The 63673-nt window shown below is 40.1% G+C and overlaps 1 protein-coding gene and 1 long non-coding RNA gene across 3 annotated transcripts; one reads left to right on the top strand and one right to left on the bottom strand.

The window, feature by feature from the left end:
• Positions 1 to 3994: 3994 nt before the first annotated feature.
• On the bottom strand, positions 3995 to 8092 carry LOC104677412. Its single transcript, XR_750044.2, has 2 exons — positions 7944 to 8092; positions 3995 to 6490 (listed from the first exon to the last, which is right to left on the bottom strand). It is a non-coding gene; the product is annotated as an uncharacterized LOC104677412 (long non-coding RNA).
• Positions 7173 to 60534, top strand: SLC26A4 (solute carrier family 26 member 4). 2 transcript variants are annotated; one of them, XM_030932563.1, is made up of 21 exons: positions 7173 to 7186; positions 7929 to 8147; positions 9635 to 9774; positions 18063 to 18173; positions 20282 to 20466; positions 21066 to 21230; positions 28281 to 28433; positions 28534 to 28616; positions 33970 to 34117; positions 35038 to 35151; positions 39239 to 39316; positions 39457 to 39552; positions 40770 to 40876; positions 42881 to 42950; positions 45024 to 45116; positions 46071 to 46166; positions 46790 to 47020; positions 49221 to 49275; positions 54953 to 55098; positions 57436 to 57519; positions 60317 to 60534. In XM_030932563.1, the coding sequence occupies exons 2-21, from the start codon at positions 7984 to 7986 to the stop codon at positions 60338 to 60340; spliced, it is 2343 nt and encodes a 780-aa protein (XP_030788423.1). In that variant the 5' UTR covers positions 7173 to 7186; positions 7929 to 7983; the 3' UTR covers positions 60341 to 60534. The 2 variants fall into 2 exon arrangements, with proteins under 2 accessions (XP_030788423.1, XP_010380735.1); XM_010382433.2 differs by lacking the exon at positions 7173 to 7186 and having other exon boundaries at positions 7456 to 8147.
• The last annotated feature ends 3139 nt before the right edge of the window (positions 60535 to 63673 follow it).

Genomic DNA, 63673 nt, shown 5'->3' with positions numbered 1-63673 from the left:
CAGACATGGTGATACAAGCTTGAAGTCTCAGCTACTTAGGAGGCTGAAGCGGGAGGATCACTTGAACCTGGGAGATTGAGGCTGCAGTGAGCTATGATCACACCACCGCATACCATCCTGAGTGACGAAGGGATACCCTGTCTCAACAAACAAAAAAACCAAGACAGTAAATTCTAGGATTGTGTTGTTACTAATGTATAGTTCAATACAAGGGATATGAATACATTTTAAAAGCATTCTTTATAAAGCAAAATAGCTGTCAGCCACCCCCCAATCCACCTTAAAAAGCAAGGATGAACTGCCTTGGATGATACGCTGTTGTTTTCTACCAAAAGTTGTTAGTATGATTGCTTAGATTAGCTTCTGCTCCAGTAGTCAAGGGGTCCTTCACTACTGAGGAGGACTTAGTATAAGGTTCCACCATCACCAAAAAGGTAAAGTGATTAATTACACATGGAATAATGCAGGACACAGCCAGGCATGGTGGTGGCTCATTCTTCTAATCCCAGCACTTTTGGAAGCCAAGGAGGCCAGGCCTGACCAACCATGGACAGGTTCAAGACCAGCCTGACCAACATGGAGAAACCCCATCTCTTCTAAAAATACAAAAATTAGCCAGGCTTGGTGGCTCATGACTGTAATCCCAGCTACTGGGGAGGCTGAGGCAGGAGAATCGCCTGAACCCAGAGGCGGACATTGCAGTGAGCCAAGATTATACCACTGAGGCAGGAGAATCACTTGAACCCAGCAGGTAGACATTGCAGTGAGCCGAGATTGCACCACTGTACTCCAGCCTGCACAACTTTGTTTCAGAAAAAAAAAAAAAAAAAAAGGAGGGACAAGTTTCAAATGTTCAGATTTTTTTTTTCCCCTTTACAAGTGTCATTAAAAGATATAGGTACCAAAGAAATTTTGTTGACAGAAATATCTCCAAGAAGTTCAAAATATTTTAGAGGCGTTTTTTTCCTCACCACCTGAGTTCAAGAATTCTCAGCATTTTACAGAAGAGGCCCCTCCTCTCCTCCTATAAATGACCTCTAAATGTTGGATTGTCTGAGGTCTTGGTGCTGGTCTTTTATCTGCCTCTCTCCTCATCCTAAATGCCTGGTTTCAATTGCCACATACACACTGAGGATGTCCAGTTTTCTGTCCTCGGGTCTGACTTTTGTGGATTTCAGTTGTGCCGGCCTTCTTTTTGTTTCTTAAGTGCATCAAGTTCTTTCCTAACTCAGAGTTTTTGCATTTGCTGTTTCCTCTTCCAGGAAGGCTGTCTCTTTCTCATCCTTCAGTGTCTCTTCAAATGTCATTTCTTCTGAAAGAGAAAGGCCTTCCCTGACCACCCCCTCTAAAGTGGTCCTTCCCCTCCCCTTGCTGTGTGTTGCTCCATCAATAATTCCACAAGACATCTTTCTGTTTCTTTCTCCAAAAGCTTTTTATCACAATAGAATGTTGTCTAATTTATTTTTTTGCTGATAGTCACTGTCCCCCATCAGAATATAAGTACTTTGAAGGCAGGAACTTTGACAAACTTGTTCACTGCTGTATCCCCAACACTTAGCTAGTGTTTGATACAAGTCAAGGGCTCACTAAATACTCATGATGTAAGTAAATAAATGTATGAATCAATGAATGAATAATTAAACGAATGAATGGAATACTTAAACATCCAACTCGTGGTAACACAGCACATCAATGTTCACTTGAAACAACTCTCAAGCTTCCCTTTTGTCCCTCCATTAACAAACCACGGGTTTCATGAGATAAGATATGCAAGGATAACTTTAAAAGTGCAATACACTTAAATAATAAGAAATTGGGAAGGGTCCTCAAATTATTCTTTGCTTAAATTATTCTATGCCATTATTGGCTCGACATAGTGTCACAGGCCTGTAATCCCAGCTACCTCAAGGGCTGAGGTGAGACCCCCATCTCTAAAAAAGAAAAAGAAAGAAAACATCCAGGCTAAGTGTGGTTGGCTCATGCCTGTAATCTCATTTTATAATCAGCATTTTGGAAGGCTGAGGTGGTAGGATTATTTGAGCCCAGGAGTTTGAGACCAACCTGGGTAACAAACCGAGACCCAATCTCTTGAAAAAAAAAATTCATCATTACAACAAACATTAAAAGAAACCCAGCTGAGTGTAGTGGCTCACACATGTAATCCCAGCACCCTGGGAGGATGAAGTAGGCGGATTGCTTGAGCACAGGAGTTCGAGACCAGCCTGAGCAAGATGGCAAAAATCCTGTCTCTACAAAAAATACGAACATTAGCTGGGTGTGGTTGCACATGCCTGTAGTCTCAACTACTTGGGAGGCTGAGGTGGAGAATGGCTTGAGCTTTGGAGGTGAAGGTTGCAGTGAGCTGAGATAGTGTCTCTGCACTTCAGCCTGGGTGACAGAGCCAGACCCTGTTTAAAACAAACAAACACAGAAAACCCCTCAAAACCCGTAACTACGCCATTATTTCATTCTAGCAATTTACTAAACCACATATAAAGTTTGCATTCATATTAAAGAAGAGGCAGAGGGACTCTACTGCCTGAGAAATTTATTGAGTTATAGTTTTATTGACACTGTAAGTTGTTTAAAATTGAATGGATTGCCACATAATATTTATAAATAATTCACTTTTTGATGTTTTAAGGGTTGGATTCTCTTTTTTTTTTTTTTTTTTTTTTTGAGACAGAGTCTCGCTCTGTCGCCCGGGCTGGAGTGCAGTGGCTGGATCTCAGCTCACTGCAAGCTCCGCCTCCTGGGTTCACACCATTCTCCTGCCTCAGCCTCCTGAGTAGCTGGGACTACAGGCGCCCGCCACCGCGCCCAGCTAATTTTTTGTATTTTTAGTAGAGACAGGGTTTCACTGTGGTCTCGATCTCCTGACCTTGTGATCCGCCCGCCTCGGCCTCCCAAAGTGCTAGGATTACAGGCGTGAGCCACCGCGCCCAGCCGGATTCTCTTCTTTTAAAACTAGTTTTATTTCTACCCAATGATTTCTCAAAATTCCATTGTTAAACAATCAATTGATCAATAATTTAACAAGTCTGGTACCTATTATATTGTCATAATTTGTCAAGGTACTGTGTAGGGAAATAAAGAGACTAGCATTATAATCTTACTTAATAAAAATGTATACCTATGTCTGCATAGAAAGAATAAATAAAAAAGAAACAAAACACTTAATGATTATCTGGATAATGAGATAAAACGTGATTACTATTTATACATTAATGTAGTTTCCAAATTATTTACTATAGGCACATCTAATTTTTGTAATACCATAAAAGATATGTATTATTTATATCCTTAGGGAGCATATCTTATAACTGGAGAAGAAAATAAAGTAGCATACAGTAAACAAATAGAAAACAATTGAGTGCAAAATAAAAATAACAAAAAAACAAGAAAACAATTGAGTGCAGAACTGTATGATTACTGAGAATAAGCCCAATAAGTTGTTCAGAGAAGAAAAGATCAGAAATCTTGAATGAAAGTTCAGTTCAGTTCTCTTTTTGTATAAGTATGGCAGAAATTTAGCATCTGCTATCTTGAGAAAATTAACATGCATAATGAAATAAAAGTTCAGGATTAGGCCTGGCTTAAGTGATCCTCCCATCTCAGCTTCCCAAAGTGTTGGTATTACCCTGTGAGCCACAGCGCCCAAGCAACATGTTTGCATTCTTTTGCAATTCTTCTGATTAGAGAACATTTTAAATTGTTAAAAAAGAAAGAAAGAAAAAATTTATACCACAATAGTTGCTCTCAGACAAAAGTAATGCAGCAAGATTGACTGCTCTTAAGTTAAATAAACGAAGGACTCAATTAAATCATTCTTGTAGCACATGTAGTCACTCAAAAGCATAGAGACTCTGCCAGGTGTGGTGCTGTGTGCCTGTAGTCCCAGCTATTCTGGAGGTTGGGAGTTCAAGTCCAGCCTGGGCAAAATAGCAAGATCTTATCTCTAAAAAAGAAAAAAAAGGCATAGCTATACTATACATTTATGTAAATATCTTTATTTTATTAATTATAGAATGCTATTAATTATAAAATTCATATTTTATGAATCACAAAATATGCTATTAAACTATAATAAATAGCAGATCATTAATTATAACATGAACCCTGATAAAATGTGAAAAATCTGTATATTATAATCAGTGAAATAAGATACACTTTTTGTGACTGTTTGGTGAATGTCTACTGCACCCCTAAATATGAGGCCGTGGTACAAGCTTTTGTTCATCATTGTACCCACAGCCAGCACAAATAATTTCCTAATGAATCCAATGAATGAATGAACAGATGAATGCATAATCAAACAAGGGAGTTTGTCTTACACTGCAAATGCCTAAATGATAAATAAGAAAATGCCTTTTAAAAAAGTATTTGCTGCTAAATAAATACTGTAAAGTAACAATAATATTGTCTGACATTTATTTTAAGTGATGCACATTAAGTCCTGAATGTGATTACAATCTGATAAATACGAACCACCCACCTCTGTGCGAAACAGGTGAAGGTTGCCTTGTAAAGCCCAAGTGAGTAATCTAAGGTGTTTAATATCACAATTAAATAGGGTGGGGAGAGCAAGCTGTTATTTCCTCCTACTCTTCTGTTTTCAAAACAGCCAAATTCAAACAGTCTGCCTTCTACCTATGACAACAGCAGTTCTATACCCTTATAGAATCCTGTAACACAGATACCATTCTGTTCTACCCCAGGTATTTCTGCTATAGAAAAGCATTTAACAGAAAGAAGCAATTATCTTCATCCAGACACATGCAGGACTTATTACAGTGTGATTATTGAACCAAACTCTTATACAGAGAGATGCATTTCAAATAAGAATTCTATTAGCCAAGGGAAGTTACTCTTTTGCCTCCTGTTGTTATTCAAGTCTTTTCTCCTCTGTCCTTCCGCCAGCCTTACCCCACTCCTTAATCCTCTGAACCAATAAACCATTGCCAAGTTCTGGTGCAAAGTGGTTTACAGGCCTGACTGGACCAGACTAAAAGTGTTCAAAATAGCAAGCAACAAGGAGCAGAAATCCATATTAGAATGGGATATGGACTATATTTATATTTGTACAGAATGCCTTCTAATTAATTCAATAAAGAGTTGTGAGTTGTGTAGGTGAGTTGCCATGGAGCTACGAATATGAGTTGATAATTCTGAAATCCTAATTAGCCATCTCCAAGGTTAAGAAAAATCCTTATGTGCTCACTTGCAAAGATAATCCATAGCATGCTCTTAATTGAGAAAAACAAAGCCATAGATCAAATATGTAAAGTAATTTTTAGTTTTTTACAAAGGTATGTTTGGGCTGTAGATAAATCTCGTCAAAAAACATGAGAGAGGATAATAATGGTTGAAAGGAGACACAGTGCTTGCCCTCAAGAAGTTTTTGTCTAGTGAGGGAGATAGGACTTGTATGTAAATAAAATTGTGTTACTAAGGTAGATAGTGAGAGGTAACTTAAGAGAGGATCAGATAAGGTATGAAGAGAATCCAGAAAAGGGACTGGATTAATTCTGAACTACAGCATCAAAGAATGTTCATGCAAGAGACAGTGTTTTCACCAGATCTTGAAGGTATGGGTGAGGGTATACAGAGTGAGTATATTCAGAATCTACTTTAAAACAAACACTTTCCTCTATTTTAGTGGAGTTGAGCTATACATCCAACAATAATGAACAAATACACACATATATACATAGATGGTGATAGATACATATTTTAGTACATGTAGCAATTTATTAATAAATGTACAGTTAAAGTCACATGCAAAACCTTAGAGTGATAGCAAACTTCATTTTAAGATGTTTAGCAGCATCCCTGGCCTCTACTCACTAAATCCCAGTAGCATCCCCTAGGTGTGACAACCAAAAAATGTCTCCAGGCATTGACCTCTGGGGGCAAAAAAGCCCTTTGTTAAGAACCACTGGTATACATAAATGAAACATACACAAGAGATTCCTCCCTTCTTCTCTGTATGTGAATAAAAATTGCAAAGTTCATGACCTGGATTTTCTTTTTAGTTTCTTCTTCAGTGGTTCTTAACTTCATTGGGTCAAGTAACCCTTTGAAGATCTGTTGAAAGCTGTTGACTCATTCACTTCTCAGGAAAACACACATGCTGACTACCATTTCAGAGAATTTGCATCAGGGTTCTCTGGAGACGAGTTCTGAGTTCTGTTTCCAGGAGCTGGTAGAATTGTCATGGTCTGTATATTCAAGGTAGGTGGGTAACCGAAGGTTGATGTACAGAGGTCTGTATTTCGAAGCCTCTTCTGTATTTATTTCAGAACACTGATAATCAGGCGAGAATGTTCTGGTTTATCGAACCCTTCCTTCTGCCCTTCATCTTAACCATGCATTAGTTTTAGCAAAGTTTATCCCAACAGAAGACAAAACACTGGTGAGGTAAGATAGCTCCGGCTCTTCCCCCCTCTCTTCTAGTCTTGATTTCCATGTAGTCCAGTTTATTCCTTCCCTGATTGTACAGCAGAATGAGAAAAAAAAGAAAAAAACAGAGTCTAGAGGGTAAGAAAGGTCCACCTGGACGCTTGATTTGGATTGTGAAATAAAACACACACACATGCACGCGTAGAATAGGTAGCTAAAAGCTGAGTAGATCGTGAACTCCCTATATCCTCCACCCACTAAATACTCCTAAAAGACTTTCTAGAAATCCAAGGGCTTATAAATATAGAAACCTGGCCTCTGCTCCTCTTCCCCATGTGGTATGAGAGCACCTGTGGCAGGCTGTGGAGTTCGCTGAATAACACAACCTAGGAGTCAAGGTCAGCACTCCCAGAGACCGAGGACCTCTTCCTCTAGGCGGGCTCTGCTCTCCTGTAAGGAGTCCCACAAGGCCTGGCCCGCCCCTGACCTCGCAGCCCGCAAGATTAGTAAATGGGGAAGAGTGAGGATCCGGGTGGCCCCTGCGTGGCAGCCAGTAAGAGTCTCAACCTTCCCGGTTCGGGAAAGGGAAACAATGCAGAAGGGGTAGGATTTCTTTCCTGATGGGATCGGTTGGGAAAGACCGCAGCCTGTGTGTGTCTTTCCCTTCGACCAAGGTGTCTCTGTTGCTCCGTAAATAAAACGTCCCACTGCCTTCTGAGAACGCTATAAAGGCAGCGGAAGGGGCGTCCCCGGGGCATTCCGGGCGGGGCGCGAGCAGAGACAGGTGAGTTCTCCCTGAAGATGCCCTCACCGCCCGGCCCGGGCTCCCCTCCCAGGGAGGCCTCGAGGGTTGCGGATGGGACTCGTGAGGGGGCACGGAGCAGGCGGACAGGGGGCAGTACAGCCTTTTTTCTGAGACTCCGAGAGCGAACAGGCGGCTCGGAAAACAGGACGGGGGGAGAGAGTTGCTCAATAAACTGAAAGTTCTGCCGCCGGGAGGGCTACGACAGCTGCTGGAATGTGCCTGCAGCGCCCGCCTCCTGGGGACCCGCGAAGCGCGCCCTGAGGGTTCCACGCCTGGCCCGGGGGCCTGCACCTCTCCTCCAGTGCGCGCCTGCAGCTGCGTCCGGGGTCAGGCGCGGGGAGAGAGGAACTCTCAGGGTCCCTTCCAGCCTTGCACGCGCCCTTGGTCCCTGCCCCAGCCCCTTGGTTTAAGGGAGATTTCAGGACGCGGACAGCGCCCTAGCTGCCGGCCGGAGGGGACTGGATGGAGCTTGGGGAGCCCCAAAGCAGGGCTCACTCTCTTCAAGTTTGGGGAACCCCGCTCAGCGGGTGCAGGCCACGGGATCCAAAGGTTCTCAGGTGCCCACTTGCAGGCTGGTCGTGCGCGCCGTGGGGCGCTTGTCGCGAGCGCCGAGGGCTGCAGGACGCGGACCAGACTCGCTGTGTTCGACTGAAGCTGGCGGGGGGCTGGGTGACAGCTAACAGGTGATCCTCTTCTTTCTGTTCCTCGCTCTTCACCTCAGATCGTCCTCCCGCACCGTATCTCCTTCCTCCTCGCTGTCCTCTGGCTAGCAGGTCATGGCAGCGCCGGGCGGCAGGTCCGAGCCGCCGCAGCTCCCCGAATACAGCTGCAGTTATGTGGTATCGCGGCCGGTCTACAGCGAGCTCGCTTTCCAGCAACAGCACGAGCGGTGCCTGCAGGAGCGCAAGACGCTGCGGGAGAGCCTGGCCAAGTGCTGCAGGTAGCTGCCGCGCGGGCCCGCTTGGGGAGAAGCGGAGCCGGGCGTCCACGATTTGGCGTGGGGGGAGGGCGTCCCCTGCGGGCGAGCGTGGGGTGCGGGCGGCGGAGCTCCTGCGCGCCAGCTGCTTCTCCTAGAGGCCCAACTTTGGGTCTCCGGTCCTCCACGCAGCCCTTCTGGTCGGAGGGTGACTCCCTCAGTCTCGGGCCCGAATTGAACTTATCTGGGAAACTCGCCTTTGGGGAGAGTGGGTACTGGGAGCCCCATCTCTCTTTTTCCTCTCTGAAGGAAACTTGGAGTGCCCCTTGGAGTACAGTGGATCCCTGTTGCCTTCATGGGAGCTCGTTTAAATGAAATGAATAGGGAAACCCAGCTCTTGACCAGGAGGAGTCCTTGAAACCCTCAAGCTACGTAGGCGAGCTACCATTCAGTTAGAGACCAGAATGCAAGCTAGAACCTAGGGGAGCGCAGGGTGTGCCAAGTACTTCACCAGCAGGCGGTGGGACCCCTACGGAGAGCCACCCTCAGTCTCTAAACCCAAACGTGCTGTAACTAGATGTCACGAACATCAAGAAATTAGAGTTTCTAAAACCTTTCATTATAGAACATTTCAAATATATGCATAAGTAGACGTAACAGTATAATGAACTCCCCACCCCCACCGTTTCTACCCATCACTCAGCCTCAACAGTGATCAACTCCAAGTTAATCTTGTTTCTTATATCGACACCTACTTTCTCCCTTCACTATTATTTTTAAGCAAATCCCATATAGCATACTGTCTTTATGTATTTTACTGCGTATCTTTAAAGACTCTTACAAAATATAACCACATTTCATGATCACACCTTAATATCTAAAAATAACTCCTTAATATCAAAAAATGAGTCATTGTTAAAATGTCCAATAGTCCCATAAATACTATAATTTAAAAAAACAATTTATTCAAATCAGGAGTTATATAATACCACCTATTTTTGATATTTTTCTTTTATCATTGAATTTAAAAACTACTAAGTAGCAAGGTTTAAGTTATACATTCCTCATGCTAAGATTTTTGTAAAAACTAGCTCCAGACTTGTATTGCCAAAATACACTCAGTATGTTTATTTTCTTTAAATAAAATAATAATAAGGCGCCTGGATTAGGAGTCTGAAAATTAATCTCCGTTTAGAGACTCCACATCCATCAGTCTCGAGCTGGACCAGAAAATAGGTTTTTGTGTAGGAATATTTTCTCAGAGGATTAAAAAGGTGAGCAAGGGGTGGGACACTTAATCCTGTGTTTTCTAGAAGAATACATTTAAAAGGATAGATACAGTTCTTGGCAAAAGCATGGTAAGCACTTCAGGGTTATTATTTTCCATGAAATTCTTACTCTTTTTCTAAATAGCTACAAACATCAGCAGAATTGAGCTCACAGCTTTGTGATTTGCAAATTGATTGTGACTGAGATTGGATTGAAAACCCAGTTTTCTTGCTTTTTGACAGTTGTTCAAGAAAGAGAGCCTTTGGTGTGCTAAAGACTCTCCTGCCCATCTTGGAGTGGCTGCCCAAATACCGAGTCAAGGAATGGCTGCTTAGTGACGTCGTTTCAGGAGTTAGTACTGGGCTAGTGGCCACGCTGCAAGGTAAGATGTTGGTGGATTGAGAGTTCTGGTCTCCAGAAGGAGTTTAACACTTCTCCCCAGCTACCATAGGTCTGTGACAGATGTTTGCTTACCCTTCAAGGCCTTTATCTTTCCTGTAGAGCCCCTTAGTGGAGAGAGTCACCTCTTTTCTCCTCTTCCTTAGAGTTCTCTTCCTGGGAAAATGCAGCCACACTAGGTACAGAGCTCCAATTTAGAGGCATATACTAGGCAGTGGCTTCTCAATTTTTATTGACCACAATTCGCAGTAAGAAATGTGTAAAGAGTTTCAAGTCAAGGTTAAAAAAAAAAAAAAGAAGTATGTGTTACATCATGATATGTACATGTATATCTAAAGTTCCTGTAAAATACTTATTACAATATGCTAATTTTTCACTTTGTTCTATTATGCTTAGGCTTTTAAAATGATGATTGCAGCACAATTAAATTATTTTATATCCACACATGGATTTTTTCATTTGTTTGTTTTGTTTTGTTTTGCTTTTTAGAGACAGAGTCTTGCTCTGTCACCCAGGCTGGTGTGCAATGGTGCAATCTTGGCTCATTTGCAACCTTGGCCTCTCAGGTTCAAGTGATTCTCATGCCTCAGCCTTCTGAGTAGCTGGGACCACAGACATATGCCACCATGTCCAGCTAATTTTTGTGTTTTTAGTAGAGACGGGGTTTCACCATGTTGGCCAGGGTGGTCTGGAACTCCTAACCTCAAGTGATCCACCCGCCTTGGTATCCCAAAGTACTGAGATTACAGGTGTGAGCTACCATGTCCAGCCTCCCAAACATGGATCTTGAGGTGCAGTTTGAAACTGGCTTAAGGAAAAATAAAGGAAGCTTCCTAGCCTGGACTCCACATGAATGTTTTGTCTGCCCCTCATCCTTTTTTTTAAAAAAAATCATCCTCTTATTTTAGTCTGTGGGAAAATGTGCCAACATAGGTGGTTATTTATTGTTTTATAAACTGAGTTCATACCATAATATTCCCATAAGCATCTTAGAAATCTGTTGTATAGTCAGTGCCTAGCAGTATGGCATTCTCATCTGTCCCCCATCCCCACCATTTCGTTTCTGTCCCACACCCAACACCCTGACCAATTTCCCAAAGACCCTGAATCATGAAAACAGAAATGTTGTTATTTATTATAATTTGTGAAACACCTAATATATTCCAGGCATTAGATATGCTGACATGAATAAGATGCATCCTCTGCTTCCAAGGAACTCATAGTCCAATGGAGAAAGAGATAATTCAATGTGATAAGGGCTCTGGCAGGGGAGTGCAAATTACTTGCTAAGGGAGTGCAAATGAGGGTCACTCAAAGCGGTCTTAGGGGATCTTGAATGGCTTCCTGGAAGCTGAATGTCAAAACTGAGTTTCCCTGATGGCTAAGTCTGAGTTTGCCAAGTGATGGGAAGTAGGGTGGGGTGGGGATGGCTTGAAAATAGAAGTATTTTCAGAAGCTAGTAATGAATGTTGTGCAATATCGTGAGCTAAAATTTGGCTATGGAGCTTTCAAGATTGCTCAGATCAGGCCAGGTAGATGCCCTCAGAGAAGGAGGATGGCCTATGAACCCAGGGTGGAGCCTCAGCCCGATCAAGCATGTTCTTAATCACAAAAGTGGATGGGAGAGAGACTAGGATGGGCTGTGCGGTTCATAAGTTAGACAACGCCAAGTATTCTACACTGTGCTCTAAGGGCTGTGACATGGCGACACCCTGTGACTCCTGGGGGACAGGAATCATGCCTAATTCATGTTTGTTCAGCAGGTGCCTAGCACAGAGACAGGCACATAAGAGATGGTATATTTAGTGAAAAAGATTGAATTGCATTCCTGACAATGAATCCTCTTTACATATGAAAAATGATGCTTCATGCTCCATGTCTCCCCAGTTTTCATAGGCAAGTATCTTATAAGAATTCATTTTGTTTATAAGCATGAGACACTATGCTAAGTAAGAATGTTGCCAGTTATCTCATTTAATCCTCATAACAATCCTTCTAGGTAGGTCTATTATTATTTCATTTTCAGTAGGTGAGAAATCTATTAAATCTTGCCCAGGGTCATGAAGCTGATAAGTGGTACAGCTGGGATTTTAATCCGGTGTCTATTGTGTAGTTCCTTACTTTATGGGTAACATGTTTTTCTAGAAACATTATCTCTATAAAGTTATCTGCATAAGGTGAATTTCTGGGAGGTTAATCTGGCTTACTTATACATTCATTTATCATTCATTTACTTAATAAATATTTATAAATGAATTCTGTAGGCCAGGTATCCAGTCATGTGGATTCAGTGGTTCATTAACAGGCACAGGTGCTGACCTCATGGAGCTTTGTAAAATTATTTTGAGGGGTAGGGATGGGAATTAAATAAGTAGATAAATACAAAAATAATTATAGATTGCAATATCTATTGTGGTGGATTAAATATACTGTAATAGGGATTAATTTGAAAGGTGGATCTTTATTTTTATATTTTTTTGAGACAGGGTCTTGCCCTGTTGCCCAGGCTGGAGTGCAGTGGTGAGATCACAGCAGCCTTGGCCTCCTAGGCCCAAGTGATCCTCCCATCTCAGCCTCCCCAGTAGCTGGAACTACAGGCATGTGCCACCATGCTTAGCTAATTTTTGTATTTTTTGTAGAGACAGGGTTTCACCATGTTGCCCAGGCTGGTCTGGAACTCCTAGGCTCAAGTGATCTGCCTGCCTCAGCCTCCCAAAGTGCTGGGATTACAGGTGTGAGCCCCCGCACCTAGCCAGGAAGGGAGGTCTATTTTAGATACAATGGTCCAGGGAGACCTTACTGAGAAGGTGAAATTTAGTCAAAGACAAGAGAATGAGAAGGAGACAGCCATGTGATAAGCAGAAAAAAAGAGTGTACCAGGTAAAGGTGCAAAGGCCCTGAGGCCAGAAAACTTAGTATTTTCCAGGGAGGAAGAGGAAGAATTGTAGTGTGGGTGAGTGCTTCTTTAAATATTGTGCCCTAGGCACCTCATTTGCCTCATTTATTCCTGGTCCTGTGGGGATATTGCTGTGAATTAAAGGGAGAATAGGTGTGTCAGCTTTAACCGGATGAGGCAGGCTATGAAGAGAGCTGCAAGACCTGGAATATATTGTGCAGTAAGAATCACTGATGCATACTGATGAGTGTGGATGAAAATCACAGATGCCTCCAAGGTTGTTGGCTTGAGCAACCGGGTAGATCATTACATCATTTATCCAAATGGCAAAGACAGGCTGAGGAGCAGGTTTGGGATAGGAAATCAAGTTTCCTTTTGGATATGCTAAGTTTGAGATGCAGGGGTGAGGCCTCCAAGTGGAGATGCCACATAGAGAAGTGGGAGCTACTGCAAGTGTGAAGGTCAGAGGGGAGGTCTAGGCCAGACATAAAAATCAGGAAAGCATCGTTAAAGAGGTGATATTTACAAGAGTGGGAATGCCTGTGATTACCTAGGAAGAAAGGGCAGATGTAGAAGAAAAGAGAGCCAGAGTACTTAGAGGTTAGGAAGGCAAGGAGAGGGGCAGCCAAGAACCTGAGAAAGCTGGGCCCAGGAAGTTGAAGACAAAGAACAACCAAAGGAATGTGGAATCAGAAGCCAAAAGAGAAGGTTAAAAAAAAAAAATAGCATAGAGGGGATAAGAGTGTTGAATATGCCTGAGGGGTAGGGTATGATGAAGGATTACAGACTGCTTTTAAGAAGTTTTGCCATGAATCAGAGGGAGATAGAGAAAAAGATAGAGTGAAGGGAGAATTTGTTTTTCTCAGTATGGGAGATACTAGAACATATTTGTGAACCGATAGGAATGACCTAGTAGAAAGAGATCTATGGTGCAAGAAGTACAGGAGAAATAACTAGAAGCAAAGTAGCAAAAAGGGGCAAGCATGGAGGGGTTTGAGAACAGAATTAGGAGAATTACTCCTTAAAGGCAGGAGACATTTCTTCCCTTTTCAAAGGAAGATAGCCCAAATGGTGCAGATGAAGACAGGTTTGAAATTTTGATGAAAAGCAACCTGGGAGCATCTCATGGATTCTGTGTTTTCGATTAAAAGCAGAATATGTCTCTTAACTTTGAGTCTGGTGGAGAAGGGTTTGGGCAGATTGAGGTAAGTAGGGGAGGTTTGAACAGTTGTCTCAAAGAAAGGAGAGGCACACCCCCTGAGGAAATGTAATTGGGTCCCCAGGCAGTGTTGAGTGCCCATCTGGCACTTGTGGTCACCCATTTTACATGAAATTCATTAGCCCAGATGTAGATGGCTTCAGTTCAGTTTACCCAGCTGCTTGAAGGCTGTCGTGGAAAAGGTGGATGTTTGAGGTCAGCCAAATTGGGGTTTTGCCAGACAAGAAAAGGAAGGAAGGAGAGAGTGAAAAAAGAGAGTTAAGAATATCTGCAAAATTCCATGGCATCTATGTGGGCAAGGGTGGAAGTGAAGACAGGAAGGTGTGGAGGATAGGGAGAAAGTGGATCGGTTAATTGATTAGAAGCCTCATGAGCACAAATAAATGTTGCAATAAGGATTCTGCGGTAGGTGAGCTGGAAGGCTTGGTGGCTATAGGTTGAGAGAGGCTCAAAATTCAGATTTTGGAGGTGGTGTTGTGGTTTCCAGTGATGACAGTGTCCATAACGTAACCACTGGCTGAGCAGCTGAGTAGTAGAACAACTCTGAGAAGACCAGCTCAGGTTACTGGGAAGCCAGGAGGTTGCTAAGGATGATGGGATCTTTCTGATTTTAGTTATTAAAAAAATTCCCATCAGACAGCAAAAGATCGATGCAACTCTTGTAGGGCTATCTTTATTCACAGCTTTAAGGAGTCTGCTGTCTGCTTTCTCCTTTTGACTTTTATTTATTTGTTTGTGTAAGCAACAGAAATTTATTTCTGCAACATGAAGGTGCCTACAAACTCAGTTTCTGGTGACAGCCTGTCTCCTTGCTGCGTCCTCACATGGTGGAAGGCTTTACCTTTAGATGAAATTTAAATTTAATATAAATTTCAACTGTTTATTAGCACCTGCTTTATCAGTATATGTCACCATCCTGTACATCATGACTACCAACAGATAGATTCTATCATTTAAATCAATGGTTCAGATTTCTTTTAATTTTTTTTTTTTTTTCAGACAGAGTCTCTCTGTCACACAGGCTGGAGTGCAGTGGTATAATCTTGGCTCACTGCAACCACTGCCTCCTGGATTCAAGATATTCTTGAGCCTGAGCCTCCCGAGTAGGGGAAATTACAGGCGTGTACCGCCCCACCCCCAGCTACTTTTTGTATTTTTAGTAGAGATGAGGTTTCACCATGTTGGCCAGGCTGGTCTCGAACTCCTGGCTTCAGTGATCTACCCACCTCAGCCTCCCAAAATGCTAGGATTACAGGCATGAGCCACCACACCTGGCTCCAGATTTCTTTACAAATTGTGTAATTTTAAAACTGTTGCACCAAGTTTCTTTATAATTAAGATGATTACAATATATTTGAGTAGTAGTGGTCCCTAAATGGGACACTTTATATGAAAACTGAAAAGTTCCCCTTTTCCAGGCATATTAAGAACTGCAGAGCCCAGTTTAGGGAAATGGAAGTTTGAGAAGGACTTGAAAACTGTCCATATGAAATAGAGAAGTTGTGCTTTCATCCCCTGTTCCTTCTTTTCTTGTCTTCCTTCTGTGGAGTCACCTTCCTATTCTATTCCATGCTCTTGGGACTACTGACTATTGCAATTCCTGTTTGTGATTTATATATTAAAACAATTGCACTAATAGATATATTTTTCTAGAATACAAACTCCACAAGGGCAGAGACTCTGTTTTAACAGTGCCTGACACATGGTAGGTGCATGATCAACTGTTGTTGAATGAATGAATGCTCATTGTAGAAAACTAGAAAATACACATAAGGAACATGAAAACACACCTCCACCACAAACTAGAAATCTCCTCTGATCCTACCATACAGATAACCCATCAATATTTTAGTAAATATCTTCCTAGACACATAAATACATATCTATATAAAAGTATAATGAAATGTCTGGAAATAATAAGCACCAAATTCAGGATAATTGTTGCCTTCTGAGGGTGGAGGGAGGAAAGAGGATGTGATTGAGGAAGAATATACTGAGAGTTTCCACTGCATTGGCAGTAATTTATTTCTTAAGCTAGATAACGGATACATGAAAGTTTATTGTATTATTCATTGGGTATTGTGTTTCTTGTATATCTGAATTACTTCATATTACATTCAAAATACCTCCAGATTTTTTTTTCTTTTTTTTGAGATGGAGTCTTGCTTGTTCCCCAGGCTGGAGTGCAGTGGCGCGATCTTGGCTTACTGCAACCTCCGCTTCCTGGGTTCAAGAAATTCTGTGCCTCAGCCTCCCAAGTAGCTGGGATTACAGGTGCCCGTCGCTATACCTGGCTAATTTTTGTATTTTTTGTAGAGACAGGGTTTCACCATCTTGGCCAGGGTGGTCTTGAGCTTCTGACCTCGTGATGCACCCACCTCGGCCTCCCAAAGTGCTGGGATTACAGGTGTGACCCACCGCGCCCAGCCCCTCCAGATTTTTTAATGCATACACTCCCACAGGCTGGAGTGGGAATGTATTTTTTACAAAAGTGGGAGCGTACATACCTATCAGTTTTGAATCTTGATTTTACTCACTTTTTTCCTTTTTACTTCATATCTCTCCATGTTAGTGAATGTACTTCTGAGCATCACATCAATTTCATTTCATAGAATTACGGAGTATGAAGCATAACTTAGTTAACCACTTCCCCGCTTGGGGACATTCATCTGATAAGTGATATTGAGTGCGTGGGGGCCAGCATATTCAGGCTGTTGCCATTTTTAATAAACTACCATAAACATAATTCCTTATTAATGACTCAAGGGTCAAAAGGCTTGATTTTCTCTCATTGTGAGTGAGTGAAGGGTGAGGAGGTAAAACGGAGTAAGATATGCTGACTATCTAAGTATTTAACCAAGGAAAAGAATGTCATTATCCTCTTCTAACCCTCATGTAAACTAGAATGTTGATTTCTCTATCGCCAGAAATTCATGGGTTTGGGGGCTGCTGGCATTGCCTAGCGGAGGCGTTGGTCAACTTCATTAGGGTAGCGTTGTCTTGTCTGCTGCTGTGTATAATTATCATATTTTTTTCTTTAGATCTAACTTTTCTTCCCCCACCAAGAAAGGAGAAAGGGCAGGGTAACAATGACTGTGTCCCTCAGAACGCAGAGAAACACTGAGCTCAGACACAACTGCCTCTGTGCAAAACTGGTCTGAGCCTTTGTACTGAATCGACCAATATTTTTTTCCTTTTTTAGACACAAGGTCTTGCTCTGTTGCCCAGGCTGGAGTGCAGTGGCACGATCATAGCTCGCTGTAACCTCAAACTCCTGGGCTCAAGCAATCCTCCCACCTCAGCCTCCTTAATAAGGTCTACAGGCGTGAACCAGTATGCCAAGCTCATTCATTTTATTGTAGAGATGGAGTCTTGCTATGTTTTCCAGGCTGGTCTCAAACTCCTGGGCTCAACTGATGCTCCTGCCTATGGCGTCCCAAAGCACTGGGATTATAGGTGTGGAACACCGGGCCTGACCAAGTTTTTAATCAACAATTGACTTGATTGTTTTTTCCCACTGATCTGATTAGTGGACGACTGAATTACTGACCAATTGAGTCAATTCATCTGAGCAGGTGATGTTTGTAGATGCAATCATTGTTCCAGGTGATTTGGATCCTGTTCTGCATCCTAGCATAGCAAGTCTGTATGCAAAATAAGGAGACCAACTCAGGACAGGCTGATCTGTTGAAACTGTAAATTGAGAGTATCTGTGTAAAGACCCTTCTTTGTGCAGTAGAAAGACAGATGCTCCTCTACTTATCATGAGTTATGTCCTAATAAACCCATTGCAAGTTGAACATATTTTAAGTCAAAAATGCACTTAATACACCTAACCTATGGAACATCATCGCTTAGGCTATCTTACCTGAAATGTGCTCAGAACACTTATAATAACCTACAGTTGGTCAAAATAATCTAACACAAGCTTATTTTATAATAAAATACCGAATATCTCATGTAATTTACTGAATAACATACTGAAAGTGAAAAACAGAATAGTTGTATGGTTACTTAAAGTATGGTTTCTACTGAATGCATATTGCTTTTGCACCATCATAAAGTCAAAGTCATAAGTGGAACCATTGTAAGTTGAGGACTTTCTGCATACCTTAACTTTGGTTTGTGAATGTAATCACTTTGGATGTACTTGCAGGGATGGCATATGCCCTACTAGCTGCAGTTCCTGTTGGATATGGTCTCTACTCTGCTTTTTTCCCTATCCTGACATACTTTATCTTTGGAACATCAAGACATATCTCAGTTGGTAATTATAAGCATATTTTACAATTATATTTGCTCATGCTTAAAGTGTTTTGGCTATATTAAGTGCATTATACCTCTATTATGTTGGAGCAAAAGTAATTGTGGTTTTCACCGTTATATTTTTAATTGTGAAAACCGCAATTACATTTGCACCAACCTAATATATCTTTGTTAATGTTCTCAGGGAAATGGGATTTTAGTGTTTTGCCTACTTTTTCTATTCAATGATGTTAGGTAACTTTTTTTAATGAAGAAGAAAAATTGAAAAACTGAAAATGACAGCCTACCTTAACATTTTAGCATGTTTTGGTTTTTAAAATAATCCCAGCACTTTGGGAGGCCGAGACGGGCGGATCACAAGGTCAGGAGATCGAGACCATCCTGGCTAACCCGGTGAAACCCCGTCTCTACTAAAAAATACAAAAAAAAAACCTAGCCGGGCGAGGTGGCGGGCGCCTATAGTCCCAGCTACTCGGGAGGCTGAGGCAGGAGAATGGCGTGAACCCAAAAAGAAAGGCGGAGCTTGCAGTGAGCTGAGATCCGGCCACTGCACTCCAGTTTGGGCGACAGAGCGAGACTCCGTCTCAAAAAAAAAAAAAAAAAAAAAAAGAAATTACTAAGTATGTTCATCAAATACATATTCATGATTTAATTGAAGAGCATACTTATTTTAAATCACTAATATTAGAAGACTGGCAAAATCTTACCAAAACAATTTAGAAGCTAAGCTTGGCTTTCTTTCTTGGTATGGCTTATAATAAGTTTTCCTGCTCTTCCTAAAATTTGAATTCTCGTTTGTTAGAATGTCCTAGTAAATGAGTGTTTTAATGCTATTTTGTGACTTTGACATTTATACTAGAGAAAATTTTGCTCCTACATCCATCTGCTGGCTAGACATGTCTACCTCAATGATCCTCTTGAAATAAATGCAACCATCTACTTTATCCCCAACCCGTGTTTTTGTCCTTAGTTGTATTTCCTTAGAATGAGATCAGAAAGAGGTTACTGATTGAAAGAACTTCCTCACCTTGGAGAATCAATTAGTGTTGAATGCTTGGATGAGGAACATGGAAGCTGATTTTTCTCTTTCATATTCTATACATTGAGATATTCCAGGTGATTGGGGCTGGGTTTTGGGACCTCAAAACCATAAAGGCTTCCATGATGAAAGGGTAGAATCATCATCAACATCATAGATAAAAATAACAATAGTAAACGGAGCAGTTGCCAGAAAAAAATAATATTTTTTTAAAATATAAAATCTTACAGATTGACATTTGATATGAAAAAATGTTTTGTCTTACTAAAAGAGAAAGAAACTTCATACTCCTTTGCTATTTTTTTAATCCTAATTTGGACCCTTTGATATTGATCAAGATACTCTGATCCACAGAGATTAGGATATTGGACACTTAGGAAATTAATGAGATTATATGAAACAAAAATTGAGTGGAACAAGTAAACACTCAATGTATGTGCCACCTTTGCCAGAAAGCCTTTCCTGACAACTCTCATCCCCGTCCCCACCACCCATACACCTGAGGATCACACACAGACAGGTTAGACAACCTTTTGATATACTCACAAAGCATCCTGAATGTTGTATCATAATAATCTACCTACATGTCTCTCTCACCTGTTTCTGGGTCATGAATGCCTCAAGATATCTGCTTTTTTAGTTTCTTTTTGTTGTTGTTGAGACAGGATCTGGCTCTGTCACCTAGGCTGGAGTGTGGTGGTGTGATCTCAGCTCACTGCAGCCTCCACCTCCCCAACTCAAGCAATCCCCACATCTCAGCCTCCTAAGTAGCTGAGATCATAGGCACGCACCACCAGCTAATTTTTGTCTTATTTTGGGAGAGATAGGGTTTTACTATGTTGCTTAGGCTGGTCTGGAACTCCCGGGCTCAAGCAATCTTCCCACCTCAGTCTCCCAAAGTGCTAGGATTACAGATGTGAGTCACTGGGTCCGGCTTAGCTTCTTTCATGAACAAACAATATTTTCCTAGTCACAGCTAAATCTTTTATACATCTTTTAAATCCTATGCAGACACATTGAACATTTGTGATTAATGACTGATTAATTGTTAGAGACTTTTCTTTCCCCAGGACCTTTTCCAGTGGTGAGTTTAATGGTTGGATCTGTTGTTCTGAGCATGGCCCCCGACGAACACTTTCTCGTATCCAGCAGCAATGGAACTGTATTAAATACTACCATGATAGACACTGCAGCTAGAGATATAGCTAGAGTCCTGATTGCCAGTGCCCTGACTCTGCTGGTTGGAATCATACAGGTAATGAACTTACAAGTAAAATATAGATTGGTGTAATTTTTATTTGAAGTTAACTTTAAAGCATATAGACTTAAAGATTCTTCTAAAAACAAAACAAAGTAATTTTCTGGAACCCAAAATTATTTTATAAATTACATTGTTTTAGGTCAGATGCTAAAATAGACAGCAAGACCCCACTTATTAAGACTCACTCATCATCAAAGTCAGAGACAGAAAAAAGCACAGAAGAACATGTGTGATTCAATTGAGGATGAGAGAAGGGAAGTATATGAGAATCCATAAATGAGAAAAAAGTGTTCTGGTGAGCAGAGACACAGGACTGAAAGCCACAGAAATAAGCTATGGGTTTTTGCTTTTCTGAGTACATGTATAGAAATACTTCAAGGTTTTTATTACGCATCGTTTTCAAATTTTAGAGTGGTGGAGGGAGGGGAGTGATTAGGCATTAAGAAATTCGTGTTTTTTTTCCTACAAGTATTTTTGTGCTATAGGTAGGCTACTAGTGTTTTCATTGGTATTAAGCTTGATTTAATATTTCCAGAGAGTTAGTTTCTATCTCAGGCAAACATTTAATTTTTCTTTCCTTTTTCTTATCCTAGTTGATATTTGGAGGCTTGCAGATTGGATTCATAGTGAGGTACTTGGCAGATCCTTTGGTTGGTGGCTTCACAACAGCTGCTGCCTTCCAAGTGCTGGTCTCACAGCTAAAGATTGTCCTCAATGTTTCAACCAAAAACTATAATGGAGTTCTCTCCATTATCTATGTAAGTGTTGCTTCTTGCTCCAGGCATGGGTCACTGTTCATTCCAGAAACAACTGTATTCATTCTCTCTTTGAGTCTGGGCTGGGCGTGGTAGCTTGCACCTGTAATCCCAGCACTCTGGAAGGCTGAGGTGGGCAGATCGCTTGAGTCCAGGAGTTTGAGACCAGCCTGGGCAATACGGTGAGACGTCATCTCTAAAGAAAAAAAAAAAAAAATCCCAAAGTCCAAAAATTTGCCGGGTGTAGTGGTGTACACTTTTAGTCTCAGCTACTTGGGAGGTTGAGGTGGGAAGATCTCCTGAGCCCCAGAGCTTGAGGCTGCAGTGATTTGTGATCACCCCACTGCACTCCACCCTGGGTAACAGAACAAGAACCTGTTTCAAACAAGACCAAAACCAAAACCAAACAAAACTTGAATCTGGAGACCCCACATTTCTCTATGAATACTTTGGGAGCCATTGAAAACACTTGGTTGCTTCTCTAGAAATACTATTGTACTTAAAAACATTAATGAAAACAAAGTGGTCTAATGAATTAAAGGCTGCTCTGGAATGTAACAGACTTGATTTCTAGCCTCAGCTTTGTCTCTAACAGGTAAGTGACCCTGGACACATCATGTAGGGTTAGGGTGCTCATTGAAAGCTCAGGTTTAGAACTGGATGGACCTCGATTCAAATTCTGGCTCTACTGTCTACTAGCCATGTGAGCATATCACCATGCCTCAGTTTCCTTCTCTGCAAAACTGGGTTAGTAATAGTATATACCTCATTGGATTGTTAAATAAGAATACATAAGCACTTGGCCCAGGGGCTGGTACATAACAAGTACTCTAAATAAAGGAGTTATTTGAAATGATTATTTCAAGGCATCTTTTTTATTGGTGAAATGAAATGATTGGAGATGTATCTCTAAAAGCTTTTTCTAACCATGAGCGTTCATAAAATGCATAATGTAAACGTCTCAACAATTATAGATGAAAAGGAACATTAGATTCAGAGATGATTCACCATGCAAAAGAAATGCAAAAGCAGGATGTAGATCACACTAATTAGATTTGAAAAAGGTTTTGGATCTAAAAATGTGTTCTATATAAAGCATGTTATTGATGCTTGAAAAATGGTGATAATAGTAACATGATGTCATCCTAGCTTGGGGGAATGATATCATACAAAAACAATGTGTCAACATTAAGAATGGAGTTTGAGTCTTTAAAGTCCCACCTATTGGCTTCTAAAACAATGTAAGGCCATGTACACATATCTAAGAATTGGTGAGGTTGTCAGGAATTGCTCAATTTCATAACAGTGCCATAATCCCATACTATTACACTCCATCCATTCAACAAATATTACCAAGTGCTTACTACAGGCCGGGTACCACTCTAAGCAATGAGAATAGACAGAGGAGGCAGAATCACATAGTGATGAAGATCATGAGACCAGACGTGGTGACTCACACCTGTGATTCCAGCAGTTTGGGAGGCTGACATACGTGGATCACTTGAGCCCATGAGTTCGAGATCAGCTTGGGCAGCATGACAAAACTTTGTCCCTACTAAAAACACAAAAAAATTAGCCATGCATGGTGGCACGTACCTGTAGTCCCAGCTACTTGGGAGGCTGAGGTGAGAGGATCACCTGAGCTCAGGAAGTTGAGGCTGCAGTGAGCCGAGATCATGCCACTGCCTTCCAGCCTGGGTGATGGGAGTGAGACCCCATCTCAAACAACAATAACAACAACAACAAACAAAAAACCAAAAACAAACAAAAAAGATCACGGACTTTGAATTTCAACAGACTTGAGTTGGCATCTTGGTTCTCCACCCACTACCTGTGATGTTTATACTCAACCTCCCTAAGCCTCAGTGTCCTCAATTGTAAAATGGGAGTCGTAATAGTAACTACCTCTTAGAGCTGTGAGGATTGAGAAAGAAAATATGTGCAAGGCACTTAGCACAATATCTGGCACATAGTAAGAATTGAGTTTATTATTATTATTATCACAGATGAATAGACCTCATGAAACTCGCCGTTCATTTCCTCGGGACCCAGCCCATTAGAAGACATTAGCAAAAGTTTTTGATTCAGCATTATATGGGTCATTCTTCATACATTTTTCCTGTCAAATCCTCAGTTTTCTATTAAAAAAAAAATTTTTTTTGAGACAGAGTCTTGCCCCATTGCCCGGGCTGGAGTACAGTAGCACAGTCATAGCTCACTGCAACCTTCATCTCCCTGTGTCAAGCAATTCTTCCCCTCAGCCTCCTGAGTAGCTGGAACTACAGGCGTGCACCACCACACCTGGCTAATTTTCTTTTTCTTTGTTGAATTTTAGTAGAGGCAATATCTTGCTATGTTGCCCAGTTTAGTCTCGAACTCCTGAGCTCAAGTGATCCTCTTACCTTGGCCTCCCAAAGTTCCAGGATTACAGGAGTGAGCCACCATGCACAGCCCGTATTTTAAAATTAAAATTAAAAATTTTAAGATTTTATTTTGGTAGAGACAGGAGTTTTGCAATGTCGCCCAGGCTGGTCTTGAACCCCTGGCCTCAAGCAATCCTCTTACTGCAGCCTCCTAATGTGTTGGGATTATAGGTGTGAGCCACTACACCTGGCCAATCCTTAGTTCTTTTTGAGACTTCTGACTGCCTTATCTGGACAGGCTCTGTAACTTTTGCAGCCCCTGGCACATCTTGCTTTTTACTTACTTTTACATTTTCTTCATCAAGTGTTCATTCATTTATTCCTTCATTCTCATTCATTCAGTTTATCTATTCAATACACATATATTGAATACTTACCATGTGCCAGGCACTGTTCACTCCCTATACAAACCCAGTGACTCCTTAACCTACCAAGACATCTCTTACTGAGTATACTCACCTCATTAGGCAAACATTGCTAGACCTTCACCTACACAGATCACAGGAGGTCCAAACTAATCGTTGACCTGGGTCCATGGCCATTGCAGGACCCTTGCAGAACAGGAGAAATAGTTCTTCTGCTCTCGTAGGATTATGTTTAAGAAGAAACTTTCTGCAAATGATTTCACTTTGACAGGGACAAAAGTGACCATGAAACACTAGACCAAGATCAAAAATAGTTTTTAAACAAAGTGCAGTCATTATGTAACTTATTTCCTGTTGAATATTTTTATTGAAGTCTCAGTTTAGCATACAGCATAGAATTTTGCAAGAAACTCCACACAGGCCAGCCAAGTTGGAGAAGGTATTTCAATCATCCCTATGTGGTGGTGAATATAAGTTTGCTCTTCTGAAAAAAAAAAAAAAAAAAAAAAGATTCAGCACATCTGAAAATGATTGCATAGGGCTGAATGAGCTGCTTAGTCCCTGAACAGAGAATTTTGCTTATGATATTGCCATTGTAATTTTACATGAAAGAATCCTTCAATAAATGCAGAGTAGTAGAGGACTCTCCCAGGAAAGACTGTAAGATTGTTGTAAAATACTTTACCTGAAATGTTAACTAATCTTTGTTCTAAGGTTGCACTTTGGTTTGTCCTGCCCTCTCCCCCAAAGAGGTACTGACAACTAGAAATAACGAATGAAAAGAAATAGAGGAGGAAATATTAGGAGAAAAAGAAATAAGTTAGTTTACAAATGCCAGAGATACTGGATGTAGGAGGCAGAAGGGAGAATGACAGGATATTGGCAGCAATTTAGAATTAGTTAATATCCTTGATGCTACCATGTAGCTACTCGGTTATCTAAGTAAATCCCAGTCCACTTAGGGGTTGATTTCCCACCATTCAGTTTGAATGGTTTGTCTCAGTAGACAAGGGTGAGAGCCTTGAAAGCCACCACTAAGCTTGATTAGATTTGTTGCTTTGTACCTATTTCAGTATGTAAAATTTATACCATTATATTAAAGTAACACTTTAAGGATTGATCTATACATGTATACACAAAAGATATGGAAGGAAATGCCTGACAGCAAAAGGTGGTTGTGAAGGGTTTGTGATATTCTTGGAGATAAAATAAACAAAATAAATTCAGCTCCAATAGTAAACAGATCAATTTTCTCATACACATTATTGGGCATAATTTTTTTTCTTACGGCTTCATAAACTCAGGTAATCCTGGGCAAGAACAAAGAAGTTAGCTAAATGAAATTGTCCTAAAATTGTCCAAACACAGTAAAATATTATCTATTACCAAAAAGTTCATTATCATAATTTGAATTATTGGGAATACTAAGCTAAAATACAGAATCATATGGGTATCCATACTATTAACATATTTTATGGTATTTTAATAGTAAACTAAATTAGAAGTACTGTTCAGTGTTTTTGTAGAGTCTAATTTCCATGTTGTTAAGTATAAGCTGACTATTTTAGTTTACATGGTGAGTTTTATTTCTACACAGATTAAACTTTCCGTCATAGAGCTTGTCTTAAAAGATTCTGAATGATTACTTAATATGTAGGCAACTTATTTATATACTCAGATGCCTTGCATGATGCAATTGTGTAATATAAACTGATTTTGGTTTTTGAACCTCATGTTATACTTTTAATCCACCAGACATACTTTTTATTCAAAGGTCTAAGTGATTCTCATGGATTAAACTGGAATCCTGTAGTGATTATTTTTGTAAGGTAAAAATGTTTGTGTGATTGGGATAGTGATTCCAAATATTTTGTTTTTCAAGTTTCAATTTTTACATCTTCAGTTGAAAAGTACACTTTTAACGAATAGACAATTCATCAAAATGTGATGTCTAGCTCATGAATTAATCAGGGTCATCCATCAGAAAACTGATTATGTAAAGGACCAAACCGCAATGATAACCTTCAAGCCTCTGGGGTAGGTAGGGCTGTTTGCCCTGTGTTAAATGCCCTAAGTTCTTGTTATTGTGTCTGCTGGTGGTAGTTATCCCATTTTCTTTTTCACTCTGCTGTCCCCTGCATCATCTTGTTTCTGTCAGTGTATCTGCCTTTAGCAATTTTCAGTGACTCTGAAAAGCAGACAAAGTGAATTTGTTAGTACTGGGCTTTAAGTGAGAGCAAAAGTACCCTTGGAGTGAAAGTTCAAGAGTCTTCCTACAAGTTAAATGCCCAGACTCTAGTCCAAGGGCTTGGTGGGAGGTATTCTACTTGCATAATAACTTCTCCCCCATTCCCTTACTCTTCTTGATTGTGTTCCAGAGAGTTGAGGTTGCTGGCAAAGTGACTCCTAGATTACTTAAGGTTCATTAAGTACTTAAAGTTCATTCAGTTCATACATAATTGTCATCAAATTATGATTATAATTATTTTAAAAGTAGTTTATCTGTGAAAATAAGTAAAATACATGTGATAAACTATAAGATGCTCCATTCTTTTATCTTCCTATAAAATATGTCTACAAAGAAGCTCATTTAAAGAAAAGTTTTCGGCCGGGCGCGGTGGCTCAAGCCTGTAATCCCAGCACTTTGGGAGGCCGAGACGGGCGGATCACGAGGTCAGGAAATCGAGACCATCCTGGCTAACACGGTGAAACCCGTCTCTACTAAAAAAAAAATACAAAAAATACTAGCCGGGCGAGGTGGTGGGCGCCTGTAGTCCCAGCTACTCGGGAGGCTGAGGCAGGAGAATGGCTTGAACCCGGGAGGCGGAGCTTGCAGTGAGCTGAGATTGCGCCACTGCACTCCAGCCTGGGCGACAGAGCGAGACTCCGTCTCAAAAAAAAAAAAAAGAAAAGAAAAGAAAAGAAAAGTTTTCTTCACTGGAAGACTGTCTCAAAGAACTGTCTCAACGATACCTTCTTTAATAATGCCTTCTATAGGACTGAGGTTAATATAACAAAGATATTAGAGTTCTTCCCTGGGATTCTTCCTTGCTAATTTCCTTGAAAACACCCTTGATTCCCAGAAGTCTCCTATTTACAAAACAAAACTAGTTTTTCTTGAATTGATTCACCTGTCTACTTAAAGATTTTTTTTTTTTTTTTGGCCAGCTGTGGTAGCTCATGCCTGTAACCCTAACACTTTGAGAGGTTGGGCAGGAGGATTTCTTGAGGCCAGGAGTTCGAGACCAGTCTGGGCAACAAGTGAGACACCGCCCACCCATCCCCGCCCCCCACCCAGATCTCTACAGAAAATAAAATAGCCTATTTATTGTAGTCTCTACAATAAATAAAATAAATATAGATGCCTGCCTGTAGCCTCAGCTACTCTGGAGGGTGATGTGGAAGGTTGCTTGAGCTCAGGAGTTTGAGGCCACTGTATTCCAGCCTGGGCAACAGAGCTCAAAAAAAAAAAAAAAAAAAAAAAAAAGTAGTGTTATCTTAGTTCAAGTTTGATACATAAAATTAAGTACCAAATTTATTTCCAAAAATTTATGCTTGGCCTGTATGTCAATTCAATAGCCTTTCTTCGCCATAAAGAATGAATCAGTCTACCTGTATCCACATATGAAGTATTTTAGGATTTTTTGTTATTTGGTTATTATCTGTATCATTCAGGTTTAGGAAAGAACTTTACCTAAAATACTGGCTAATTGTGACAAAAAAAAGGAAGATAGAAAGAAAGAAAACACACACACATGCACACACACACACAAACCAACCAACGGATCAACCAGGAGTTTCAGGTTTATCAGCCTTTAGTTTCAATGCTATATCACCATAGTAAAAATCAGGCTACTTGATAGCACCTAGAAGTGCATTTTAAAATACAAACTTGTAAAGCTTTTCTGCAAGTAAAAGGTAATATGTTTATAATGACATTTTTTTCTTGTAAGACATCTTTATTATTATCATAAAAAATACACAGAAGCAAAAATAAGAATGTAGAAATCATCCAATTTTTCCTTCCCAAGTAAATGATCATTAAAAACTTGGTATATATATATATAGCAGCAATTATATGTATGTAATGGTCTCCGTATCAACCAACACATTTTTATCATTTTACTGAAACTTTTGAGTGTTGTTTGACTCTGATATCATGGTTTTTCATGTGGGAAGATTCATATGAAAATTGGTTGTGTGTGTGTGTGTGTGTGTGTGTGTGTGTAGCAACAGGAAGTATATAAAATTATTTTTTTTTATAGACGCTGGTTGAAATTTTTCAAAATATTGGTGATACCAATCTTGCTGATTTCATTGCTGGATTACTCACCATTGTCGTCTGTATGGCAGTTAAAGAATTAAACGATCGGTTTAGACACAAAATCCCAGTCCCTATTCCTATAGAAGTAATTGTGGTAAGTAAAATATGTAGTTAGAAAGTTCAGCATTATTTGGTTGACAAGCAAGGAATTATTAAAACCAATTCAGTTTTTAACATCTTTTGTTTTATTTTAGACGATAATTGCTACTGCCATTTCATATGGAGCCAACCTGGAAAAAAATTACAATGCTGGCATTGTTAAATCCATCCCAAGGGGGTGAGTGTGGTGTTCCTCTTAGACAGTACTAATACATTAAGTCAGTAAGTCAGTCCTTTTTATTTAAATGAAACCTTTTATTAGAAGCTTCATTTCACTGATGCTCCTTCAATAGTCCTATTTGTGTGTGATCTTGAAGAAACAACCATAAGACAAACAGTATATGTGTAGATAAACACAAGCCATTTGTTTAAAAGCAGCCCCTATATGCTCTTTTTTCTTCATTTTCTTAAAACATGGAAAACATGTACGGTTAACACCAGACTCCTGATTTAAACTTATACATAACATTATAATATAATATAAATAGAATCATTTCTTAGTAACATCTATTGCACTGTGAACAATCTGCTTAAGGAATCAGGGACATCTGGCCTAAACTCTCTACCATTTAGTTTAATCAATTTTAGATAATAATTATATCCCTCCTACCTATAAGTAAATGCATTATCTTCAAGGGAAGTTTTAGAAACGTTTGGTAGTTTGGTGAATTAGAAGAGTAAAAGACCTAGGTCCTTCATTCATCTTTGTCACTTTCCAGTTTTGTGACTTGAGGAGATTCTCCTATGTAAGACAAGGATAATGAAAACAGCTGAAGCCTCAACTCGTTGTAAAACACCAGTGAGATCTCTCATGAAACGAAGAGTAGACAAGATACCCTATACCATAATTTTCTTATATGGGGTTACAAAGGAAGCCTAGATGTTTATTGTATTTGTAACATTCACTCATAACATTTAAGACTAGACTTGCTGTTAATCAAGAAGTACTAGTTTTCCCCAAGACTAGAAGAGTGTGGTACCAGTGTTTCTACCAGGAAAGGGAGTGGAGGGAAGGGAAGGGCATGGAGCCACTGTTTGGTACCAGGGTTTGTTTTCCATGCTCTTAATAGAAACTTCCTCAGGCAAGCTTATTCCCAGAGCTTATTCTACAGGGAACTGCTGTATTCCTGTTTGATGAATCTTATAATTTCTTCTAATATCTGTTCCAAACTATTTGAAAAAGCACAGCTGGCTACATGGGACTTAATTTACATGCTATCCATTATAGTGTTTCTCAAACTTACCTTTTTGTAAGAATCACATGGGATCCTTTTTCACACAGATTCCTGGTTCCCACCCCAAACCTATTGAATCAGGCTTTCCAGAGGACGGGCTCAGGAATTAATATTTTTCAAAAGTGCCTCAAGTGATTCTTGCCCCCAAGGAAACTGGAGAAACTCTTTAAGAGAGGATCAACAAATCTAATCTAACAGTTAGATGATTTCATTAGTTAGAAACAATTACAGAAAAAGATACTTTACAGGTCTCTTTTGTCAGGCTTCCTAGGATGTATCAAGTTATAGGTGGTCCACAGAGCAGGCCCTGTCCCATCCATCCGTGTTCCATTAGTTGGTTTGGGGAACTAATTTCTTCTGCCCTAAATTATCCCTCCAGGTCCTCTGCAGAGCCTTCCTGTGCGCTCCTCCTGAGAACAGATTTCTAGCCTCTCGCCCTTGAGTTTAATGAAGCTGAATCCTTTGACAGACCACCTGGTCAGCTTGGTCAGCTAATCTAACCTGCCTGGCCCCAGGGACTTTAAGCTCCTCCACAAGGGCAGTGACCCCATTTGTGTTGTTCAGCTCTGTCCCAGAGCACAGAGCTCATCTCACAGTAAGCTCTCAGAAAACACTCGGTGAAGGAATAAAATAGCCAAGCCTATGTCATTATAAATAAGCCACAACAAAGGCCTTGGTTATCCGATCTCACTTGGTAGCACAGAAGCAATTCTGACAATATTAACAAACCTGAAAAAGAAAGGGTGGGGTGGAGAGATTGGAAAAGAGCAAGCAGAGTATGAAAGTGGCCCTGAGGTGAGCACAGCGAAAGGAAGAGGGACAGAGAGATTGTGATATGCCCCCTTTTGAGCTCCTTCCTGCTTCAATCCTCCATTAAGGCTGCTGCTGGTAGCTCCCTTTATCCTATTGAGGGTCGGGACCATATGTTAGGATCACTCTGTCCCCAATAACAAAGCCCCATTGGACAGCCAAAAACAGTGGCTCCATGCCCTTCCCTCCACTCCCTTTCCTGGTAGAAACACACAACTTTTCCTTGTCCAGTCAGCATCTAAGCATGCCACTAGGATTCACTCATTCTCTCATCCTGGGTGCTTTCTTAACCAGCAGACACTACGAGGGCCAGTCATGTGCCTGTCTTCTCATGCAACTGGTCCTTATCCGCAATTCGTAATCTGTCCAGTTCCTCACTCATCCTGCCTTAGGCTTCTCTTTTACCTCTTCTGTTATAGTGTTGTGTGTGTGCGTGTGTGCATGTGTGTGTATGTGTAAACCCATAACAAGATTCTGTCTTCTAAATTTTAATCCCTATTCACTCTCTGGCCTCCTGTCCTTGCCAGTTCCAGAGGTCCCCTTGTTGCCATGTTTGTTACTCTCTTTTTTCTTTTCTTTAACAGAGTCTCACTCTGTCACCCAGCCTGGAATGCAGTGGCATGATCTCTGTGGGGTGTGTGTGTTTGTGTGTGTGTGTGCAAATCCATAACAAGTTTGATGACTCTGTCCTCTAAATTTTAATCCCTATTCACTATCTTGCCTCCTGTCCTCGTCAGTTCCAGAGGTCCTCTTGTTGTTGTATTTATTACTCTTTCTTTCTTTCATTCCCTTCCTTCCCTCCCTTCCCTTCGCTTCCTTTCCCTTCCCTTCCCTTTCCTTTCTTTCTTCCTTCCTTCCTTTCTCTTTCTTTCTCTCTCCTTTCTTCCTTTCTTGCTTTCTTGCTTTCTTTTCCTTTCCTGAAACAGAGTCTCACTCTGTCACCCAGCATGGTATGCAGTGGCATGGTCTCAGCTCACTGCAACCTCTGCCTCCCAGGTTCAAGCGATTCTCCTGCCTCAGCCTCCTGAGTAGCTGGGACTACAGGTGCACACTACCATGCCTAGCTAATTTTTAGTAGAGATGGGGTTTCACCATGTTGGCCAGGCTGGTCTTAAACTCCTGACCTCAGGTGATCCACCTGCCTCGGCCTCCCAAAGTGCTGGGATTACAGGCTACTGTTACAGACCCCTTTTGTCAGGTTTCCTATCATGTACCAAGTTATAGGTGGCCCACAGAACGTGCCCTGTCCCATCAATCTGGGTTCCATTAGTTGATTTGGGGAACTCAAGCCTACTGTTGTTTTTAAAGTATGTGCTTTGCACTTGTACTTGAAAGCATAGCACAGGGGCAAAGCCAACAAAACCACAGGGGTTTTTTCCTGGCTGCTTTCTGAGGGCTACTCTTCTCTAGCTGGAGTGGTGGTGCGTTTGCCAAGTGTTCAGACCCAGTCTGAAGTATTCTGGTATTCTGTTTGGTATTCTGTTTATGACACTGGCCTGTTGTTTGTGGAATTTTGGGCCCTTCAGGGTTCACTTCTCCCAGTCTTCATATTTTCAGATAAGTGTGTGTTCACATGCTCACTCCCCTTGGGCTCTTGGTAGTGTTGTCTCATGATCAGGCCTGACATGCTTGGCTGGGGCCAAACAGGCCCACTGAGCAAAAGATTTGGAGAGTTATGTCCACAGAAGGCGGGCAAGGGCAAGGAAAAAAGGCTTACTTACAGGTCATTATAAGATATCCAGACGGGACTTCAGTTGGTTTGGGGGCAAATTGGTTTGGGACTTCAATTGGTTTGGGGCAAATAATTGGCACACTTAAGGTTCAGCAAGACAGCAGACATGAGTGGCAGGAGTATGACAGACTTAGGTTCTCCCAGTATATACCGAGAACCTACTATATGTGTAGACACTAATTACTTTGAATCTTATGAGAAGAGTATACAGTCCCCATTTGGCAGTTGAGGAAACCGGGAAGTGGTGGGTTTAAATAGCATGCCCAAAGTCATTTGAGAGTGATTCTGGTCCTTCGACTTAAGTCTTTGCACTTTACACTTTGCAACCCTGGATAATCAAGGATCAGGTTATATTTGGAGAACTAGGCAGCCAGGCAGGCAGTGTGCATTAGGCTGCTGTCAAAACTAAACTGTATGTGAAACTGGAAAGTTACCCTGACAAGTCCAAGTGACCTGAAGTAGGTCATCCAAGTGACTGGGTCTCAGGAGCAAGTCACGAGCCTGTTTTGAGAAGTGTGGTCCCAAGTCACATCCCAACTAGCAGGTGATGTGATGCTGAGTCACCCAACTGTTGGATCAGGGTTTCCAACATCCTGTCTGTCTATAGATGGGGTTCATTCCAGAGTCTCCTTGTAGGGTAGGATGGGATATAAGGAGAAAAGGAGTCTGAAAATTGACCTCACTGGTAGGGAGAGTAAGGCTGCAAGGGCAGAGAACCAGACAGATCTTATTAGGTAGGAAATAATCTAATATCTAACATTTAGACCTGGACCCACTAACTGACCTCAAGCAAATCATTTCACGTTTCCAAGTCTAAGTTCCTTTATCAACAAAACAAGAGAGGTGGATTTAACAATACCTAGGATGCTTGCTAGGTTTAACTTTCTCTACGGTTTTCTCTAAGAACTTTATTTCTATTTTATTTTTACCACTCTTCTCTAATTATAGGGGAAAATGCAGTTTCCTTATTAAAGAAACTTTAGGCATAAGTGAGGTAGGTCGAGGAGACATTTCATGGCTGGGGGCCTCTGGAATTACACCGTATGGAGAGTCATCAAGACAGGTCCATCTCCCAAATTTTCATATTTGAGACAACCTCATGATGTAACCTGCAGGTTAATTTTTTTATACGGTTTGTAGGGTAGCTCTGGTTTTGTCAAACAATAGTCATTGGACTCCACAATCATTGAGATATTTTAGTCACTGTGGAGCATTGTGATAATTACATTAATTTAATCTTTTTTGCCTTAAGAAGATTTTAAATGTCATAGCTCTCAAAAAAGATTTTCCACTGAACTCTTTTAGCATCATACACTCTTTGTCTCTTTAGCAGACCTGATACCTCTTTATACACAGTAAATCTCGTATTATGGCTAAAATCTCTTTTAAATTCAAAGACCTTTAAGATGGAATTGTGGAAGGAGAAACACTAACATGTGAAATGGCATGGATGGGGCTGTATGATATTAAAGAATCAGTAACAGCAGATTTATTCATGTGAGAGACATAGAAGAGGCAGCATGGGTAGGCTCGAAAATAGAGGACAAAGAAATAAGCCAGTGAGATAACACCAACTTCTGATTAAACATTATAAAAGCTGCTACTACCATGTATATATTTCAAGTGCTTTTTGTTCTTTTGGATCAAGTACTTTCATGTCTAATATGTGACTGAGTGGATATAGCATTTGATGAGATGGGGAAAAAGAATGGTGGTCAAATCTTCACAGCATTTTTCATTTAAAAACTCACTAGGTTTTTGCCTCCTGCACTTCCATCTGTGAGCCTGTTCTCGGAGATGCTGGCTGCATCATTTTCCATCGCCGTGGTGGCTTATGCTATCGCAGTGTCAGTAGGAAAAGTATATGCCACCAAGTATGATTACACAATCGATGGGAACCAGGTATGGGTGCCCTTTTACTGAACTGGTTTTATAGGGCTGGAAACAGGAAAAAACATAAATGGAAAAGATTTTGCAGTCAGCTAAAGAAGGGGTTGGATTTTTTCACCAGATCTTATTGGGTTGGTTTTCCTCTCGTGTTTGCTAATTAGAAATTATTTTGGAATAGACACACTGTATCACTTTGCTTTTTTAAGAAATAAGTTGAAATAACACTAATTTTAAAAGAGCTGATTCAGTCAGGCCATAAATAACATTCAAAGTGAACATATTAGGTCAGAAAGAGAATTCTTCATGTAACCCAGTACCTCTTGGCAATTATTTTTAATGGCAGTTATAATATGACAAAACAGTGCAACAAACATTAATAATAGTTGTGACCACTTTACATTGAGGTGGTTCACTGTGCAGTTAATATATACAGGCAGTTTTTGTAGGTATGTGAGACATTGCCAGGTAAGCTGATTTCACACTGCTTACAAATTTGCAAGTTCTGTATCTATACGTTTCTGGAGATACAGTATAGCAATGACAGCAGTTAAATGGTTAGTAATCAAGCAGAATAACAGCACTGCTAGTCGTAATATGCTTCATAGCGAATATTCAACCACAGGAAAACACTTTATGTGAGAGCTGCAGACATTCCATTCACTAGGCAGTGAAAAAGCTTAGCAAACGATCAGGTGCTATTTCTTGTCAACTTTAAAAATTATCGAGAGCACTGAGACCACTCTCGGATTGTATGGAGTCCAAACTCCTGATGTCGTACAAGGACCCCAAGTACCTATCACGGTAAAAATTAAACTGGACCACCAGGCAGGGTGCATGGGAATTTTCGTTCTTAATGTACTTCCTGAAATACTCAGCGAAGGTCTTGCAAAGATTCAATTTGTAGGATCGTTGTCATCCAGTCTCTCCCTTAGGAATTCATTGCCTTTGGGATCAGCAACATCTTCTCAGGATTCTTCTCTTGTTTTGTGGCCACCACTGCTCTGTCCCGCACGGCTGTCCAGGAGAGCACTGGAGGAAAGACACAGGTAGGAGCAACAGCCTTGTGATATCCATCTCAGAACACAAGCCGAGTTGTGGCAACCGAGGAAGGCTGACACAGAGCTTAGCAGGACAATTCACCTTTCAGACTTGTACTTCCTAATCTGATTCACCTCAGGCCTATTCCTTTTATTCCACTCCCTTACCAAAAATCTCTTAACAAAACAACATGTATGGTTTTCTGATACAGCGATTCTCAAATCTATTTGTGTCAGTGCTCACCTGGCTTGTAGCTACACTTACCTGCTTCTCCATGGTCAATAACAACCGACAAGGAATCAGTAATGAAGGATGCTGAGTTTTGTTAATTTGTTACCTGGGAGACAGATGGCCTAGTAAAAGTGCTTCCTAGCTTTAGGAGTTACTCTATTTTCAGGAAAGTGAAAAGCTCTATTCACATTTCCTTTACAAGGATCAGGAACTTCCTCCAGGGCCCTTGGTCCAACAGAACAACAGCTTGCTAGCCAAGAATATTTTTGTTGTAACATTTTTGGCATTTCTTCCTGAGTAAGATTCGTGTTCTTGAAGTTCTGCATGTGGGTTTAATCTTATCTTTTAAATGTGGTTTGCAGTTGTTGCCTTTACAAGGTGGCCAAAAAGCCAGCATCCTAGTTAATCTCTGGATAATCCCTCCTTCAGCATTCAGAAAGCTCAGGAGCCATGCTCAAAGGCCACTCTTTCCAGCAGGACACAATTGAAGAGACCACACCAAGCAGATGGTCACAAGGGACAGACTCAGGAATTGTGCTTCTGTCTCTTGTGCCTTGAGGGCCTTATCTTCCCAACACAGAAAGAACTATTGTTTAGGAGTAAGAAGTACATTGAGACTACAAAGAACAACAAACCCAAACTACATAGTGCAATATATACACACACACAAGCACACACACATAGTCTTCAAATGGGTTTTATTAAGGCGGGGATGCTTAAAAAATAAATGTAAGTCGGGCACTGTGGCTCATGCTTGTAATCTCAGCACTTTGGGAGGCGGAGGTGGGCGGATCTATTGAGGTCAGGAGTTCGAGACTAACCTGGCCACATGGTGAAACACCTTCTCTACTAAAAATGCAAAAATTAGCCAGGTGTGGTGGAGGATGCCTGTAATCCCAGTTACTTGGGAAGCTGAGGCAGGAAAATTGGTTGAACCCGGGAGGTGGAGGTTGCAGTAAGCTGAGATCGTGCCATTGCACTCCAGCCTGGATGACAAGAGCGAGACTCTGTGTCAAATATATATATATGAGAATAACTGAAAAAATGAATGACTCCAACAAAAAAACGAATGACTTGCCCAGGGAGAGCTTTAATTGTCCCCAATATGCATGTGATGCTCCTTTCCTATTTATAATGGATCTTGTGACAGACTTGGAAGAATTGGCCTCTTCTAGTTTTGGGGCTGCTTTTCAACAAAAATTTTTATTTTCAGAACTTTTCTTAATTTGTTTTTTTGTTGCAAATATTTCCAGCTCTGAGGGAGCAGGTAAAATAATACAGCTCATATCCGGAGGCATAGCCAGAGATCTGTGGTCAAGGGGAAGAGGTCAGAGCCAATTTCCAAAGCTGTGCCCATTTCAGGCTGCAGCTGTCAGCAGCAGGAGCTTCTGCTGCTTTCATTTGAGACGGAGCATTGCCAAGCTCTCCAGAGCACATGGTCTTCAGCGGGTGCACGCAAATCTCAAACTGCTGATGTCCATTCTCCTGATGTTACCTCCAGGCTCAAATGAGGCATGGGCTGGCGGTCCCAGTAAGAACGCCCATGTAAAGTGACCTCCTTGGCAGAGGGTTTGGAGGATAATGGTGTTCTGGTAAGCTAATACCCCCTGCCACATACTGGCATGTATTATATTTAGGAATGAAGGATGCCAGGATTTCAGCATTAAAGAATGAAACGAGTGAAGAAATGGCTTGATATTTAATTATTGAAATGTATACTAAATTCTGGGGTTAAAAGTCTAAGTGCCTGAACTGAAATCCAGGGACTGATGGACAAATAAACTGGCAGGGCTTCTCTTATGTGGCTTCTTGTGTTTTCTCTTATGTTGGAACTTTGGTTTCAGCATCTACAAAATGGAAATGAGAATTGCATACATCTCATAGGGATAGTGTGAGGATTAAATAAGAAAATGTAAAGTCTTAGCACATACTTGTAAATGCTCATTGTTTCACTCCTTTAGGTAAGAATAGCATCTTAGCATCTATGATACATATATTGTGTCTGGCACATAAGAAGCACCTGGCATATATTTGCTGAATGAATGAATGGAAGAATGAGTATTGGTGGACACGAACTATTTTTAGCACATCTACAGACTGTAGAAGAATTAAACATTGGAACCTTTTCTTTCCCTCACCCCCATCTGACTTCTACTGACTCACAGAAAAGTAATTCTGATTACAAACCACTCTTTAGCTCTGATTACCCCCTCCCTTAATAGAATAATTTTTTAGTAACTGAATCTGCTTGTAGATATAAAGTCTACAGAGTTTCTCACAAACAAGCCTTATCAAGTAAGTACAAATAATTGATCACTCACCGATTTTAATATAGTGGCCAAAATTAGCCTTGGCCTCCCATCATTGGAGACTAATTATGACATATACTTGGCAAGTAGGTGGTCACTCTCCTGACATGAGTTTGGCAGCTGACTGTGCTCCTTGTCCCCAAATCTCCATATCTTTCTCCAGTTTACAGAGCTCCACATCCACAGTGAGATGCAAGTGGCTCAGTAAATACTGGTTGAGTAATTGCATGCAAGGAAGGAAGGGAGGAATAAGGGAAGGAAGGAAAAAAGAAACTGGAAGGAAGGAGAAGGGAGAGGAAGGGAAGGGATATGAAGGAAAGCAAAGAGAAGGGAGGGAAGGAGGATATCAGCTTCTCTGCTTAGGAGAGGGGGAAGAGCACCAGGGAACTGGGAATCTAGGGTGGGGATAGGAAGAGCATAGAAAAGGCAGCCGGACATATGAAGCACACTTTTTAGTACCTCGTACACATCATATTGCCTCAGGCTGACCCAACTATAATCTAAATATGTTTAGATTAATTTTCCAGATCAATTTGCCAGGTGGAGCAAATGCTTTCTAATTTTCTGTTTATATTTGCTGTGTCTGTCTCCTGTAACTCAGACCTCTTGCACTAGGCAGTACTTGTGCTCAACACAATCTTCCCTGTTGCTGCCCCTCTGATTGCTTTGCTTGTAGTTCTCTGCCTTCTTTTCTTCTTTATTTCAGAGCTTCTAATCTTCACCTTGGCTCTGCCCCTGCTGTCTCAACAGAGAATTCATTGGTCATCTAATCAAACGAGAGAGTAGTCCCCACCCCCTCAGTCTCTCTCCTGTTTATGGATCTTAGGAGAGCTACTTTTGCTAGCAAAGGTAAAGTTTCTGAAGCTTCCTTTTACCCCTGCTATTGCCCTGTCACTCCATAGCCACTGTTTCAGGCTGCCTTGGGGCAAAGCTCTGAGCCTGCCTCCATTCAACTGTGCGAGGAAGCAGGAGACACAATCCCATCTCTCAATGTGCCAATGTGGCATTTTTTGAATTTGCAATAGGATGAGTAAATTTATTTTCTCTGAGACTTTAATGAGACCATGTGCTACAAGTATGAAGCGTTATCAGAGTTGCTATTATAGCTGCAGCTTCAATAATGCAGAGGAATCAGCTATGTGCCATGAGAATTTATTTCCCAAGAATATGACAGTGATCTCTGTTGTTGGGAAAGGGGGGTTGGTCCATGTTTCCTGCCATGGCAAATAACTAGAAGGCTGGCCTGAATAAATGCCGAAACCACAGCTGTGTACTATCTCCAAATAAAATCCCTGTCAAACTGGCTTTAATTTCATGGGATCAGCTTCCATATGTTCTTTAACTTCTCTGCCATAGCATATATAGATACCATTTTTGTTGAGTTTTGTAGTTTGAGCAAATAACTCTCACTTTTCTCTACAGTATTGAGCAGAAGGGGGAGGCAGGGAAGTATGAAGTGTGTCTGTGAACAGGCTGTCTCATACACACATCCAGTGAGCTGAAAGACACAAGGGAGAAGAACGAATCCTTTTCATGGGAGGTGTGTGTCTTCCAGGTTGCTGGCATCATCTCTGCTGGGATTGTGATGATCGCTATTCTTGCCCTGGGGAAGCTTCTGGAACCCTTGCAGAAGGTATAACCCTGCTTCTCGGCATACCAATTGCATAATTTCCCTTCACTACTCTGCTACCAGATAAATAAGAGGAGATTTAACAATCATCACATGGAAAACCATTCCCTGAATAACACAGCCTTCTCTGTCCCTCTTGGCAGTCGGTCTTAGCAGCTGTTGTAATTGCCAACCTGAAAGGGATGTTTATGCAGGTGTGTGACATTCCTCGTCTGTGGAGGCAGAATAAGATTGATGCTGTAAGTCACCTACCACCCCTTTTTATCTGAAATAAGATTTGGTTCTTATATGCTTCCTGCCATATCACTATATTCCCCCTATCCCCTAAGTCTCACTTGCACTTTGGGAACTCCAGAGGAGAAAGTAGAATTGTGTGGATAAATCAAAGCCATGAAGTCTTCCATGTGAACTGCATTTTGTGAAGATCCTGTATCTCTGGGAAGGTCAATTTCCAGCAAGAATCCCATATGAGGCTCATTCATACACCTTTGGCCTTCTAAACGCAAAAAGAAAAAAAAAATGTTTAAACGCCCTAATTTAGAAGGACAAGCAACATATAAAACAATGCAAAAACAAAATACAAAATGTAAAAACCCATGCTGACTTTAACTCTGACTAATATAACCTTCACAACTATTCTGAGAAACTAAAAATCAGAAGCTAAATCCTTCAGAGTTCCTCTCTAATTTAAACCATAAAAAGAATGAGAAGACTTCCTACATATTGATATGGAAAATTTTCCAAGACAAATCGTTAAGTGAAAAAGAGACCAGAATAGAAATGCTGGGGAAAAGCACAGACACAGACAGAAATAAAAGTGGATACAAGGAAGGAGGGAAGTTGGGAATGGGTGGAGAAGGGGGAGGGTTGTGAGCGAGAGTTTTCCCCTTTTTAATAATTCCCTTCTGAATCATGCAAATATATTAGCTATTCAAAAGGTTAGAAATAAATAAAATGGGACAGTTGGTCTTAATTGAGAAGCCCAGTTTCTACAGCCACTTAAATATAAAATGAATGAAGTCACAATATTTTTAAAAAGCTGTGATTTGGCAGGCACAGTGGCTCACACCTGTAATCCCAGCACTTTGGGAGGCAGGAGGATCACTTGAGCTCAGGAATTTGAGACCAGCCTGGGTAACACAGTGAGACCTTGTCTCTACTACAAATAAAAAATTTAAAATTAGCCAGGTGTGGTGGTGTGTAGCTGTGGGTAGTCCCAGCTACTTGGGAGGGTGAGGCAGGAGGATCACTTGAGCCCAGAAGATGGAGGCTGCAGTGAGCTATGATGGTGACATTGCACTCTAGCCTGGGCAACAGAGTGTGACCCTGTCTCAAAAGAAAAAAAAAAACAACTGTAATTTGTTTGTGGATAATTGATCTTATTTTTATAGGTAGTTATCACATGGTGGTACCTGATACATTAATATAATTATTTTCATTTCTATTTTTTCCATAGGTTATCTGGGTGTTTACATGTATAGTGTCCATCATTCTGGGGCTGGATCTCGGTTTACTAGCTGGCCTTGTATTTGGACTATTGACTGTGGTCCTGAGAGTTCAGTTGTGAGTAACATAAAACCCAGATTTCCTATAAACAGAAAAACACACTCTGAGCTTTCTTATACCATTTTGATAAATGTAGTGAAGCCACTTTCTTTCATTATAGTTACTGTATATTGAGTGCTTCTATGCATTGAGCACACAGTGTTTTACAGACATACTTAATCTTCAAAAATAGCCTCTGAATAGGTTTGATTAGTCTCATTCTACAGGTGAGAAAAGAGAAATTCAGAAAGGCTAAGAAGCATCCCTAAGATCACACAGCTAGCAGGTGGCAGAGCTAAGATTTGAACCTATGTGCCTAGTCATGTGCTCCACTGCTGTGCTCTCCTTTTAGTTGTGGTAAGAGTGAAAGGTACATAGTTTAGCTGAAGGCTGAGGTGGCTTTGTAGTTACTTCTTTAAATGAGATGAGGAATGCAAGGCGCTGGGCACAGGCTTGGGGCAAGACAGCTGCTATATATTATAGTTCTTTTTCTTTTTTTAAAGCTAGTAACCAAAAGTTACACAACCCAGAACAGGAGGACTTTAAAATAGCTGATGACAGCCAAAATTCAATCAACTATGTCATATAACCAATAAGGCATATAACCAATAAACCACACGATTATGTGAAGGAAACAATTAGCTCATATGCAGAGTGAAGGCAGCAAAGACATGATTTAAATAATGGAAAACAGCCTGTGAGGGAAGGTGAGGAGCCTGAAGGTGGTTTTTTGGTTGGTTTTGTTTTTATTCTAGAGAGGCATTAGTTAAGTGCCCTCCTGGGCCTAGAGGGGAACAGAGTCTCTCTCTCCCTCCTCAACGTGTCCATCATCTTTCCAGACTTCTGGCCCCTGCTCTGCCTGTGCTTGGGCCATGAAAGAAGAAGACACCTGGAAAAACATCAAGATAGGTGTCTTCAGCTTAGCATCAGCTCACCTCTCCTGTTCCACCAGCCAGTTCTCCTTCCTGCCCTCCTTCCCTACCTTGGAATATTGGTACCTACCCAAAAGGCTTGTGTTTTCTACCTCAGCACCCTGAATGATTGCCCAAGGGCCTGAGAAGGTTTGCAGGCTCCCAAAGTGCCCAATTTGCTGCTAGGACACGTCTCAGAAACTCTCCTTAGAAGATGCTGTCTCTCATGCTATATACGCCTCAGTGTCTATTTTTTCTTGGGTGGATGTGGTTGGAAAAGAAGGATTTTACAGAGAGAGATTAGCTTATGAACTTTTAAGTTTAAAATCAGCACAACCCTGCAAGCCAAGGAAAAACTGGTGGCACATTTTAGCTGCTAGTTTGGTATCTAGGCTTTTAGCCAACAAAAAGCAGTATCCTCCACAGTATTTAATTTCCAGTAATTATCATGCTGATCCAGAGAGCACAATGCTGAAAGTACACTAAACAGATACTCTTTCTTCAGGAATTGTATTGAGCATGTCTCTAGTCACACATGAAGAACCACGGAATTTATCTGATTGCATCAGGAACAGGAAATCAATAGTCTGGTTGACAGGAAGGACTTATTTCTGGTCCTCCCAGTCTCCTATTTCTATAAAAGATGACTAAGTCACAAAGAAATGCCAGGCACTGCAAGACCAAGGGGTTAAAGACAGAGACTCTGCTGCCCTTTGCCTCCAGGCCTTTTCTTACTTCTCTTAAGAAGTTTACTTAACAATAAAAATCAGGATAATACTGATGACCTTTCAGGGTTATGGCAGGACTTAAATACGATTTCACATGCGTGAAAGCTCTTTGCTTATCCTATAACGTGTTGTGCACGTGCAAGTATGATGCTCATTATTTCTCTCAGCCATCAGAAGAGAGGCACAGTTTCTCCCCTCCCCTGCCGATTCCACACAAACACCAGCTGTTCATTTCAGAGTTAGCTACAGGAAAATGTCATCTGCAATAAAGACAGAGTCCAAAACACCAGAATGATGGGCTCTTTAGTAGCTGTTGTTTTTAACTTTTTATTCCAAAACATGGCTGTTCCAAAAAATCTTGACCTTGATATTTTTTCTTCTAGTCCTTCTTGGAATGGCCTTGGAAGCATTCCCAGCACAGACATCTACAAAAGTACCAAGAATTACAAAAATGTAAGTACCTTTGTGAGACATTTGCTGGACTTGGGTTTACTAGCCTGAAATTTCAGCAGCTCTGTTTTATGTACAAGGTAGCCAAAGGGAGAAATACCTGTTGGGAAAGTCTGTTAGTCCACAGGGGGTGCCACGAAAACTTTTGATCCAATGCACCTTCTGACACCCATGTCTTATATGAATTTTGTCCATGCTAGCTGAATGTCTTTTTTTTTTTCTTTTTAGATGGAGTCTCTTCACCCAGGCTGGAGTGCAGCAGCATGATCTTAGCTCACTGCACTCTCTACCTCCTGGGTTCAAGTGATTCTCTTGTCTCAGCCTCCCTAGTGACTGGGATTACAGGCAGATACCACCACGCCTGGCTAATTTTTGTATTTTTAGTAGACTCGGGGTTTCACCATGTTGCCCAGGCTGGTCTCCAACTCCTGAACTCAAGTGATTTGCTGGTCTTGGCCTCCCAAAGTGTTGGGATTACAGGCGTGAGCCACCGCGCCTGGCCAGCTGAATGTCATTTTAATATAAAACCATTGTAAGAGGTATTTAAAAATAATAGGCAATTTCTAGATGTTCATCCAAAATTGTATTTATCTGGTATATAATTCTTATCTTCTGTAAGATTTTCTTTATTCAGTTCTAACAAGAGATTATCAAGTTCTCTATGACCAAGACCTTATTATTTGACACTTTGCTTTATCCCTGGAATTAGAAGAAATAATATATGACACAGGAAATGAAAAACAAAGAAATTAAACATCCCATTGATTGACTTGTGTCACCTGCAAATAAAATTGCTTAGTGATGACTAGAGGAAACAAAGATAAAAAAGCAGAGAAAGTAAATTAAGAAAATACAAATTTAGCACTAACAATAATAATAATAATGTGAACCCTGCAAAGTTGTAGTCTAATTTTACCTTAACATTAAAAAAAAGTTGGACATTAACCTGGGATTTCAGTAGCTGCTACTTAATTTATTTCCATGATCTTTATGTTATGTTGAGCCAAATGCCATTAAGAGTTAAAATGATTTAGAGATGTTTTTGGCTTTGGGGCAGGGAGCTCTAAGCTGAGTTAGGGAATTCTGACTTCTAGGCTCCATCTTGGTGAGACTTTGCCCAAGTCATTCAGCCTTTCAGGACCTCAGTTTTCTCATCTGAAGTTGCTAGACTAAAATTGCTGATTCCTGAAGACTAGAAAGTCTATGATTCTATGATTCATGGGTTATATTTTGGGTGTAGCCATTGTACGTCAGGGTGAGAACAGCAGATGATATCATAGGCCTCAGTTCCACAAATCCCCTTGATTTTGCTTTTTTTTTCTTTGCTACTTTTAAAGAACGTTAGCAAAATCAGGAGAGTTAGTGGTATGAACTTCAGGCAAATCATGGCAGTGTTCTAAGCCTCAGTTTCTTCATCTGGAAATCAAAGGGTTGAATAAATTGCTTTCTAAGGCCCTTTCTAACTTTGACCTTTTATGAGACTGTAGAAGTCCAAAAGTTTTTGTAACCTGCTGCCTCCTAGGTTGCCTCCCTATTCAAGAAAAGTTGAAGAGGCCGTGCACAGTGGCTCATTCCTGTAATCCCAGCACATTGGGAGGCTGAGGCGGGCAAATCACTTGAGGTCGGGAGTTTGAGACCAGCCTGGCCAATGTGGTGAAACTCTGTCTCTACTAAAAATGGAAAAATTAGGGGGGCGGGTGGCAGCACCTGTAATCCCAACTACTCAGGAGGCTGAGGCAGGAGAATCACTTGAACCCAGGAGGTGGAGGTTGCAGTGAGCCGAGATTGTGCCACTGTACATCAGCCTGGGCAACAAAGTGAAACTCCATCTCAAAAACAAACAAACAAACAAACTAACAAGAAAGAAAGAAAGAAAGAAAGAAAGAAAGAAAGAAAGAAAGAAAGAAAGAAAGAAAGAAAGAAAGAAAGAGAAAGAAAGAAAGAAAGAAAAGTTGAGTGCTGCTACCCAGCTCCTCTGAGCAACTGTGACCTGGCTTCTTGCTAAATAGCCAGAAATGTAATTAAATACTTGAGGCTTGAAATTATTTAACCCCAGACAATTTCTTTTAATGCCAGATTGAAGAACCTCAAGGAGTGAAGATTCTTAGATTTTCCAGTCCTATTTTCTATGGCAATGTTGATGGTTTTAAAAAATGTATCAAGTCCACAGTAAGTATTTTATCACTAGAAATTTGTTTTCTAACCTCTTTTAAGACTTCATTCATTCTACAAGTATTTATTGGGCTCCAACCAGGAATAGGCCCTAGACCCTCTTCCCTTTGTGTAGGGCAATGAGAATTAAAATATAACATCCTTGCCTTCAAATAATGTACAGTCTATTTGGGGATTAAAAAAACACATATGTTAAAATCCAGGTAGTAATAACTATGCCAGACAAAAACATTAGAGATGTTTCTAGGCAGAATTTGAGTAAGTTCCAAATAAGTAGTATAGACAGTTGAGAGTTCATAGAAGGAAGAGATCTAGGTTAGTTGGACTAACAGGCTTTGTGTGGCAGTTGGCGGAAGGAAAGAAATCATGTCAATTGTTTGAGAACTATGTGAGCTGAGAGACAGTGGAAACAGATATCGGAGGTAGGGTTGCCCAGTTGCAGCAAAAAGTAAAAAATACTATTGGAATAAATAAGTAGAAAGTTCTGGTACTGAATGCCATGCTATGCTTTGAACTTGGAGTTTGCCTCTAAATCAGTGTTTTTCTAAGTGAGTTCCAGGGCAAACTGATTCAGAGGAATGTTCACAGATTTTGCAATAATAAAAGGGCTCTGTGATACCAAGGGAATTTGGAAAACCCAGACTTAAAGCTAAAGAGGGTATTTGGTGTTTTTTTTGTTTTGTTTTGTTTTGTTTTGTTTTTCCTGTTTTATCTTTTACTGTCTTGGTGCCTTTAATATACTACTGTCTTCCCTGAGCTTCTGGGTAGGAGTAGGGTAGCCTGGGAGTAGACAGAGATCTACTCCACCAGACCGTACAATTTCTGTTTTGGCAGGATATCTCAAGGAATTATACCCTTTGAGAAATAGCCTTTCCAGATAACAGATAACAGTGGCCATTAACAAGCTTTAGGTGCCAGGCATTTTAAGTAACTTGACATTTATTTCCAAAGGTTGGATTTGATGCCATTAGAGTATATAATAAGAGGCTGAAAGCACTGAGGAAAATACAGAAACTCATAAAAAATGGACAATTAAGAGCAACAAAGGTGAGACATCTTTCTTTTCCCGCTTAAATTCTTTCCTTTCCCTGATGAGAGCAGTTAGATGGTCTAAATTAAATCTATCCCCTTTAGTATCCAGATGTGAATGAACAAATGACATGTACTTGTCAAAGAACAACTGAGCTATTCTTATAGGCAAGAGGGAGTGGAAGGGAAAGAAATAAAATCAGCAGCGCTGCCTGGAAACACAGGATGTGATTTTTTCCCCCACCATGAAGAGCGTCTGCATTATTTTTTATACTTTATTTTTACTGAAAGGAACAAAATAAGTGCAAATTCAATGCCAGAAAACTACCCACCAGAGAAGGCAGTAAGTCCATAAACTTTTGGAGCTATTAACTTTTACTCAGACTCTCTGGCCAGTGTATTTCTTGGCAAAGTTCCACAATCTTCCAGAAAACAAGTTTCCTGGCTCCTCTGTTCTCCCAGTTTTCTTCCTAGACAACATCAAAGTTTGGGCTGAGGTGAAATTCATCCTTAATAATTCATCTCCTTGATGTTTTGCTTACCAAGGAACAGTGTGTAGGAGTTTTGGATAATTTGATATGAATGGTTGAAAGGCATTTCAAATCTTTCACAATTAAGTTGACAGTGTTTTCTTTGTTTAGAATGGCATCATAAGTGATGCTGGTTCAACAAATAATGCTTTTGAACCTGATGAAGATACTGAAGATCCGGAGGAACTTGATACCCCAACCAAAGAAATAGAGATTCAAGTGGATTGGAACTCTGAGCTTCCAGTCAAAGTGAACGTTCCCAAAGTGCCAATCCATAGCCTCGTGCTTGACTGTGGAGCTATATCTTTCCTGGACGTTGTTGGAGTGAGGTCACTGAGGGTGGTAAGGTTCTGGTTTCCTGAATTATACATTCGGAGCTCTGGCAATAGTAAAATGATGTGAGTTGTCCAGTATTGTAACAGGGCAAATACATGGGCTTTGTAGTTCTTCTAGGTGAATGCTTTTGTAAAAATGTGTAATATTTTAAAGCATAGGCTCTGGAACCAGACTACCTGGGGTAGATACTGGCTTCACCACTTACTAGCAGTAACGACCCTGGGCAAGTTGCTTAATCTGTCTATATCTCAGTTTCTTCGTCTGTAATATGGAGGTAATGATGGTATCTACCTTCAAAAGTTGTTATAAGTATTAAATACGCTAATAGATATAAAGTGTTTAGAAGATTATCTGGTTCAGGCCGGGCATGGTGGCTCACGCCTGTAACCTAGCACTTCGGGAGGCTGACGCAGGTCGATCATGAGGTCAGGAGTTCGAGACCAGCCTGGCCAATATGGTGAAACCCTGTCTCTACCAAAAATACAAAGTGCCAGCTGCTAGGAGGCTGTGGCAGGAGAATCGCTTGAACCCGGGAGGCGGAGGTTGCAGCTAAGATTGTGCCACTACACTCCAGCCTGGGCAACAGTGAGACTCCATCTCAAAAAAAAAAAAAAAAAGAATATCTCATTCAGAGATACTCCCCAGCAAATTAATTCACATTTATTATGTTTTATCTTTCTGAGAATGTACAGCACATGGAATATGAAAAGAAGAAAAAATGAGCAAAAGTTTGTTAAGTATTACATTTCTATTTGTTATGCTAACAGCAACAGAATAAGGAATACCAGGTGTATGGTAGGACTGGAAAAACCAGGCATTATTAAGAGGTTAGAGTAGGAAGCAGGTCAGGCATCTGGAAAGTCAAAGCAAGAGTTGAGAAGTATGCAGGATAGAAACATTAATGATATCAGAAACCAGTTATGCAAGCTGAAGATCATTAATTCTTTCAACAAATAGATGTGAAATGCCTAATGTGTGCTAAGCACTCTGCCAGACACAAGAGACTAGTGATAAAGTAGACACAGTTTCTACCTACGTGGGACTTAGCAGTCTGGAGGAGAAGGCAAACATTAAGTCATCTTCTAAATAACAACTGTAGTAAGTGCTCCAAGGAAGATGAATAGAACATCACCTGAGGCATCAAGTTTAGGTGAAGCTTCAGGTAGGTATCAAGAAGGTCAGGCAGAAAAGTAAGCAGGTCAAGACACCAACAATCAGATGTAATAATATAAAGCTGACTCCTAACTGAGATTCAGCTTAGCTAGGGCTTCTTTGCTACCTCTGTAAGGGGAGGAAATGATTCCAGGATGTGTGTACTAGGTAGGTAAGGTAGAGAAGTGATTGTGCTTGGCAAAAGAGTATGAGAATATGCTGACAGATTCTGTTCTAGTTCTCTTAGCAGATTTTGTTATTAGCTCATTTGAAAACACTCTTGTTCTTTGTTGTACGTTTCACTCTAAGCATTGGCTGAGATCCATTGTAGATTGTATTGGCCAGAGAGTTTAATGAATTACTTTTGGGGAGAGTCTTAACATATTTAATGCCAGAATATTTCCCACACAACAAATATTTACTTTCAAATATTATGATAGCTAAAGAAGACTCCAAACTTTATACTTGAACAGAGGTCTTGATTTGTGTTCCTCCACAATTCTCAAATTCTCTTTTATTATTGACCAAGGGTCTTGTGTCTTGACTTTTTAAAATTAAATGTTTATTTTAACATAATTGTAAATTCACATGTAGTTTTAAGGAATAATATTTAGATCCTATGTACCCCTTACCCAGTTTCTCCCAGTGAGTAACACCTTGTAAAACTGTAGCATGAAATCACAGTCAGGACACTGACATTCAAAGTAGAGGCCTTGACTTTTGTAACATTTTGAACCTGATGAGCATAGCCACACCCATATCTCTTCTCCAATCAACAGGGCCTATATTAAGAAGCCTCCTGTACTCTCTTCTTTTCACAAATATTTATTTAGCACCTCCATGAGCGCTGCATGTTGCCATCTCTTGAGATCTAATCCTAATTATACCATTACTGTAGGTTGAAAACCTCCATGGTTTTGCAATAATAACCTTTCCTTAAAGTCCTGATTAACCATGAAAGTAATGATGTTTCTCCTGAGCAAGTAACTGAATGCTACTGAATTATGGGCAGATAAGGTTATTAATTGTTACAAACCTCCTTTTTTATTTTTAGATTGTCAAAGAATTCCAAAGAATTGATGTGAATGTGTATTTTGCATCACTTCAAGGTAAATACATATATCTACATATCTACCTGTAAGACTTTCCCCTAAGCCCTTTCTCCTACCTGGGACTGTGGGCACATTATGTCTAAAGGCCTTTTTTTTTTTTCTTTTAAAGATCTCAATTGTGTTTATTTGCAATTCTAGAATCTGGCAATGCTTCATTCCATAAAACAGAATAAGTGTTCCAAGCAACTAAGCGGAAGAGGTCGGTTTTATAGACAGAAAAGGCCAAAGACAGCAAAAGCAAACAACAAAGGGTATATTAGTCCGTTCAAAGTTACTTTTCTTGCAAGTCAGAGACAGTGAGACAGAACAATAGGAAAATAATGGATTAGTTAACATGAGGTCATGTCAGGATACTTTTTTGTATGAGGATTATTGCAGAGAAAGCTTTATTATGCCAACTGGGAATTTAAACTGGCCTGTTTTGGGAAATTTGCTATTACCCCTCTCTCCTGATTTCTTCAAAGGTCAGATAACAATTTAGTTTAGGTTGGATAACTTGAAACTTTAGCATGAGTGCCTCCATTTTGATTTTTAGTCTTGTCTGTTGGGGCCTAGTGCAGGAGCTTAGTCTACAACAATGGCCTTTTATTTTTATTTTTTATTTTACTATGTGCCTGTGTCTTGCATGACCCCAGCATGGGCAGAGCTGCTTGAGCCACTGAAGGCTGCTCTACTCCTTCATTCTGGCTACTAGAAGCGGCAAAGCTCTGGGAGGGCAAAACTCAAGGGGACTAAAACAATGGCCTTTACCATTTTTATCTGATGATTTTCCCCCTTTTGATCAGGCTCTCACCTAGGTAAGAGTGAACAAAATGCAGGAGATCAGTGCTATTCTGTTACCATTATTTTGGGTTTCTGGTCTCAGGAGGTCATGTATAGCTTATGGTACCCTCCTCATTATCATGCATTTCTCTGAGTTTTTGCTGTTTCAGAGAGAAACCATTTGATGTCTGACAGGTGGCTATATGGAAACATTTAAAACTTTGAGAGGGTATAACATACCTGCTATTATGACTATCGGAATGATAACACTAAGGGTTTATAGTATGCTCCTTAGCCAGGGTTCCCACGAACCAAACCAACTAAAATTGAATAGCTTGACAAGGAGTCTACCTGTTTTAACCAAGTTACCTGATGTATTTATATATGTGCAACAAGAAGTGTCACCAACTGCAGAGATACTTCCTTGTTGAGTTAGCAGGTAATCTAGCATTCCATGACTGGTTTAAATTAAAGCAGAAAGTGTAAGTTACCCAAAGAAGCTACTGACTGTGAAATTTTAACTACAGCACTATCCTGCCAAGTGAAAGAGGTAGGCACAAGTAAGGGAAAATTAAAAGGGATAAGAATCTTATGATAGGGAGTCTTGTTCTGACAGTCTTAGAGCTGTCTACAGCATGAAGTTGGCAACTTCTCATTTTGGTTTGTAGTTTTATTATCTCCAGTCGTGGCATCCAGCATTCTGGTGAACTCTCTCTGTGGCCCACAGTTTAAGCATGAGAGTCACCTCTTGAAATGTATGCTGAGTTGTTCAGCTTCAACTTATAGAGCTTCAGGAATTGAGTAGTTCTTGGTCTTCATTGGAGTGTTATAGCGAGATATTAGTGAAAGCTAGAAGAATTAAGAATCCAGTTCAGTCTACAGGTAGATAATAAACACTCATAAACATTGAACAGGGCTACAGTCTAAGAACAGTTTTACTATGCTTTTCTTTTGAACCATATGTTTTTCTTTCTATAGTCACCTCCATTTCTATGAAAGACCATCATGGTAGACCAACTTGTTTACAAAATAGGTTTAGTCTCAAACTTGGCCTGATTGATTATTTACACAGTACAGCAAGAATAACTACATAGGTGACTCATTTTAAATTTGCTTTGCCAAGCCAGGTGAGGTGTTGCATGCCGGCAATCCCAGCTACTTGGGAGTCTGAGGTGAGAGGATTGCCTGAGCCCAGGAATTCAAGGCTTCAGTGCACTATGATTGTGCCTGTGAATAGCCACTGCACTATAGCCTGGGCAACACAGTGAGACCATGTCTCCAAAAAATAATTGCTTTGCCAGAAATTTTGACAAGGAATCTCAGATTGAACTTTTTAAAACGTCTTGATGCTATGAAGTTAAACCAAGGAAGATATTAGACTTTGCCTGATGTATCTAATATCTTGAAGTTACTGGGCCTCCCAGGAAGGAACAACTTTTTATTCACTCACTGTAAGGCTAGGAGCCCTTGAAGCCAGGAATTCTGTGCACATTTTCAAATACGATATTCTAGTCAAAGCCTTGATAATATAACCAATGTTTTCCAATTGTATTATATTTAAAAGAACAGATTCTTATTGAACTTTTATGTAAATAATCATATTGCCAGAAAAATAAGAATACTCACAAAGAGTTTCCAAATTCTGGAAGGATCAGGTAGAGAGGAAAAGCAAATGTTTCAATTTTTGTTTATGAAAGTATGCTTAACCAGGCTGGGTGCTGTGGCTCACATCTGTAATCCCAGCACTTTGGGAGGTAAAGGTGGGTGATTGCCTTGAGCTCAGCGTTCGAGACCAGCCTGGCAACATGGCAAAACCCCGTTACTACAAAAAATACAAAAAATTAGCTGGGCATGGAGGCTGAGGCTGAGAATCACTTGAGCTGGGAAAGCGGAGGTTGCAGTGAGCCCAGATGGTGCCATTGCACTCCAACCTGGGTGACAGAGTGAGACCCTGTCTCAAAAAAAAAAAAAAAAAAAAAAAGTATACTTAACCAAGTGGCTGTAAACTACAGATAGCTTTAAAGAACAATTTTCTTTAAATCTTGAAAACAAATATTAAAAGAACCAGCAATGTTTCAAATTAAAAAAGCCATAAAATCCATAATTCTTCTTCATCAGTTCATTCAGTCTCATGTAATTAATTCTTGCTCTGTTTGATCTTGGCTGGCAGTTTAATTCCATCGAATGGTATGAATTCAAAGTTATTAGAAACTTGTATTTGTCAGAGTTCTTTTCATTCTTCCCATATGACTCTTTGAAGTCACAGCACTTTAGAATTACAATGGCTTACAAAGAGCTTTCAGAAAAAGTATCAGAACAAAACAATTAACTGTGGACAACAAGACTTAAAGTGGCTATATTTAAAGATCTGATGTGAGTTACCCAATTGACAAGGATATTTGGTTATTTCTGTGGCACACAACAATTTAAAATAACCAAAATTATGACTGGTAGCATTTATATCAAGACATATCACATTTCTAGGAATGTTATATAATTTTGGAACATATTAATACCATATGTATATAAATATAGCTCAAAGAAGGTTAAACATCATTTCTTATTTTAACAGTGCTTCTCATATAATTTAACATAAGGCCACTTGGTTTAACATCTCTCCTTTACAGATTCTTTAAGAAATTCCAGGGTCCTCTGGAACATCCCAAAGTTAGTTCAAGGTCAAAAAGACTTAATTTTGATTTTTGAGAAGTTTGTCAAATACCGAAGGTTTAAAACATTTGCTCAAAATAGGATCATAGGTCACTATGAAATAAAACCAAAGTGACAAAAGAGTTCAAAGGCACAAAGCACAAGAAGAGTTATCTTGATGAAACATGAAATCCCTGTTTTCTAGGCCAGTTACCTAGAAGATAAAGAAAATCCTCTCACAATTTTCTATTAAGAGCAAACCAATCCTCTGAGAAAACTCTATTGTTCCAACACGTGGGCCGAAACTTTAGCCTTCCATCAGTGTCCTTTAATATTAATGCTCAATTTTTATTGAACTTATAAAACTTATAAATGATTCCCTTCTAATTTTAGCCAACTCAATCACATAAAACTTTTCATGATATTTATCTTCTACAAACCTTCTACAACTTGCTTAAACCTTCATTTTGTCCTATACTTCCTTTTTTAAAATTGGCAGTGTACCTTAGGACAAAGATTTACTTTTCTTTTCTCCTTATCATTTTGACCATATAAGGTTCTCTCCTATACAAAAGAAAAAATTACTCTCTTTTCAATTTTCTTTATATCTTCATACTTGTAAATGTTTTCCCACATCTTTCCTACCTACTGGTTCCTTTCTGCCTTGTTTTGATTTCCTTCCTAAGTCCATATTTAGAAACAACCTTTAAATAACCTCCGATTGCCAAGCTAGAGTTAAGATTTAAATAAATAAATACGCCGGGCATGGCGGCTCACATCTGTAATCCCAGCACTTTGGGAGGCAAAGGTCAGAGGATCACTTCAGGCCAGGAGTTTGAGACCAGCCTGAGCAACATGGTGAGACCCCATCTTTATTATTATTTAAAAAACAAAAACAAAAACAAAACAAAAAGCGTAAAAACTCTGAGAACATTTTTAAACCCCGAAAGATATTACTTCCAATTTGTGCCATAGAGCTGGTAATGTATGGAAATGTGTGTCTTGACAGTGGGTGGGGGTGGGGTGGATATTGACAATGGGGGGATATTGTTATGAAGAGAGCAAAGCTGGGGATTACTTAGATTCCTTACAACAGGAGGACTCTCAAGGGTGTGAGTCTCTGTGTCTGTCTCTTTATGAATGTATGTGTGTAGGAAAGTGCTAACGCTTAGGTTGAATTCTCTAGCAGCAGAGCCCAAGATGGGGATTCTCACACAAGTGATTTATTGAGAGCACACCTGAGGAAATTTATGAAGCAGTGAGGGGAGCAGGATAGGGAAGGGGAAGAAGCTGCTGAGAGACATGGTTTCTGAAGTCCAGCATAGATTCCTGATTTCACAGGGAGCACCACCACAGGAGTAGTACCAGAAGGTTATGCCTCCTTGAGACAAGGGGACCTGCTTTCTCCCCCAATATCAGTCAGTCAGTGGCTGCAGGCCAGCCATGCATGGGGATGAAACCTCCCACTTCTCTTTCTTTACTTATTTATTTGAGACAGGGTCTTGCTCTGTCACCCAGGTTGGAGTACAGTGGTGCAATCGTGGCTCACTGCAGCCTCAAACTCCTGGGCTCAAGTGATTCTCCCATCTCAGCCTCCTGAGTAGCTGAGACTATAGGTGCATACACAACCACACCTGGCTAGTTTTTGTGTTTTTTTTGTAGAGGTGGGGTTTCACCATATTGCCCAGAACGCCTGGCTTCAAAGTGATCCACCCTCCTCAGCCTCTCAAAGTGCTGGCATTACAGGCCCAGTCCTCTTTATATGACACAGCTCCCAGTGGGCAAGAGAAAGTCTCCAGAGAAGGGCACAGCTGTGAAACATTAGCAGCCTGGCCCACAGCAGTAGGAGGATGGATACACTGGCTTGGCCAAAGTGACATGATCGTGCACCAAAGTTGACTACGACCAGTTATGGGATAACCATTCTATATGCTACTGGAAAAGAAACTGTCATTTCAAAGCTGGATCACATTTTGGATACGAGAAAAATAAATAAATAAAAGGAAGAGCTACAGAAAGTTAGTATAGGTTTATGCTTAAAAGTTTCTTTTCTTAGCTGGGCATGGTGTGGTGTGCCTGTAGTCCTAGCTACTCGGGAGGGTGAGGTGGGGGGATCACTTGAGCTTGGGAGGTGGGGGTTGCAGTGAGCAATGATTGTGCCACTGCACTCCAGCCTGGGCAATAGAATGAGACTCTGTCTCAAAAACAAACAAAAGATTTCTTTTCCTAGGAACTAACAAAACATTGTGTCTTTCTTTTGAAGATTATGTGATAGAAAAGCTGGAGCAATGTGGGTTCTTTGATGACAACATTAGAAAGGACACATTCTTTTTGACAGTCCATGATGCTATACTCTATCTACAGAACCAGGTGAAATCCCAAGAAGGTCAAGATTCCATTTTAGAAACGGTAAATATTCAACCTTTCTACAGATGTATCTTTTCTAAACTATCATGATTTCTATAAATGGCAAACATTACACAAATCTAGTCTAGCTGTTGAATTTTAAGCTATCTATATAACTTCTTGGAGCCTCAGTTTTTTCATCAGTAAAATGGAAGTAAAAACATTAACCTTGCTAGGTAGATACGAAGACTAAATAAGATAGTTTATAGGAAATTACCTGGTGGTACCCAGTACTTAATAGTTATACAATGTGTAGGTTTATTAATAAAAGTGGGCATTAGCTATAATGCCTTTTTAGAATATTGAATCTTTGATCTTGTGATCTGTGATTTGTGTACATAAATTCCACTTAAATTCTCAGCAATCTGGAAAATCTTGAATTATAAATGTCTTTAAACAGGATCCATCAGGCCATAAGTGATCTTTGCAAAAGCAATTAAAAAATCAAGCCACAAATAAGCCCAGAGTTAATTTTTCCCTACAAAATAGAATAGGCCCTGATGGGAGGCCTCGTGGCACAACAGTAGTGCGTCTGGCTTCAGAATATGCCCTGATTTCCTATGGGTATCATTTTGTTAGTTTTCTGTCAAATACCCAGAAGAGCATTCTGATCTGGTTCGTTGGGCTTGGCCTAACGGTGTGCCTGGTGGTACAAGAAGCTCATTTCTCATAGTGAACTTAGGAAACTAAAGCAAATACCTATCAAGATATAATAATGATAATGATTCCAGTGACATAGTGGATATTTTAAATTGCTTCCCATTTTTCTAAAAATAGAATAACTAGATCGTTATTGTAGATTGGCAGTTAATTGAAGAAAACCAACTTAGGAAACAATATTATATTATTCTTTTTAGGCACTGGCAGTGGAGAGATTGTTCTATTTAGTGTTCCTTGGTAAAATACTAGTCCTAACTACCAAGCTGTGGATCTTAAAAACAAAAAAGGAAAAAAAAAAAGAGTAAAGCTGCAAATCTAAAGAAAAAAAACTGCTTAACATTGAAAATTCATAAATCTTTTTCTATCCAACTTAAAATTCTCTAACCCATAGGTGATAAGAAAGCAGGATCATGTGAAGTATCTTTAAGAGACCCAAATTAAAAGTAAAATGGAACCAAGGTATCAAGTTCTTTCTCAACATGAAAACAGTTATTTTATTTGTTTATACCCATTCTTACTAAGATTTTAGGTCATGAATGTCATAAAAACCACTAACCAAGAGTGTACCTACTAGGTTAGACTCAATTTTGTTTGCAATCCGGGAGGCATTGTGAGTGACTGGGATGGATTTTTTTGGACCCTGAACAAATAGACTAAGCATAATGGAATGCTTGTATTATATACTTACTGGTCCACTAAACAGTGGGTTGGACATTCCTGGTGGACTGTGAGATCAAGAGGCTCATATTTCTGTGTCTTCTCAGAGTCTAGCACAAAGCCTTATATGTGATAAGTAGGTGAATGACGATAAACTTCACCTGTGGTACTTTCCTTCAAGAAGAGTCCCTCTGTATCACAGATATTGTGACTGCAATGACACAACCCTCTTCCTATCCCTTTATTTTACCATAACAGGACTATCTCAGGACACAACTTGTAGTTAGACTTAGCCTCCACCTTTCCCATTATGTCATACCATTTGCACAGGAACTTAACCCTCTAATTCATTCTCATACTAGCAAAGAGAATTGGGCTACTTGTGAGTTGAAAAGTAGCTAAGTAGCATTTCAAAATGTCATTTTAGCCTGGATATATGTTTGGAGTTGCTTTGAAAATGTCCTTTTCCAGGCAAAACACAAAGCCAAAATTGTAGGTTTCCTTTGTGTAGAAGATTAAATTACATGCCACCTCTAAAAAGTAGAACTTTTCTGAATAACCAAATTAGTCCATAGACATTGGTTTCCATCTCCAATAGAATTAATTTCCATCCAATTTCATTTGTGACTGTTTATTGTCATCAGTCACAAGCTCTTCAATGTGCATTCATTGCACACTCAATGCTGTGCTAAGTGCTCTTAGCCATTGAGAGATGCACTATTGACTGCTGAATCATTTAGGCAGAGGGGGTGACTTGTTAAGAGGCATACACTCAAGAGGTTAGGGAAGACAGCTGAAAAGGAGTTTAGACAATGGAGAACTATACCAGTTCACCTATGAATGTGCAAAAAAATGATATACAAAAATCTTTAGTTGGGAAATATAAAAGAACAAGACAGCTGAAGAGGATTCTGAAGTATGTAAAGACAGATGAGAAGCCCCAGGAAAGCTTCAAATCATTTTCGGTGGAGCATCCGGTGGGTTTATGCTATTCTATTTCCACCCTGTGTTCTCTTTTTCAAGATTACCCTCATTCAAGACTGTAAAGATACCCTTGAATTAATTGAAACAGAGCTGACTGAAGAAGAACTTGATGTCCAGGATGAGGTATGATCATTTTCTTCTGAAGAAAATATTTGGATTACATTCTGAATAATTAGAGTAATACAAATAGTGAATATATCTGATTAAGAGCTGTCAGAGAGCATAATTCCCCCAAATGCGAAAAAGATGGCTTGATAGCAGGGAAGAAGAGAAAATAAGAATTCTCCCTTGAAGATGTTAAGTACTTGGGGAGCTTTTGTCCCAGGCGTTTGGGGATGATCAGCAACTGGCAAGAGCCAACACACTACTCCTGATTTGCTGCCTACAGCTCCGCATCCTGCTCTTCCAGAGATGGAAGGCCATGTGATAGGAAAAAAATGAATAGAGGAAAATTCTACGCCAAGAACTTTATAAGCCTCAGGAATAGTATGTGAGGAACATAAACCCTATGACCTTCCTTCATATGACTGATAACGGCTTTAAAAACATACTCTCCCCACCTTAGACCGATTCTGTGTATTTCAGATGCTTTTGTGACATCAGACTATTCCTAGGAAACTTGCCTGAACTTGTAGCATCTGAGTAAATTTTGCAGCTTCACCACTGGGTAAGAGGTGAACACTGAAGGAAGATCACAGAATTGTAAAAAGTTGAAAGATTTCTGAGAATCAAGTAGTCTAACATTCCAGCCCACGTAGAAATCCTTCCTACACCATCCTTGATGAATGTTCATTCAGCTTTTAGGTGAACATTTCCAGACATTGGCCACTAGTGGCTTCTCAAGGGAGTTCGTTACATGGTTGGAAGTCTCTAAAGGTTACTTGTGCTTACAAAACTGAATTTGGCCTTTCTGTAGTAACCACCTAACGAATTGAGATCTGCCTTCCTTAGCAACACAAACCTTCCCACTGAACAGCCCTTCAAATATTTGAGAATAGTTCTCATGTCTCCAGCAGACTGTCTTCCAGTTAAGACTCTTCTCGTTTCTTCTATTCCTTGCAAACATGCAGTCAATGCTTCTCTGGTCACGATGGGGACACAAAACTCTAAATGTGGTCAGGCCAGCATGGAGATTTTTCAACCATCACCTACCTTGATCTCATCAAGATATTCTATTACTATAGATTAAAAATGTGTTTCCTTTCATAATAGCAACATCAGAATTTTGGCTTCTATTGAGCAGGGCCAACTGAAGACTGGGGCATTTTCAGAAAAACTATGGTCTAGTAGAGTTCCCTACTTATATTTATTTAATTGAGTTTTGACCCTAATACAGAACTACACCTATTTCTGCTAGATTGCATCTTGTTGGTTCTTGTTTACTGACATAATTTTGTATTATTATTATTAATATTATTTACGACTGAGCATTACTCTGTCACCTGGACTGGAGTGCAGTGATACAATCTCAGCTCACTGCAACCTCTCCCTTCCAGGTTTGAGAGATTCTCACGTGTGCCTCATCTTCCCAAGTAGCTGGAATTACAGGCACTCGCCACCATGCCCAGCTAATTTTTTTTTTTTTAATTATTTTTGGTAGAGACAGGGTTTTGCTACGTTGTCCAGGCTGGTCTTGAACTCCTGACTTCAAGTAATCCACCCGCCTTGGCCTCCCAGATTGCTGGGATTATAGGCATGAGCCACTGCATTGGCCAGTTTCGTGTTTTGAATCTATCATCCAGGATATTGTCTACCCTACTATCCCCTACCTGGTGTCATAATCAAATCTGATAAGCCTGCCTTCTCTGCCTTTTTCTAGGTCTTGAAAAAATGTTGCAAAGAAAAACATCCAACCCCATTTAGTGAAATCAGGCAGTAAGGATGACAGGCAGAGATTTTTGTGGAGGAAATACATTGCTAGAGTGAAAATCACAGTACCTGCATCTTGGCCCACTAGCTTAGTGAGCCCAGGAAAGTCATTATTGACCTGAGAAGTCCTTTTAGCTCTTGTAGTTTATGACTCTATGGATATAGGGCAGCCTTAGTTTGAGTAAAAACTCATATGTCAAAATTAGAACTTAAGACTGCTTTATTATAGGATATTTATTGGTTTCCACATAAAAGAATCATTCAGGGAGGGTTTCTATTGATGGTGAAACAATATAGCACAATGGTTTCAAGGGCATGGACTTTAGAACCAGACAGACCTGGGTACTAGTCTTCATTCTGCTACTTACTAGCTGTGCACCCCAGGGCAAGTTACTTATCCTGTCTTCATATTAGTATCTTCATGGAAAGTAGTAATAATACCACAGAGTTGTGAAAATTAAAGGATACATGTAAAGTAACAAGAGTTGTGCCTTGTACATAGTAAGTGCTCAATAAACAGTAATCATTGTTCTTAATTAAAACCAATTAAAGTATGATGAATACAGGCCAGGCTCAGTGGCTCAATCCTGTAATCCCAGCACTTTGGGAGGCCGAGGCAGATGGATCACTTGAGGTCAGGAGTTTGAGACCAGCCTGACCAACATGGTAACCCCATCACCATCTCTACTTAAAAAAAAAAAAAAAAAAAAAAAATTAGCTGGGTGTGGTGGTGGGCACCTGTAATCCCAGCTACTTGGGGGTCTGAAGCAGGAGGACTGCTTGAACCTGGGAGGTGGAGGTTGCAGTGAGCTGAGATCGTGCCACAGCACTCCAGCCTGGGCAACAGTGAGTGAGATTCAGTCTCAAAAAAAAAAAAAAAGTATAATGAATACAAAACTGAGTTTTTACCCTATTTCTATTGTGATGCTATACACCTAAGATGAGTAACAGTAAGCAACCAATACTATAAAAACATATTTATAAAAAAGATAATGCAGACTTAAGGAGAATTCAGTTGTATCAACACTTTGTTTTCCCCTTGCTTCCACAGGCTATGCGTACACTTGCATCCTGAAAGTGGGCTCAGGAGGTCTCTATGAGCAAGGAATACGAGACAAAACTTCCTCACTAATGTCCTATGCAAACACTTTCTGCATTGAGTATTTCTTCAGACTCAAAACACTCATTCTTTTTTCTATTAAGCCATTGAAAGAGAAGCACTAAGACTGTTTCTAGGATTTATTTATAAAATAAACACCTTACCCCTAACATGTGCAAAATGGTGAGAATTATTCGGACAATTTGGCAGCGTCCAGGATAAGCTGGTGTTCTAATATGCTGCTGATCCACGTCACAGATTTGCTAATAATGTTCACATGGGTACTGGCATATCTCTGTTCAGTCAGAGTGAGTGCTGACCCAACAGCCTCTGTGGTCAGGTGAGGCATGAATGATTAATCATAAAGAAAAATCAATTTTTGACTAACCTGGATATCCATGCGCTGCACTGATCACCAAGTAAGGTCACATTTAGTAAATGCCGAAATAAAATTATTAATGCATTTATCAATAAAAGCCTTTGAAAATAACTTTGGATAATAAGTTGGAGTTTTAAAAATGCAAATTTGCTTAGTACCTAGTAATGAAGTGTTATTACATATAACCAGAATTGAGGATCTCTTTGATCTTGGAAATGGTTTAACTAAAAGCTACAGAACCAGGCCAATGTATTTTGAAACATTGATGCAGACAAATAAAATAATAAAGAGATTTTCATGGTTTATAAAAGTCATTTTTTGATATGATAATAATCATGAATCACAACTGAGATCAAAGAAAAATATATGACAGATTATTTTGTTTAAAAATTCAGTTTTAATTATCTTAGTCTATAGAAAATGATCATTGCATGGAGGCATATATAGGTATGATCTACATAAAATCTGACATAAAAACAGTGTTATTTTGAGTGAAAAATTTTTTGATGTGCTTATATAACCATGATGATTAAAATGAGTTTATATTTTTTTCTCAAAAATTCTAGCAGTATATAAAGTAAGTAATATTTAACTGAACTCTGACCACTTTAGAAAATACTCTAAAAAGTGAACTGCCTATAGTAGTCTATGTTTAAAGTGCATTTTTGAAGACAAAGCATTCTAAATGAACTCAATATAAAAACATTCATTTGGAATGTACATACTGGAAAATACAGATTTTTTTGACCAAAAGTTTTTATATATTTTCTTTTTATTTATTCATTTTTTTTCCTGAGTGCCAACAATTTTCTAGGTATTACATATAACACAGGCTTTGGTCCTGGGGACTTTTCCCATACATATCACACTGGAGTGAATGAAGTTGTACTTCATTTCTAGAGAAAAGTAATACCCAAGTCCCCAACTGATAATGCCTTGCTTGATTGAAAGCTACATCATCCCTTGGTATACTCCAGGGATTGGTTCCAGGACCCCTGCATTTACCAAAATTTATACACACTCAAGTCCTGTAGTCACCCCTGCCCAAAGGTAGATGGCTTCTCTGTTTTTCTTCTGAAATACAACCAGAAACAATGTGTCTATTTCTGAAAGAATATGATTAATGATCACACAAATTGGTTGATCCTGAATTCCGGTTGTAAATCTGGTTACAGCATAACTAGGATTATAATGCTCATTTTCACAGCACTACCTGCTTATATTAACAACAAATCATCTCTCTAAAGAGTGAGTGGAGGCCAGGCGCGATGGCTCACGCCTGTAATCCCAGCACTTTGGGAGGCCGAGGGGGGTGGATCACGAGGTCAGGAGATCGAGACCATCCTGGCTAACACGGTAAAACCCCGTCTCTACAAAAAATACAAAAAAAGACATTAGCCGGGCGTGGTCGCGGGCGCCTGTAGTCCCGGCTACTCCGGAGGCTGAGGCAGGAGAATGGCGTGAACCCGGGAGGCGGAGCTTGCAGTGAGCGGAGATGGCGCCACTGCACTCCAGCCTGGGAGACAGAGCGAGACTCAGTCTCAAAAAAAGAAGAGTGAATGTAATAGTCTTACAGAAAATGAATGAATACCTTTGTTCAATAAAGGAAATACACACTGCTCACTTTTTTGAAGGAAATACCAAAGTTAGGTTTTACAACAAGGCTAGAGGTTGTAAATTCTGGGTTCACTTGTGATGACGTAAGTCCACAGTGTGACTTTTTTCCCAAGCAAACTGTGGGAATACTGTCTCTTCTTTGTATTTTGTGAATAGTAAGCATACTTTTGTTTTGTATTATCAATGGAAATTTCACTTGAAATTAAAGTTGCCTTTTGTTATATTTTTAACCTATAGGATAAGATTCCAGTATTGTATATGAGTTTTAATAAATTACAACATCAAATCGTGCACACTTGAAAATATTTGCACACATTTAAAAATAAATGTAAAGTTGTCTTTTAAACTACTCGGACGTCTCATTTCTGAACAAAACTATTAAATATAATAAAGAATGTGCCAGGAGCAGTGGCGCATGCCCTTGTAGTCTCAGCTACTTGGAAGCCTGAGGCGGAAGGATCCCTTGAGCCCAGGAGTTAGAGTCTCAGCCTGGTCAACACAGCAAGACCCTGTCTCTAAATATAAATAAATAAATAAATAAATAAATAAAATATAATAAAATACTTCATTCTAAGTTTGTCATTGCTCTTATCAGTCATCATTATGAGGTATTCTTTATAGCACCACTTCCATTTGTCTGTAATTTCTTTTTGTAGCTTTATCAGTGCAATAAACAACATTACTCACAAATATCACAGTTAAACTTTGTAATTCTTATCCAAATATTTCCAGTTTATTTTGTGCAATGATTATTACTATTTTAAGCAAACTTTTCATTCTGGCACCACATACGTTAAAAAGGATACAAATCACAGTGTAGTGCTTGAAGAATTTTCACAAAACAAGCACACCAGGGTGGCCTGTGCCCAGATCAACAAGCAGAACGCCACCAGCACTGCATAAGCTCTCTCATGCTCCCTCTTAGTTGGTTGCCCCAAAGGGCAATTACTGTCCTGACTTCTAAAACCTGTTTTTTTGAATTGCATAGCAATGGAATCAAAGATTATTTATTTTTTCCCCCTTTCTTTTGTGTCTGTCCTCTTTCACTCAACATTATAATCATGAGATTCATCCATCTTATTCAATATAGCAATCATTCATTCATTCTCCCTGCTGTATAGTATTCATTCCATTGTAAATTTGCCACCACTTATCCTACTGTTTGTGGATATTTGTGTCGTTTCCAGTTTTGGGCTTTCATGAATAGTCTGCTATGAACATTCTTGTGAGGCATCCTTGCATACTCCAAAAATATTTGCGGGGAGGGTTCCTCTATCTGGGGCTTAGATCTATGAGGTGAGAATCAATGAAAT

The sequence above is a fragment of the Rhinopithecus roxellana genome, chromosome 6 (genome assembly GCF_007565055.1).
Source record: "Rhinopithecus roxellana isolate Shanxi Qingling chromosome 6, ASM756505v1, whole genome shotgun sequence".
Taxonomy (NCBI): Eukaryota; Metazoa; Chordata; class Mammalia; order Primates; family Cercopithecidae; genus Rhinopithecus; species Rhinopithecus roxellana.
The sequence above is the reverse complement of the archived record's forward strand: the minus strand, read 5'-3'. Positions and strand labels throughout refer to the sequence as shown.

What these genes read in the sequence shown, in the direction of transcription:
- SLC26A4 (XM_030932563.1), top strand. Translation starts at nt 7,984, where the DNA reads ATGGCAGCGCCGGGCGGCAGGTCCGAGCCGCCGCAGCTCCCCGAATAC. An exon ending in GTTAAATCCATCCCAAGGGG is followed by an intron (nt 28,617 to 33,969) that starts GTGAGTGTGGTG and finishes AAAACTCACTAG; the next exon opens with GTTTTTGCCTCCTGCACTTC. An exon ending in ACACAATCGATGGGAACCAG is followed by an intron (nt 34,118 to 35,037) that starts GTATGGGTGCCC and finishes TCTCTCCCTTAG; the next exon opens with GAATTCATTGCCTTTGGGAT.